This window comes from Acanthochromis polyacanthus, chromosome 12 (genome assembly GCF_021347895.1).
Source record: "Acanthochromis polyacanthus isolate Apoly-LR-REF ecotype Palm Island chromosome 12, KAUST_Apoly_ChrSc, whole genome shotgun sequence".
Lineage (NCBI taxonomy): Eukaryota > Metazoa > Chordata > Actinopteri > Pomacentridae > Acanthochromis > Acanthochromis polyacanthus.
The window spans coordinates 21,060,004-21,131,101 of NC_067124.1; the positions used below are offsets into that span (position 1 = coordinate 21,060,004).

The 71,098-nt window shown below is 39.6% G+C and overlaps 4 protein-coding genes across 5 annotated transcripts; 1 reads left to right on the forward strand and 3 right to left on the reverse strand.

The window, feature by feature from the left end:
- Positions 1-1,867: 1,867 nt before the first annotated feature.
- Positions 1,868-21,623, reverse strand: si:ch211-1i11.3 (mitogen-activated protein kinase kinase kinase 5). Its single transcript, XM_022219629.2, has 28 exons — positions 21,114-21,623; positions 20,872-21,011; positions 20,108-20,295; positions 19,795-19,963; positions 19,249-19,355; positions 18,874-19,044; positions 18,602-18,714; positions 17,878-18,037; positions 17,527-17,677; positions 17,298-17,402; positions 16,931-16,980; positions 16,218-16,313; positions 13,453-13,537; positions 13,146-13,279; positions 12,277-12,404; positions 11,178-11,314; positions 10,960-11,065; positions 10,689-10,846; positions 9,966-10,167; positions 9,529-9,697; positions 9,030-9,195; positions 7,589-7,774; positions 7,330-7,435; positions 6,855-7,101; positions 6,463-6,575; positions 4,503-4,600; positions 4,318-4,394; positions 1,868-4,120 (listed from the first exon to the last, which is right to left on the reverse strand). Exons 1-28 carry the CDS (start codon positions 21,451-21,453, stop codon positions 4,024-4,026), a joined length of 3,999 nt encoding a protein of 1,332 aa, XP_022075321.2. The 5' UTR covers positions 21,454-21,623; the 3' UTR covers positions 1,868-4,023.
- Positions 21,624-21,945: 322 nt separating this feature from the next.
- On the reverse strand, positions 21,946-25,096 carry snip1 (Smad nuclear interacting protein). Its single transcript, XM_022218549.2, has 4 exons — positions 24,776-25,096; positions 24,421-24,550; positions 23,042-23,583; positions 21,946-22,873 (listed from the first exon to the last, which is right to left on the reverse strand). The coding sequence occupies exons 1-4, from the start codon at positions 24,934-24,936 to the stop codon at positions 22,621-22,623; spliced, it is 1,086 nt and encodes a 361-aa protein (XP_022074241.1). The 5' UTR covers positions 24,937-25,096; the 3' UTR covers positions 21,946-22,620.
- A 351-nt stretch (positions 25,097-25,447) lies between these two features.
- Positions 25,448-29,890, forward strand: dnali1 (dynein, axonemal, light intermediate chain 1). 2 transcript variants are annotated; one of them, XM_022217432.2, is made up of 6 exons: positions 25,449-25,658; positions 27,170-27,303; positions 28,360-28,529; positions 28,707-28,885; positions 29,167-29,331; positions 29,447-29,890. In XM_022217432.2, exons 1-6 carry the CDS (start codon positions 25,578-25,580, stop codon positions 29,480-29,482), a joined length of 765 nt encoding a protein of 254 aa, XP_022073124.1. In that variant the 5' UTR covers positions 25,449-25,577; the 3' UTR covers positions 29,483-29,890. The 2 variants fall into 2 exon arrangements, with proteins under 2 accessions (XP_022072375.1, XP_022073124.1); XM_022216683.2 differs by having other exon boundaries at positions 25,448-25,658; positions 29,167-29,890.
- On the reverse strand, positions 29,578-41,862 carry gnl2 (guanine nucleotide binding protein-like 2 (nucleolar)). Its single transcript, XM_022215571.2, has 16 exons — positions 41,652-41,862; positions 40,842-40,926; positions 40,639-40,733; positions 40,109-40,248; positions 36,194-36,378; positions 36,003-36,069; positions 35,741-35,899; positions 35,535-35,648; positions 33,826-33,954; positions 32,710-32,814; positions 32,102-32,260; positions 31,646-31,753; positions 31,055-31,539; positions 30,559-30,644; positions 30,226-30,305; positions 29,578-30,058 (listed from the first exon to the last, which is right to left on the reverse strand). The coding sequence occupies exons 1-16, from the start codon at positions 41,713-41,715 to the stop codon at positions 29,921-29,923; spliced, it is 2,199 nt and encodes a 732-aa protein (XP_022071263.2). The 5' UTR covers positions 41,716-41,862; the 3' UTR covers positions 29,578-29,920.
- Between the last annotated feature and the right edge of the window lie 29,236 nt (positions 41,863-71,098).

The following is a 71,098-nucleotide window of genomic DNA, read 5'->3' on the forward strand; positions in this document are numbered from 1 at the left end:
TACTACACCCTTCAGAACTGGAGAGAGAATATTTCTGTCCAGATGTAACAGTCATAGCTGTTCACACTTCCTTTGTTAGCATTGTCTGTCCTGCTCTGATGCTACAGTAATGATGCAAAGTGGAGGAGAAGAGATAACACTGTTGGCCTCCAGTCAGTTCTACGATTACTCCTTCCTCCTCCCGAGGCTTATGAAGATAACACAATTCCCAAAAGTTGCTGAAAAAGACAGATAGCATGACAGCAGCCAGCAGTTTCATGGGTATGTGGCGAAAAAATCCTGAATCAAATCAATAAATGACAATCAGTGCTAATGAACAAACACCGACACCTCTTAAGTCTTAATCCACAGTTACATCATGTCATTTACATCATGTCTAAATTCCAACACAGTGCCATCGACACTCAGGAGTGTGTCAACAATGCAAAGAATGCGCTGATAATCTGCTGCCATGTGATCATATTGCACGATTTACTGCACTGTTAAGAAAATGTGTGGTGGAAAAACCTGGTGTGCACATCCATGTGGTACCTGCAGGCACGCAAGCAAATGAGTGCACACTTTAAACAGACCTCAGTAATAGGAACAGAGCAGACAGCTTGTTAGCGGGTTCTGTTGTTAACGATACACTATAAAACCAGTGATGAATTTTTAACTGACTTCAAATGACGCTGCACGAAGAGACACGACTTCCTCTTCACCGCAGGCGCTGAAGTATGACTCACACTGCGAACCCATTGCTGCATTTTTAATCAAACCCTGCAAGAAACGGTCAAATTTAGCTCTGGCAATGCATGATGTCTGAAGTTGAGTCCAGGATAGCGGGGTCACCTGTCCTATGGGAGCTGGCAAAGCAGAGGGTGAGCTCAGTAATCCCTGAGGTTCTGGGCCTCCCAGTGAGGCGTCCTCAATCCCCCCAAGAGCCTGCCAAAATCCCCCTGACAGCAGTCCTCATTATTTGCCTATCACTGGCTTAACTCCACCTCCAGACAGAACAGAGATGCAGGGATTTAGATTTCAAAAGGAAGAACAGAGAAAGACAATACAATCATGTTTTTTTTTCATACATATAAATGCAGAAACCTAGAGAATATGGGATACGTGGCAAACTGAAAAATTGGACTCAAACTTCAAATTCTATCACTGATGATGGAAAGAGAATAAACACAAGTGTTAGGACAAAAATTAGATTGTCAGTAGAAAAAATGAGACAAAACACTATAACCTTGACTGTTCCCAACCTCCACTGTAATTATATCAGTTCTCTCACATTACCCAGTTAATACTGCCTGCGTGCACCAATATGTCTGATCAAAACTAACAGTTTGCATCCTATTAGCCAGACAATCCTAATGCTATTGTGTTACAAAGCTTATTAGAATAAGACTAAAGGGGATGCACACACGTTACATTCAATTATCTGTAATGGCAAATAAATTTGTGGTGACAGCTGCTGCCTGTGTTGTACCTATAAGGCATTGTGACTCACAGTGTGTCAAACATGACAACAACCACCTTTTGCCAGTTTATCTCAAAGGAATATGCACCAAACACTCAAATGTCAAGCGTATATATACAGATTTTTTAAATGTCTGGCTAAAGATGACAGTATTTCTGATACAGGATAAATATTAGCGTATATCTGTCATACATACTTATACCGTTAATCATCCACATCTTGAAATGTTTGACATATTTTTAAAAATACAAAACAGAAGAAGAATGCGTCTCCGTGTATCTATCATACAATCATTTATTAACCAAATGTGAGCGGGGGATTGGAGTGAGGGGACAGGATGATGGCAAATTGAATTTTGCTGATACCATCTATTAATTCTGTTTCTGACACCATACAAGGACACAAGAGTAAGATGCCTGGCATGATTTATTCATCCATGTTTATTTTCAGCATCCTGGAGTATTGCAGAGGTAAATCAACGCTTATGATCTTCATTGCAAGAGAGGCCTCATCAGTATTATGGCCAAAAGTGGTGAGAGATGTTTTTTTTAATTTTTTGCTGATGCTGAATGAATGAAGAATGTCATAAATCTATGAACAGGGGAAAGATAAATGCCAGTTTGAAATTATAGCAGGAGTTGCAGTTGTATATGATATGGGCTTAAGTGTATTGATACTGGGCCTTGTGAAGGGTTGAAAATACAGCATACATAAATAAAGATCAAATTTTTATGTGCTGATTTTGCTTCATTTGATTAGGATGGTCATGCACCAAAGAGGACAGTGGCTTGCACAAGGCTAAACATATTCATCATATTCAGTTATACAGTTCAGATTTTCAGCAAGTCAGGGTATAGTTAGCATGCGTCAAATTTGATTTTGATGTATGCTTTAGATCATCGACCTGTTATAGAATCCACCCGTCGCTGATAGGGAATCCAAATGCAGCTTTAGATTGTGGGTTCTCTGTTCTCTTTGTTCAAAATTTGTCAGGTCTGAACCTTATATTCAGAGATGAGAGATGATGTATGTTGCGAATTAGCGCTATATAAAAAAATGAATTGCTTCTCCTTTCAGATTCACTTTCTTGACTGGCAGCATAGCATGTGCTTCCAGAATTCATTGGTATTCAGTGGAATCCATTCCTAACTCTTAACGCGCAAGGTTTCCTATGTCACAACCCCAAAAGTTCAATTTGAACCAAATTTTTCCCCAGCACAGCAGAGGTGTTGCTTTGAATCATTCATAGCCAGCCATATGGGGGCTCTGCTTTTCTGTGTAGAGGTGCAGTTTTATCTGAAAGCTTTTTTGGTATTCTTGGTATCTTGGTCTTGGCTGCTTTTACCTTTATCTGCTATTTCTTAATGGAATTTCAGGCAGCGGAAATTGAACAAAATTGCTTTTACATCCTATTGTGTCAACATCAGTTTTCTTCATTTTAAACGCTGTCAGGTTATTGCAGGAGCCTATTGTAATTGGGAGTCATCACAATGTTTGAAAAGACAGAAAACTCAGGAGATTTCCTCAACTCTTCATTCTAAATGAAAAAATTTGACAAGCTTAAGTTCTAACTGGTTAATTAAGGCCAAAAAAAAGAGTACAACAGTACTCATTTAAGTGAGTGTGATGGTTGGTATATCCCTGTTAACAGAACCTTAAGTCAACATGTAAATTTCACTCCATACATTACCTAGTTTCTGGTGAAGTCGAGGTCTAAATGTATAATTTAACACTTGTTGACAATGAAGAATTGAGGAGTAGATAAAATGACTTAGAAATAAAACTATTAACTAGTCTCTCCAAAAGTTAAACAGTCGACCTGCACAGCCACACCAACACAGCACACATGCACACCGATACACACACAAAGCTTGCATCACCGTTTCTAAGGAGATGTCAACAATGTGAAACAGATGAGGAAACACACGTGGAATTTAAAGACTGTTCTCCACTATTCATCACTTCTTCCATCATACGTCACCCTCACCCTGTTACCAACTGGCTGGGTGCAGATAACAAGCCATTCTGAGAAATGACATGATCCTGTTTATTGTTTGAATGAAATTTAACAGGATGTATATTACAAACAATCCATGATGTTTTTTTTCCTGAGAATGCAGAGGCATTCATATTAAATGCGGTGTGCTCCTAATAACTGAGGTTCTGCTCAGCTGTCTGGGAAACACAGTAGAGCAGCGTCGTCAAAAAGAATTACACTTGTTTGTTTGCAGACTAGTTAATACTCTTCTTGGTATTTTCTTTTTCAAGGCATAATCGCAGTCCCACTTGCCAAAGCTCTGAGAAAATGAAAAATGAAAAAAATGAAAAAGGTGCTGGTAGCACCTAACTTTAGCATGAAGACTTGTAGATGGTCCCTTTCAGTAAAAGTAGTCAGTATCTTTAAAAAAAACACATTCACAGTTCAACAAAATAACTAAAATATGTCTTGCTTTATATCAGCTCCCTGTAAAGTGAGTTATGTTCAGTAGTGCCTCTTTTTCTCCAGATGACACAGGGCCAGCCTGTCAATAAACCTGTCCTTTGATGTACAACATCAGCAGCCACTAAAGAAGAGTGTCCTCGCAGTCCTCGTTGTGTGTGCTGAGCTTGGCCTTTCTGCGAGCTGTGATGGCTGCCCAGACTCGACACAGCATGCCTCCCCTGACAAAGCAATTTTGGACAGATTGAAACATTTAAATACAATGGTACAAAAGCGGTATCTCAAACACCATTACACCTTTTGGATGCCGTTTAAACTAATGATGCAGACTTCACCTGTTCTTCATAACCACAGGGCAGTCCTTTCCCATGTTTCTGCATGGACAGATTGCGTGATAGTGATGGGTGGAGGCACTCACCTTATTCCACAGTACATCAAGTCGTCCCTGGAGGCCATGTGGAGGAGACAGTCCAAGGTGAACCCATGAGAGAGCAACTAGAAAACAGGATCACACAGGTTTGTGGTTAAGAGTAAGTCGATGGATGAATACCACCTAGCCTCAAGGGTGAAAAAAAGATGAAGTTGAACCTCAGATGTGCTTACCTTATCAATAGTGTCTTGATCTACAGGGACAGACTTTAGCCAGCGTACCAAAGCCTTCCTCTCTGGATTAGAGCTTTTCTTTGAAGTCAACTCGCCATCTATAATGTACAGAGTTCACAACCGTTAGGTTCTGTCTGACTTGGACACAAATTACACGCATGGAGTAATAAGCGGTGTTTGTGCTACACACAACAAAAACACTTGTCATGTTTCCACAGCCAGACTCTCTAATCATTATCCAAACTTACAAGTCAACTTTGAGCACATTAGCTGCTGATCTGACAGCCTACGCCTCTCACAGAAACCCGTCAGGCAGAAATCCCCCGTCAGCCTGAAGCCGAGGTGTGGCAGAGAGTGACTGGTACAAGTGTTAGGAAACAGTGATGAGAATCACTGAGTGCATTGATATTCCAAAGAGGGCTTGGTCCCTTGATGAAATACTGATCATGCTGCAGCTTGTGTGGGTAATTGTCAGACTATAGACTAAGCGCCTACCAACTCCTAGAACATGGCTTCGTCCTTAGGTGTTTTTGCAATAAACAACACAAATATTCTTTACTATAATCTACTGGCTGCACCGAATATAACAACTGAGGCTGTATTCATATAGCATTCTTTTAAACAAACAGTTCCAAAGTGTTTTATACACATAGAAGCAAGCATTACTAATGGTATGAAACACGAAACTGAGAGAATTGATGAACCAAAACAGAGTTACAACATGTATAATCAAAAAAGTAAGAATTTATTACAAAAATGTAACAGTACATTAAAGGAAAAATGAAGCAAAACAGATATGGAGGTCTATAAAAAGGCTTGCATGTCAAGATGGCTTTTGCAATGTATGTATTTTGTATGTTTCAACAGAATATTGTAAATTATTCTAAAGTTTACACAAAGCCAATAAAGGGGCACAAGAACAGATAATTCTTGTTAATAGTCAGTAAACTGCATTTTGAACAACTGTAAGTGCTTTTCAGAGCGACTTGAATGAGGAACGTGTCGCGTGAATTACAATAATCCAGATGGAAGAAATGAAAAGAAATAGTTAACATTTTAAGATATGTAAAAGACAAGATACATATGGCTTAATACATTGGCTTAAGAAAACTGGATGAGCTTAGTAATATTATGGTCAACAGTCATATACTGATTAAAGATGATGCCAAGATGCCTAGTAATAGGTTTGATATTTGGGTGAAATGGATCAATAAGCTGATCAACTGTAGTTGCAAACATAGGTCCAATTAAAAGAATTTCTCTTTAACCAGGGCTTAGATGGAGAAAACTACTGGACATCCAATCTTTAGTGGTGGCTAAGCAATCACAAAGGGAAGACAGTTGTTTCGGGGTATCAGGTCTTGTAGAAAAATAGAGTATCATCTGCATAATGGAGCTACGACATGTTAAAAGTGGCCGAACAGATGACAAAAAGAAAGCATGTAGAATAACAAGAGAATTGATCCAAGAACTCACCCCTGAGGGACCTCACAAAGCAGGAGGAACTAAGGAGGATGCATGATTATTGATGCAAACGATAAAATATCTAATAAGTAAGTAAGAATGAAACCAGCTGATGCAACAGAAATACACTCAACAGAAATATAAATGCAACACTTTTGTTTTTGCTCCCATTTTTTATGAGATGAACTCAAAGATCTAAAACTTTTTCCACATACACAATATCACCATTTCTCTCAAATATTGTTCACAAATCTGTCTAAATCTGTGATAGTGAGCACTTCTCCTTTGCTGAGATAATCCATCCCACCTCACAGGTGTGCCATATCAAGATGCTGATTAGACACCATGATTAGTGCACAGGTGTGCCTTAGACTGCCCACAATAAAAGGCCACTCTGAAAACACACTTATGTAAACTATCAAACTCACTAATAGTATCACTATAGTGTCAGTATGCAGATGGATGTAGTAAAAGTGTGTGGTTAAAACAACAGTACCTTCAGTAACTGCTGCCTTCCTCAGTGCATCTATCTGCTCCTGTTTCTTCTGGACTGTGTTCCTCAGTAGCTCCTGGTACTCTCTCTCTTTTTCACTCAGCTGACTCAGCAGTCTGAAACACAACACAAACAATCATTACCAGTCAGCAGACATCGGTGCAACTAAAAACTGGCATTCATCATAGCGTCCTGCTTATAAAGACGCCTATATTATGATTTTTCATACTTTTACGCCAAAAAATATTACATTTAAATTCCAGATTACTTAGCTGTGAAAACATTTAAAAGGGAAATCAAAAATTGATAATTAGTGGTAGTTTGTTAAAGACAGAATCTTTTCAAATTTTTAGGTAAAAAAAATCATCGTGATAAAGACAACAGTTGAGTGCTACCTCCTGGTCTCTAGTCGCAGGTCTCTCAGTTTCTCGCTGAGGGGACAGTTAGTGTTAAGGATGATGTCTGTAGGGGAGTCTGGGCTCTCTGTAGGCAGGACCTCATTTATGGGTGCTGGCTGCTGTATGTGTACTGGCGCCACCAGGTGGTCAGGGACAAGAGCTACGGGAGTGTCTGGGTCAGCATACTGTTCATCGGGAGTGCTGTCCTCAATCTCAAATGAGGACTGCAGTTGGAGTTTTAGTTCTGAGAGGCAGACAATAGGGTGGCAAGGGTGGTAGACATACAGATAAACAAGCAAGCAAATGAATAAATGACAAAAATAAACACAGCGGATACATAATGAAAGAAAATATGAACTGAAGAGCTGCTTGACAATTAGTCTTTGGCATAAATATGCAGTTTTCAATTGTTTCTTTCCATTAAACCCCAACTGTTCAACATGATACTGAATGAAATATATGCCAGCTGTACCTGGTAGTAGTACAGTTATAGCATCCTGTACCGCCTGCCTCAGCAGATTATCCAGAGCAAACATCCAATGAGGTTTCACCTGTTGCTGCCTCAACACCTTCTTCACCTAAATACGGAGAAAATATTACTTAATATTAGCTTAGTATAAACAGAAGGAGACTCAGGGATACTTTTGATGCGCTGTATCTTTAAAAAATCTTGCCAAACCAAGATCGGCATAATCATCAGGAAAATCTGTCTTGGCTCAGAGGTAACTTACTGCATCTTGGAAGCTAAAGAGCACCGCCTGTAGGCTGTTCAGAGGTACTGCGGCCGCAAGCAGCGTCTCTCGTAGGTCCAACAGTCCACTGGTCAGCTGTTTCCTGTCTGGAGAGCGGATGTTGTCTCCCAAACAGGTAATAAGTGTGGTGATGTGGTCTGCAGTGACAGACGATCCATCCCCATACTTTTGGTAGAAAAAAAGGGGAAAGGAAATGAGGATGCATTTGTATTTCTTGTTTTGGAAGATTTCATCTCTCAATAGTCCTCTTCACCTGGATGAACACTTTCTTAAGAGTTGACCCAATATGATATGTTTATGTGAAAACAACGATACTAATAATGTTCATGACTCAATCACCAAAATTTCTGTTCCTCCCTAAGCCTTTGGGATTATAATGAAGACATCTGTCCTTTAGGTGTGAATAAAAATCATAAGACAAAATCTGGACGTCAACTCTTATACTTTCATTAATTCTGGCACTCCAAAAAAAGTCCCTCTTAAGTGCATACAAGTTGAGACAACGAAAAATTATAAAGGAAAAAGAAGGAGGGAAAAAAGGATAATTTATACTGACAGCTGCAATAGTTCTGATGAAATGTGCCGCATGATATCAGACATGACAGCATTTAATTGGAAAACAACTGCCAAATAACTCAGCCAAAGCTGCCTTATTAACTCAGAGGCAAATTTCATTTGTAAAATTTGCACTCACTGCAAATAGTCATGCCTGTGGCTGCTGTATCTTTTGTAGGTTCATTTTTGGGATGCCACAATGCCAACAGCAACACAAAACGATTTGCGTAACATCGATCTGAGAACAGAACAGTCCAGGGTTATTCGACACAATCTTTGCCTATAAACTAAACTTCCAGATGCTGAAAAACATCCCATCACAACTAACTAGAAAAGCACTGAGAGAGTGCAGACCTCCGCCAAGGATAGAGAGGAAAACAGGAAACTCATGCAGTAAAGGATCATGAGCTGGAATTGAACCTGCGTCTCTGACACAGTTCTGTTTACGAACCACCTTCTTAACCAGTTGAGCTATCTGGACACCTTGCTCTAATTTGTTGGACGACATACTAACCTATGATGTTTTTGTCATATTTTGGACCACATACTAAAACATACTAAAAAATTCAATGTGATCCAGAATCCAGGATCCTTTCCGGATTGCCACCAAAATTAAACAAGCTCTTCCTCTTACCATAGTCTACATCCCCTCAAAATTTCATGTGAATCTGCCCAGGCGTTTTTGAGTTATCTTGCTAACAGACAGACAGACAGACACACAAACACCGGGTGTCACATAACCTCCTTGGCGGAGGTAATTACTTGAGACCCAAGAGTCAGCCTGAGAATTTTAAAGAAAATTTCTGTGCCATGCACTTAATAAACTCTATATTTTGACATGCTGTTGAGCCTTTCCTTCACCCACCTGAGGCACAGACTCCTGTATATTTGAGACGACGCTACTGATATATTCAGTGAGGACTCGGTGGAGTGTGGCTCTTCTTTCACTGTCCTTTCTCAGCATAAAAAGACCAATATTCTCCTCTGTTGCGGCCGGACTGCTCAGGTCCGATGCAGAATCGTCTGGTATTCTGGACAGCAGAGGGCAGCAAAGAGAAGACCCAAACAAAATCAATGAATACAGATTTTAAAAACAAGCAATAAATATGCTGAAATGAAAAGGAGGTGCAAATTAGAATAATCAAATCGATAATATATGTGTGATTTACAGGTTTTTGATAGGTAATACAAGGTAACTGCTGACTGTGGCATCACATCCCATTTATTTTTACCCAGACAGGATGTAACTTCACCAGGCTCACAAATCGAAACCATAGCGTGGTTTGTCACTGATGTAAGATCCTGCAAATTTGGTGCAGAAAAAAGAAGGCTTTGATTTTCTGTTGAACAATAATGCAACTCACGGCAAGAAGCTGCTGGTGCTGGGTGGGCTCTCTGGCGTTTCATCTGTTCTGAGGTTTGACTGGTGCCTCCTCAGGTCCAGAGAACAAGACAGATCAATTGAGTCGGAGTATGAATCGGTGTCCTCCACAAGGATGGAGACCGGGACAGACAGGCTGCGCTGATAATCAGCTGCAAAACCAAATGAGATTGCGTTAGATACTGTATGTCATTGTTAAAAAATCTCTGACATTTACTAGGTTTCACAGCAACACTTAATAGGTGCAAAGAACAAGACAAATAGGGATGTAATACAGTGAATGTGACAATGATGCAATGGGGGGAAACAATACAACCCTAGAAGATTTTGCAATAAGAATGGAACGTAATTTAGATAAACTAGACGGCAAAAGCAGACAAGAGAAGCAATATGTGACTTTCAAGTGTGATAAAGCCTCACTAGTAGAAAGGTAGTCCTTAGGTCCTGATTCCTGTGGAGCTTTAGCCTTCTTCCTTCTGGAAGAATTGAGGAAGACATCCTTCAACAGCTCTGCAGCTGAGGTTCTGTCATCTGGGTTTGGCTCAAAACAGTTCATGATGAAGTCCTTGGCCTCATCTGACATGCACTCTGGAACCTTGGGGTGGATCTTAAACATGCCCACCTGAATGGGATTGTTTAAAGTGTAATGACAGAAAAGGATTTTAAAGGAGATGATAGTATTTCCGATAAAGAGGAAATCGTTTATGTTCATCGAGAATTATAATGCTGTGCTGGATATGCTAATTTCTTTCTGTAGCTGTACAGATGTTGTGTCAGTGTTCTTCCAATAAGTACGTGATTTGTAAATAGTGGTCATGTTCACTCCCAATTAGGGATTGTGACTGACAAACTCAGGTTTTTATTGGCACTAAATTAAGCCAAATAAAACACTGACTGCACAAAACATGGAAGTTAAAAGTTAGGAAATGATCAAATACAATTAATGCTGTTTGAATTAGCAATAGCTGTACCAAATACAGTAATAATCCATTCAAAAATTGTCAGTCTAAAATTTATTATGGCATTTCATTCCACAGGCAAAACAAGCTACTTGTTCTACTAATGTCTACTGTCACTGTTTAAAAAAAAACTGCAACTGCTCAATTTCCTTTTATGTAACCACCACAACTTTCACCTTCTTACCTTGAACATGGCAGCCTGAGGACTGCCTAGCTCATGAAAGGGTGTTTTGCCTGTTGCCATTTCTATGATAGTGCACCCTAGGGACCAGATGTCTGCTGGCTTCCCATAACCTCGAGGCCCTTGGTCTATAATCTCAGGGGCCATGTACTGAAGAGTTCCTATAGAAAAGTCACCAGAAAAGTAATTTAATACAGTTACTAGCCTGCAGGTATAAAAATTCAGTATATCCTTTTAATGTATTTAAAAAGAGACATAAATGTCAGCCGCTCACCAGCAAACGTCTCAGTGCAGGGGTTAATCCCTGCTAACCGTTTAGAAGTTCCAAAATCAGAGATCTTCAGCACGCCACTATAGGTGTTGATCAATACATTGTCGCCCTATAGGAGAGGCAAGACAAATACTACTATACTATACCAAGGTAAGTTGAAAATATTTTTGATATTTTAATAAGATGATTATTTGCCATTGGTTCTAGGGTTCTCTGCTCACCTTAATGTCTCTGTGGACTATCTGATTATCATGAAGGTATTTCAATCCCTCAAGGATCTGCTTGGTGTAGAAGATGATGGTGGCTTCATTGTCTTTCAGAGGACCCCATTTAGAGCGCAGAAGAGACGATAAACTTCCTAGAAGCAGCAAAGCAAAATTTTAAGATCATATTATTTTTAGTTAAAGGTTTTTTTTTTTAAAGTTATTCCACACATGCACATGAAGGGATAGAAATGAACAAAATGCTATTTCTACTTTTAATGTCACACTCAAAGACTAACTGTAAGGGAGTTATTCATCTTTATTTGTAACGTCAAACAAAGATATGGATTGAAATTGTTCACATTTCCAATGAAAGATTTCAAATGTCATTTTCTTACGATGACGTCATTGTCTGAAATGTTTTTCTGCAATGAACAGGAAGTCTTTGGATCCACCCACTTCTTTAAAACTGGCTTCCAGTGACTGTTACACAATCACACATGCATTAACAAATCCAAACACATGATTTCCTTAATGCTTAATAAAGGGAGGATCGTGTTACAAAGTCACAATCCCTGTAGAACAGTCAGACAAGAAATGCAGACTTGAAGTCTGTGACAGTGTTTCCGTATGTTTTGGAATTTCCAAGCAACAAAGAAAGGGCTTCTGTCCAAGCCCTCAGTGCTCCAAAGAACAGTTCTTCCTAGTGACCTAATATTACTATGTGAGTGTGTAATTATTAGGTTGTACATTACATTGAAATTGAATGACGTATTTGTCAGAGCCGTTAGATGAATTAGTAATTCTTTCCACATCAAATGAAAGTGAAAATGCATCAGTACCTGCATAGGCAGAAACAATTACTTAAGAATTTAACGAAATTGAAAGAAATTATGACACCACATCAAAAAGGCTTCCTTCCTGCCTTTATATGTATCATAACTAATTTTAAATACCATCTGCTAATTCTAGTCAGACACACTACCAGAAAGTACAAAAACATTGCTTAAAAGTTTTAAATTATTAGAGCTGACTAATGTAATCTGGTAATGGATATTTACCCTTGATTGGTATCTCCTGCTAAAAGTATTAAAGTTTAAATCTTTTGCATTTTTACCTCCTGGCACTTCTTCCATGAAGATCTTGATAAAACCATCCTGACTGACAGAACCCAGGTACTGAACGATATTTCTGTGTTTAAGCCTCTTGTGTAGAGCTATCTCCTCGTGGAGCGGCTGGGAGTACCTGGGCAACACAAAGGCATAAAACTGTGATTGAAAGATTTTACAAAATCAACAATACAACATCCCATTACAGCTTTTATTTCAAAACATGCAGAAACCCTGTGGCATGCAGAAATTGTGTTTCTTGGGTAAACAAATCCACACAAACAACTGCTTAAATCTGGTGTTTCAAAACACTCTCATTTTAAATAAATCACCATTATGGGTCAAACAGTACAGCAGAAGCTTACCTAAATTGTGTCAACTGTATTTTAAGCTGAATTTCCTCTCTGATACATACAGGGTATACAGCATTTATTAGATAAAATGAAACTTTTCTGAAAACTGCCATTAATATATAGGAGGTACAAAGAATGTAAGTGTTACTAAATGATCAGGTTTGTCTTTGAAGTAAAGAAATGTGAAAGTCTGTGGGATGCTATTGCTTAACTTCCCACTTTAAAAGCTCAAAAAAACCATTAGCTGATATTGTAGAGGATTCCTTTGGATTCCTCTTGTAGATACACATGCCCCCCAAATAGCAAAACTGTTGATGGCGTAACAAAGCAAAAATGGAAAGTCTAAACCCTCATTCATCTACCCAAATGTCCCTAAAAAGCACTGGGGAGCTGACAACGCTACAGAGTGTGATCTCTGCCAAATCCCTTCCCGTTAAGGAGATTGTCTGAAGACCATTAGAGAAACAGTGCAGCTTAGAATTCCCGAGGGAAAGATGACTGAATAGAAAACATGTTTCTCATACGTGCTGTCTTTCTCAGGGATCTCCTTGATGGCGATGCGTACTTGGTTGCTCAGGTCTCGTCCTGCGTAAACAACACCATACGTCCCTTTACCAAGAACCACCTTGTTGCCATTCTCGTTGGTCTCATAGATGTACTGCAGAATAAGATGAAGACAGCATGAAAGAATACGGAGTGGCTGGATGTGAAGTGTCAGCAGAACTGTGAGGAATTTCACAAGAGAAGGAGAAATGCGCAAAGAAAGAGGTAGCAAGTGAGATGTAAAATAGAGCCTGCGCTGCATCAGAGGAATAAAGGACTGTGACTGACCTCTAGAATTCCTTCAGTTAGATGTTCGAGGTCATGAGGATTGTCTTCAGCCTGCTGAAGCAGGGAGTTCACCAACTCGCAGAAACTATCAAGAAAACATTGAGAGAAGACATTAATGTAGATGAGAATATCTGGAGTTTCAGTGAATGTCAGTTCAAGTTAAGAGAACACAAATAGCCAAAGATTTAACTGTGGGTTTTTGCCACAGAATTTACCCATAAGGGCAAGTGTCCAGTTTGTGAGAGAAATTCCCCTTTTCCTAGAATAACCAGTGCACAGACTGAACCTGAGCTTGTTTGTGTTTTTTTTTCACAACAAGACACACAAATGCATGTACCTCTTATAGAATTGACATTAATCAGGCATAGATGATTTAGTATAAAAGCTCAGTCTCAGTTATAAATGAGAAACCTGTTATCCCCACCCCAACCACTCCCACAACCCCCCTCAGCCCCACTCTCACTCCAACCGGTCGAGGCAGATGGCCGCCTTCCCTGAGCTGCTTCTGTCTGGGGTTTGTTTTTTTTTCCTCCCTGTTAAATGTGTGGCTTTTTGCTTCCTTCCCACTGTTGCCAACTGCTTGTTCACAGGAAATCCAAAGAGAATTTAGTTATTTTGGTTTTCTGATCAGAATTTGTAAGGTCTTCCTCTTTGTATATTAGGTGCCATGAGATGACTATGTTGTGAATTAGTGCTATATAAATACAACTGAATTGAACTGAAGCATGCTACCAATGCCTGTCTGTTTCCAATATTGATAAATCTGGCACTACATTAAAACCACCTTCCAAATATTGTGTAGGTTACCGCCATGCCACAAAAACAGCTCAGGATCATCAGGCCATGGCCATGAGACCTCTGGGGACATGCTGTGGGTCGCTAGCAACAGATTTTTTTTGTGGATCTGGCTTCTACAGGCACATCCTTTTAATGCTCCATCAAACTGGGATCTTGGTAGTTTGGAGACCAGGCCAATGCCTCGGGCTCTATGTTGTTTCTGGCACCAATCCTGAGTAGTCTTTGTTTTGTGGTGGGTCACACTATCATGCTGGGGGAGACCTTGCCATAGGGAGTGTGTTTGATGTGGGACAATGTCAACGTGGGTGGAATGAACACATGCAGTAACATCCACATAAATGCCGTTAACCAAGGTCGAGTCCATGTTCAGGCCTTCTCAGTATCCACTGTCTGACCCACACAACTCTGTCTCTCCTTCTCTCTTTTCTCCTTCTGTCAACAGCTTGTTGCAATCTGAGGAGGTTCTGATTCTGCTGCTGGACTAGTGCACCAATCATAGCAAGTCTCTCAGCATCCATGGTGATACAGTTTTACTGTAACTTTGAGCAAATTCGATATAGATGAGGTCTGAACTCAGCGGCAGCTCGATTCCAAATGAGCTCCTGGTCCATTTCTCCCCGTATTTATAGCCAAATTCTGGTCCCGCTCCGACACCTCTATACCAACGCCAAACCAAAGTTCATCGCCGCCATGGATCGCTGCTTCAACGCCCGACACCGTTCCAGCAACCCCGTGTCCGCTCGTAAAACGCTTACAATTGCTCCACCGAAGTTTGTGCAACGTTTAATCGCCGCCCGGGCAACGCTGGCGAAGCAGCGGTGGTCCAGCGTTCAAGATTTCTGCGTTGGCCTAGCGGACCCAAGCGTCCACGAACTTGCGTCTGGCGGTGCCAAACTTTGACTGGGCGTTGGTGGAGCGGGGGTGAACTTTGCCGGGGCGGAAAATTGCCCCATCCTCCTCGCTCGCAATATTTTGTGCAGCTCATAACTTTCGGAGCGGTAGGAGGGCTCCTCCAGAAACATCAGCGGTGGCCGAACGTATACGGCGTTGCTTTAACGGGGGCCAACTTCTGTTAAACGGTAGTGAACAGTTACGAGCGGTGATGAATTTTTTTCACCGCTCCAGGAACGCTCCAGCAAAGTTCGGGCGGTGTGACCGGGCCTTTAACGAGATGATCAATACTGACACTTGTCTGTGGTTTTAATGCTGTGGCTGATCAGTGTATATTGGTTTTGACTGACAATTTTTTTTTCATATGAGATTCCTCAGTAAAACTGTACATTATTCTGACCAGGAACCTGATTGGTCATGTAGACACAACCTTTGTTTGTTGCCTCAAATGAATGAGTCAGTGTAAATCACAAAAATAAATTCCAGCATTGTTTCATCGCTACTAGCTACAGTTAACATGTAAGTACGCAGGCAGTTTCAATTTTACTTTAGTTTGTTTGGAAAGAGTTCCAACGAAAACAATCCTGAGAAGGCAGGATGTTGTAATCTGAGAAAAGTAAATCATTTAGCAATGCTTTGAGTAGCACAAACAAAACTGAGTTCACTCACAGCAGAGGTTACAGCAGTTACCCTCACAACTGAATCTATCTGTAGTGCGAGATGGCAGTGGAGGCTAGACAATTTTTTTTCTGTGCATGCGTGATTTGGGTCAAGTGGCTTTTGAAGCAAGAGTAAAAAAGAAAAATTAAAAATTGCCCTAAGGGGATTTCTGAGAGGGCAATAAAGGAAATATGACTCATAGAGAGTTATTACATCACACTTCGTCTGGAAAAGCTGGTTTGCCTGTTTCCCCGTTGACATCCTAATAATCTTCCTCCACCCTGCACTGATGGTCTGTTTACGTTTATCAGGCCAGTCAGTTGGTCAGTGAACAAGTCATCCACACGACCTCACACACACGCATAAACACAAACAAACCGCCTTGCTGTGTCTTCGTAAATCTAATAGCCACTCACCCTTTACAGTGACTCTCAGAGGGGAAGCAGAGCTGGAAGTCATCGGAGTTGTAGTGGACATAGAGGAAGCAGCTCCGCTCATCGATCTTTGAAGCACTTCAGAGAGACAGAAGCAAATACATACTGGAATTAGTCAAAGCTCCATTGTATTTGTTTAGATAATCCGTATGGAAATGGGATTCTGCTGAACACACTAGACACTGTCGCAGTCACTACACAGTCTTTATCTGTTAAGCCCATTCTGTTGTATTGAAGCAATGGCAAATGTTTGATTTCTAGAGTACGCTTTAGGTAAATGAATGGGGAGCAATGTCATTAAATCATTAACGCAGATGAAAAGGAAGAACCCACTCCGATAGAAAAGGCGCTTTTCACCTTTCCGCAGTGATACCAGTCTGATGAAATTGTTTGGGTGTTATAAGCTGCCCAGCACCTGATGGTTTTGGGTATTTGCTAAAAATTGCCCAAGCGGCAAATTCGCAGACAAGACAAGGTTAAAATACACAGTAACAATGCTGAGTAGGCACAAGGGAATATGCAGAAAGCACAGAAACAAAGAAGCAAAGCATTAAACTATATTGACATAACAGAAATCTGACGGTTTGCCAAGGTTCCCCAGACAACCCGCACGTTTTGAGTCCTTTGGCTTTGCTGTAGGCTCGGACACACCCAGAACTGAGAGGAGATGTTTGCACATACTGTACTCCACTTACCTCACTCCCCGTATTGCAGATGCTGGGAAAGTCCACTGGTGTAAGCCTTTCTGTAGAATTAAAGACAAATTTAAAACACGTAACACTTTCAATACAATGGTCATGCACATGGCAAGCCAGCTTCAATTTGCATAGAGCTACATAATACATTCAAAAACCTAATAACCCTGTGGCAGCGTGGAAAGTTGCTTTTTAAAACACACAATGACACTCCCCAGTTTAAACTCTCGCTGGCCCAAAAATTAATAGCTATTGATATGACAAGACTATTTTTTCCTTTCATCATGCAATATATTCTACATTCTGTAGGTATGGTATGTACACAGACACAAAGGTATTTTCTCCAGGAGTAGTGAGACCTACATACCTTTAGGGTTGTGACGTGTTTTAACTGGACAGTGCGACTTTCATCTTCCTCACTAACACAGACAATAGCTGGTTGGAGGACTTTGCTGGGCTCCAGAATGAGTACCTGAAACACAGCAATCCACAATTCAAACCCCAAATAAGCAGAGGTGTGTCCTGTTGTATATTTTCGCATTAAGGTTTTTAGTTTATTGCTACGGTAAGTGCTAAACTAATCCATGTTGTCTTACTGGGCAGCGGTCTGTTGAGATGGTGGGTTTGCAGGTCTGCAAAAGCAGCTCCATCCAGAAGTCCACTATTTCTTGTTTAGGAGATCTAACCTCTGGCAGCTTGGCAAACTGACGGTACAGTATGTATGTCTCCATAATGGATGCCACAAACCTGAAACAAATGTGAATTTTTTAGTCCCAATAAAATGAATATAAAATAAGTATGTATCCTTCTAAATACTTTCTAATCCACAAGATATTTTGAAATCAAGTAATTAAATAAAACAAATATATCCTGGTAAATGAATCTTGATGATTAACGCCTGGACCTGCATGGCCACAGCTTATCAAGAGTGGGTCCTAAAGCCTCACCAAATAGGAGCCTTGAGTCTGTAGAGCTTCTCAGAGGCCTCAATGACTTTTCTGTGTTCACGAGCGAGGATGTTTGCTCCGAGGTAGAATCCTACATCCCAGTAGTCCTTCATCTTCTCCAAACTACCCTTTCTCCCAAGCAGGGTGCTTATAGTCACACCTAGACATCAACATAACAGCATGAATCAAATAGCTTATTAACAAATGAACAGATGTTGGTTCTGTGCAATAACTACAAGTTCATTTAACTTCCAGTGTTGAGATAAAGCAGAAACAAAGCACTACAGCGTTTTTATGTGCTTACACACTCATTGACACAAAATCAACCAAAATGAATGCAATATTGCATAGACTTGAATTGATAACTCTATCCAAAAGACAAGTATGGACTTCAGCATCTCCTGACACAGTATGTACAGTGATATGTAGAAATGTCCTCTTTGAAATGCAATAATTTTCAAAATCTCAGTGACATGAAAAATCTCTAAAACGCTTTATTTTATCCAGCTTATATATGAAGAACACGTGAAATGCCACCAATATCATATATCAATTAGCACTGTGGATAGCAAAGTTTTGAAGTTCATACCCCTATAGGTTAAAGAGTAATATGAAGGTAATATCATAAATCTGTTGGCAATAAACATACATTGCGCTAAGATTATCCAAGCAGGCTTTTGTAATAAATCATTTCCTTGGTGGAAAAAGAAAAAGCATGAAGCACCTATTTTGCGCAGTTCAATAGAAGTCTCGAATTCATGGCCAGCTGCCATCAAGAGGACCACGTTGTTGATGCCTGAGTGAATGGTTGGCTCTGTCTCAAAAGCTTTTCCATACCTGACAAATAATGTGTAGAAATAATGGATGTCAGACAGGGAGCAATAAGTACATCTGTAAAATAACAAAACATTAACTGCTACAGTCACAAAAACAATTAGTCTTTAATTGGGTGCAGGTTTGCACGAACAGACTAACAAACAACCAAATGGATTGTACCAATAGCCGGCCTGGTCTCTGCTGCGCTGGTCAGTGAACCCTGAGTTCATGAATATGTCTTTGTAGATCCGTCCACACAGGCAGTAGACGTCTGATGCCACCTTATTTGCCGACTCCACAATGGGGAGAATTAATTCCAAAGCCTTTGCACGATCTCCAGGGTGACTCCTCCTAGCAGGGGAAAATGTGATGATGTCAACAATGGTGCAGCTTTCACAAAGCCCTATATATCTTGCATACATACAAAGTAAATAAAGGCTACACAACGGGAATGAACAAAAAGCTGAAACTAGAGAGGGGGAGCTGACAATTGTCTAACTATGTTGGCAGGATTATACTAAGCAAATCCAGATGCAATATCAATCACGTGAGTACCTGTTTAGAGCAAATATATAGTGAAACTTGATATTCTGATGTCTTGTTATCAGGCACATTGGCAGGTTGTTTAGAGTCTCCACCAGTTTGATCATGGCATCATAGTCCTGACAAAAAAAGGGTGCAGAAACACAATGGATTGTCTACCACGCTGACATGAAATACTTTACATTATTGCAATATTTATTAACAAAATCACTTCAAACCTCAACAGCCATTTTTGTTCAGAATAAAAAGAAAATTTAATCTTGGGATTTGGTTAACTGCTGTTTAACAGGGGTTAGAATCACAGCATAACCTACAACACCCACAATAACAATGGTATTATGATACAGTGTTCTGCAATACTCAATACACTGCAAGAAAATCATCTATGATATGTCATACGTGTGTAATTATAGAAGAAAAAAGGCAAAATGGAGAAATTATGTTTGTTGCTTGAAGACACAGATTTGCCCAAATAATGTCCACAACAGTATGTCTTTAGATCTTTTACACGTTTCATACGTAGACATTTACTACACACAGAGACGTATAAATACATACCTGTATGTCCCTGTAGGACAACAACAGGTTCATAACTATATCAGGGGTGAGCAGCTCGACACTATCCAATCGTTTCTGGATGCGGCTCAACTCCTCACTCAGGGCTTGTCCACTGAACCTCTCCCGTGCAATACGAATCTCATGCCTGATTGACTCCCGAAAGTATTCACTGTCAGAGAAGGCATAACATTGCACACTTTCATAATCTCCAAGAAATCTGACAAGCAGGTGTGGAAAACTGCCTCATAAGCATATACTGTTTCTGACAAAGCACATGGTGATGGCGAACAGAGCCCTGCAGTTCTTGCCTGACCTGGACTGAATGTGCACGTTGTTCAGCAGATGCACCAGTCTCTCCACCAGCGGGGTCAGCAGGGGCTCCAGCTGGAAACTAGGCTGCATCAACTCTTTAATACAAGTCATCATTGTGGCATCACAGGCAAACACTTTGCCCTGAGGTGACACCACGTAAGGGATGAAGGTGTAACTTCCACACTGCTCCTGAAGGAAGACAATGCATGCATTATATGCCGGCAACTTTCAAGCACCTTTCAAAACACACAGTTACAAAGTGCTTAACAGTAAGAACAAATAGGATAAAACTTATTTTTGAACGATTTACTATATTTATTATTCTTTTATAAATCATTAAAAGTTTAATTTGATCATATTTTTTTTATTTATTTATGCAATTCTCATTTGTGAATGATTTGAAAACTGAATGTCTTTGTATTTTGCTGTTTGACTGGACAAAGAAAGACTAAGCTTCTGATGAATTGCATTGCATTGTTACAGAGTAAAGATCAGCAGACTAACCAATAATGAAATATTTATTAGCTGCAGCAGTGGCTGAATTAACATGGAAGGGAGCCTGGAGGCAACAACAAAGTGTAAGTGTCTAGTGACTGTCTCCACTTCTCTCACTTCCATTAAGGGCAGTGCACGCATTAAGATGCACCTGAATGGAAACTCTTGGGCTCTACTGGGCCCAGAGGTGTTGCACACTCTGTAATCCAGTCAAAGCTGCAGCTTTAGTTTCACTATCACCAATTTATAACACACAAAAGCACGTGTTACCTTGACCGCCTGTAGATCACTATCCTGCTTGTAACAGTAGAGAATTATGTTATTAGTCATACTGAAACTCTCTCTGACTCCAAGGTGGTAGAACAGAGAAGGTTGGCAGAAAGTGTCACTCATCTCCACCACTGCTACATCTGTGTGGGGAATTCAAAAGGGCGGGTGAGTTTGTGTAATTGGCGTAGAGCTGCGCATATGTGTCATCCAAATTACCCTCCAGTCAGCATGCCTGCACTTGCCTGCGTTGTAGAAACTATCCAGGATGTCTGTAGTTCCCAGTGATATCCTCTCGAAAGAAATGCTTTTAAAAGCAGCGTGCGCGTCCGCACAGGCTTCCTTGAGGCATTTTAGCGACAAGTTCTCCTCAGTTTGCGGCACCGATGCGTCCTCGTTGACAATGTAAGCCACGGACACCGCTCTGCTCCGACTTCGTGGAGAGATGATCGGTTTACCGGAGCCGCTGCTGACACTCAGCTCCATGGCCAGAGAGTCCTGCCACAAACTCCCAGCTGACACCCAAACTGGATCCCTCCTCTTCACCTCTCGCAGGCTCATTCGCCTGCGCTCCGACGTATACATTTTGTGCCTTTATTCCGCAGCTGGATCTCAATGCATGTCCTCAGTCCGGGCAACTTCCATTAAGAAACGCACAGTTGCTTGATCTCGTAGTTCCCCAGGTGACTCTTCACCTCCGTTCAGATATCCACTAACATTCCCAGTACTCCTCTCCACTTGACCCGCCCTCCTCTCCTCCCAGCTCCGCTCCGCCCGCTGGCACTTTGAAACTGTTTTCCTCTGACTCGACTCTCTCATGACCTCTGCTGTGAAGTTACTTTTCAGCAAGTACGCATTTCTCCACAAAACCAACGGGGTTCTGCACACTAATTCACTATCTTCTCTGTGTTCTTGTTGCATAGAATTAATCCCCCTTGTTGCTAAACTATTATAAACTAAAAATAGACATGACGAAAATAAGATCTGAACTCACATGGATATTAATTATGATACAATTAATGTCTGATAATCTGATACAAATTAAAAAAAAATAAAGACTACAAGTAAAACTCAGAATATTTTTTCTGCTCTTTTTATTTACAGTACAAAAATGGAAATTTACTACGAATGCTTTTGAACAATAAAAATAAAAGAAGTCTTTAAATACACACTGTAGCGGTGCAAAGAAACACACAAGAGCATCCTTTTTTTATGTTCCCTGCACTACAAAGCAAAAGAAAAAGGCAATATGCTCAAAAGTTTTATGTCTGTAATGTTTACTCTGACAGTAAGCAAAGCTTAATAAACATGACTCTGGAGCTCACATTCCAATGATGTAATGCACACTGACATGTATAGCATGGACATACACGAGAAGCCGTGTTTAGCACTCAGTGATCTGACCAGGAAACATAATTACCTGTTGATGAGCAGGACATCTGTTATCTGGCACTGAGCACTTATAAGTTGTGAGCGCTGTCAGATGTAAGATCAGTCATGCATCACAAAGACATTACACAACAACCTGAGAATAGGAAGTCTGCTCTGAGACAGTTGGCAGGTTTAAGCAAGAGTTCAGTAATTACAGAATATACACTACAAAACAATCTTGTTCCATTTTTGTAATTAAATCTCCTATTTACCTGTTCGATTTATTGCTCCATTCCCTGCAAAAACACCCATTTGCTTTACTGACACCGATGAGGTTATCCAACCTGAATTAATTTTGCCAATATAACATTTGGGATCGAGTTACTCGTCAAGGCCTTCGTCTTCCTCTTCCTCCTTGGCATCCACCTCACTCGTGTCTGAGAACTCGTGCAGGAGGACGTACTCGCGGCTGCTGAAGCCAAACTTGAGAACATCTTTCTCTTTGAGCTCATAGTAGCGCTGGGCCTCGATACGCTGGTTGTTCAGGTAGGTGCCATTGCCAGAACCAAGGTCAATAATGTAAGGTCTTACTCTGCGGCCCGTGGTGCCATCTGCCCGCGTAAACGCCACCAATCTGTGAAAATACAGATAGAAAAGTAGAGCTGTTTAATTTGTACCGCAAAAGAAGAATTGAAGCGTTTGGCAACATCGGTATGTTTTAATGTGTAGATTATACTGAAGTTATCAGTGTGTCTAAAGCATGTCATGAAGTCAAAACACTTTAACTGATTGAATATCCTACCTATACTGGAATACTGCATGTTGCTTGGAGCAGGATGGGTGGTCAATGGGGATATCAGCAATTTTTCTCTGCCGCCCCAACAAATAGGCACTCTGTCTGTGAATGTACATGACTGGGAGGGGTTCATCGTTCTTGAAGGGGTACAGTCGCCATCTCCGCTTTGGAATGCGAGCCTCAGGTGGTTCATTGTACTTGATCACCACTCCCCGGAATGTGTTTGTGTCTTCTGTGAGCGCCCCTGACAGTTCAAAGTTAGGCTTCTCTTTGTCAGGAGGAGGAGCATTTGTGTCGCTGCTCCCACCTTCAGACTGTCCAAAATTGTGGTCTTGGTTTTCTTCACGTCGCTGCCGATTTTCCCTGCGGCGCTCGTCGTGCTGCTGTCGCTCAGCTTGCTGGGACGCAAGCGCATTGCGTTCCCTATGCCTCTCTCTGCCACGGTCTCTTTCCCTCGGCCTGTCTGTTTCCCATCTGCTTCGTCTTTCCTCTGGTTGGTCATTTCTTCGTCTCCGCTCATCACTGCCTGCCCTATGTTCATCCCGTTCCTGTGACATATTTGGAAAGAAAACATTTAAAGAAAGATTTTTTTTTAGTCCAAGAAAAACTTACAGTTACGGCTTTGAACAGTCGCCATCATCACAGCTTCATTACACGCTACGGTACATTCAGCCTATTTCACAAAGTTGCAAAATGGCCACTAGTTTGAATGACATATTCTCAATGACATATGCCACTGATAAACAGTAAGATACTATAGTCACAATAACAACTACCACATACCATGGCAGTATAACATGTTAAGCTGGTAATCATGAGACTAATATAGTTGTGGATAATGACCCTTCATAGGCAGCTGGCACATACAAATTGTGTCGTCTTGGCTATGACAGCTTAGACGACTGTGGCAAAATGCAGACTATACAACTGTCTCTGATAAACCTAGAACAACAAAATCATTACCTTTTTAAAATTTTATTTTTTTAAAGCATTGTGTGCTACTAACTCCATTACAGTATTATTTGCTGATACTTGTTGCAGTGCCAGTGTACCAAGTGATATACAGGACCTATCTGTGGTTTACAAGTGGCATTTTTCTTGAATGATGAGGGGTTGGAATTTATAAGCGTTGCTTCATCCATCCCCTTTTCAAATCACTCATGTAAATTTTCTGATTTTGATAATGTCAGAAACTGATTTGAAATAAAAAAATAATCTAATCTAATGATGGGAGTGCACATGTTTTGGATGGCATATCTCACTAGAAAGTTGTATAGCGTTCTGCCACTAAAGGAACCGTGGGTTATCAAGGGTCAGGGTCACTTTTCAGTTCTACTGAGTCTTAGATAGTTGCATTGCTTCTCAGTAATATAGAACATAATCACCCGCTTTATTTTGTTGTCACCACCACGATGAGGACTACGACTCCTCCTGTTTCTCGGAGATCTGCTGCTCCGTCTAGCGGGAGAGGTCTCCCTTCTACCCGGCGAGCGGTCCCTCGTCCTGGCCGGTGATCTACGTGAAGAACATAACAGACTCTTAAGCGTCCTTACACAGCACATGTCTTTCAGTTTCTGTGAGGATGCTAATACAATGTGCTGAACGTTAAATGCTAACAAACAAAACAATTATAATAACGTGACTCATAAAGACTACAACACGTGTTCTGCTAGCTGTCAAGTTAAAGAACAGAAAATATGTGTAGAAAGTGAGGCAATATGGTGACTTTATGACATATACCCGCTCGTTCTTCTCCTTTGTGGACTGGAGTTGTCGGTGGACCTGGACCTCGAACGACGTGATCTCTGTGGCCTACCAGGGCTCAGTTTCTCCTGCTTTACCTTAACTTCGGGTTCCCGCTCCGGAGATTCCCTTCTTCTGTGTCGCTTTTCTTTGGCCATTCCCAAATAATTACACTAATTCGACCGTTATGTGACTAAACATACATCGCTATCTACACAAAAACAAACAAAAACAAAAGCCTCGCAATCTCACAAACTTCGACTGTTATGCTAAGCTCACACACTTCCGTTTCCTGCGGTTCGTCGAGAATTTATGTCGGCGCGGTCGCTGTCCACTTTTCACTTGGTTCCGCCGTGACTGCTACGTCATTTACTGTTTATTTAATGAAAACTGAGGCTGCTTAAAGTAACGAGAAGTAGGACAGAGTTTACGTCGTCGATTTTTTTGTTCAGTTTACCCTCCTCTTTATTCTTTCTTTCCTCTTTAAACATACGAGGCACGTTATAAAGCGTAAAATGTACGTAAACTGGAAATCCAGCACCTCTTCGACTGTCGTTTGCTGTGCTGATTAAAACGTATTTTTGACAAGAGTGATAACACTGAAACAATGCTAAAATATGTTAGTGAAATTAATTGCTAATTTTACACGGATCAACTAAAATGAAACGCCTGGACGTTGTTGTTGTCATGACAACGCAAACAGAGCGCCTGAGTGTCAGAAGTGACATTTCGATAACTGAAACCAAGAAACCTCTTGTTTTAGGCAATAGATTTGTTTAACTTGTTTCTTTGTCAAACAATGATTCCGCCAGCCGACTCTCTCCTAAAATATGAGAATCCAGTTTTGGTCAGAAAAAACAGTAGCAAACAATCACCAAAGGTGAGTTTACCAAACAAGCTAACGTTTAGTTCTGGCTAGACTGCGTGGGTAATGTAACAGTAGATTAAATACTTTAAAGTAAGACAAAATTTGTGAAAACTTCAATGTCGAGTGAGTTGTCTTGAAAAGATGCATGAAAAATTTTATCTGAGGCGGATTTATTTTCAATTATTGTATTTTCTAAAGGGGTAAATGCAAATTCTTAAGAAAAATAATTAGACAACTGCAAAAAAGGAGAAAAACTCAATCTGTAGCACTCACTGCTTGCAGATAGTGCAAATACTAAAATTGCAGCAGTTATTTTCTTTGTGTGTGGCACCATGGTGTCTTGAAAACCTAGTCTGCAGCTGTTATTAATTCTTTGTAGTAAACTACGTGGATATCGAAAAGGTCTACCAGTGCAATCTCTTTCGGAAAATCTGTATCCAACAGTCCTACAGTTTCATTTAGCAGATGCTTATATCCAAAGCAACGTACATCTGAGAATAGATAAAACACAAGCAAGGCTATAGTCAGGAGAAACTAACCTGGATAACTGCCATAAAGCAAGTACAAGTGTGATAATAGTACCATGGTGTGAAAGGTGCTCAGTGAAGAGCTGGGTTTTTAGTCTTTTCTTAACAACTGAGAGGTACTGTGCAGATCAAACAGAATTTGGTAATTCATTCCACCACAGAGAAGAGCGTAGCTATCTACATTGGGCCTTGTTGTGGTGGTTGTATCAGGTGCCTTTTGTTGGCCGAGCATAGTGAGTTGGAGGGAGTGTAGACCTGAATGGAAGAGTTCAGGTGAGGCGGAGCTGTTTTCATTGTCGTTTTGAATGCAAGTGTCAGAGTGTTTAATTTTACGTGGGCAGTCACTGGAGCCAGTGAAGCCATCTGAACTGTGGGGTGATGTGCTGTTTTTGGCTGGTTGAAAACCAGATGTGTTGCTGCATTCTGGATCATCTGCAGAGGTTTGACTGTGTATGTGGGGAGGCCTGCTAGTAACGAGTTGCAGTAGTTGGTGCTTGATATTACAAGAACCTGTATCAGGAGGAATGATCTGTACTTCCTGATGGTAGAGAATCGACATGACTAAGCAAGTTAGTTGGTCATCAGTCACGACACCCAAGTGTTTGGCAGGCTTTGTGAGTTTGAGCTGGGTTGATTCAAGCTGGATGTTGACTACTTCTTGTTATAGAGGGACTGGCAAGGAGCTCAGTCTTGGAGAGGTTTAGTTGAAGGTGGCGTTCTTCCATCCATGCTGAGATATCTGCAAGGTTGAGCAGGTTTTGATGTTAGAGGGTAGAGATGGTTCAGAGAAGAGGTTAGTGAGGAACAGAGAGCGTCAGTGGCCTCGTCAACCAGGAATCCTGTTAACTAATGAGTGAGTTTGTAAATGTAAACAGTTACATGGTAGTTCTATAATATACATATATTCAAATGTGTCAGCTGTTATGAAATATAATTTAACAAGGATAAGTACTAATAAGTACATGTGTGTGAAAAACAAAAAAACTGTTCATACAGGGTCGTCCATTGAAAGTGAGCCCCCAGCAGTCTGCTGACTCTGCACCTGTTCCACCACCTCCTAAACCAAAATCAGACTCTGAGGACATCAAGCAAGATAATGAGGAAATCTTGAACATCATTCTTCCACCCAGGTATAGTTCTCATCTACTACACTGTACACAACCAAAGTTAGTATGCCCTTGTGCAATGTGACTTAAATGTCAAATCATATCACCTCTGAATAAAATAACATTTCTAAGATGACAAGTAAGGTATTTCTTCTTTTTTTTTTAGAAACAATCGCAAACTTACATTAGAAAGACGACACTGAAAATACAGACCACAAAATAAAAACTCAACACATCAAACGTGAACAGACTTGTGATCACTTGGAACACAAATCAGAAAATCTATCTGCGTGTCTGCATCTTGTCTCCGCATAGAAAATAATCGCCAGATGAACTGAAAAATCTGATTCTGAAACTTCAAAAAAGATGGAAAACTATATAGAGAGGTCGGTGATCAAATAAAATCATTTAAAGCAGAATTACAGCAATAATCAAATGGTACAGAACAATCATTAGTACTACTAATCAGAGCTGCAGGGGCCATCCTAAAAATATCTTGGGCAGCGCACAGCCAACACAATTTAGGTCGAGGGCTAGACGGGACGGGGATTATCAGCGTCACTTTGACAGCTCTGACAATAGGATGGACAGTTTACATGGATAGCACCCAAGAAAACACTGTTGCTTACTGTTTGATACAAACTTTGCCCACGAATTGCAAAAAAACCCAGAAAGAAGCAAGATTATGGCCTGCATAAGCATGTCACCTGACTTAAATCCAATAGGATACCTTTGGGGGTTTTTATAAAGTGAAAGAGAGTAAACCAACCCATCCAGCTAAGAAATTGAGTATCTAAAGGATGACGGAATATCTCTCTATTAATCTGCAATTCCACCCCGGATTGACTTTATTGCATTGAGTTCTAACTGTGTGGCCTGTATTCCAATACAGCAATAAATATAGTAGAAAATGGTAGCTTTAAATTTCAAATGAACATATCCCACTGTTGAACTGAAGTCATTCAGTTACTGTAAAGTGATACAATTTTGAATCATTTCACATTTCAGTGATGCACTCACCTCTGTTGTATACTGTATAACGTTCAACAAGTTCAAACTTCCGAACTCCTGCTACCACAGGGAATGGACAGAGGGAAACCAACACTGGGTGCAGCACGTGTCCAGTTCGCCTTGTACAAGAACAGATGTTATACACCTCGAAGAACTCTTAAACACAAAGCTGCAGCAAAGACAGGCCAGAGAAACAGGCATCTGCCCTGTGCGCCGCGAGCTCTACTCCCAGTGTTTCGGTAAGGAGGCGGCTGAAATCTTAGTGATAACTGAGGTCACTGTGTGCCACGTTACCCAAATGACCTGCATTATATGAATATTTGACCTCTACGTGGCTAGATTTGCATCTCCATTATGCACATTTTTATTTGCACAACCTCTATGGACTAATCCTTCCCATTTTCTGTTTCTTCAAGATGAGCTAATCAGACAGGTGACCATCAACTGTGCTGAAAGGGGTCTGCTGCTGTTGCATGTGAGAGATGAGATTCAACTGACAATTGCTGCCTACCAAACACTGTATGAAAGCAGTGTAGCTTTCGGCATAAGGAAAGCACTGCAGGCTGAAGAGGGAAAGGCTGACATGGATAAAAGAGTGAGAACAATGAGTGTTCATATTATTTGTTGTGACTTATAACTGAAAGAACACAGGGGCAGAAAAATGTGAAGTTTTTGCAGCACTTGATAGACAATGAGCAATTTAAAGAGAATCATTTCAAGCTATGGGAATACAGTTTGATTGTAATTTACTTTAAAGTCCAGCAGGGAGCACCATTTCTTTATTTTAGTTACTATAAAATCGAAATGGTGCCATCACTCGTCCAATTTATCCTGCATCAGAAACAAACTTACAAATGTTTTGTGTTATGTTCCAAGATTTTAGAACTGGAGGATGAGAAAGAAGCTCTGAGGGAACAACTGGACAAACAGAAAGCTAACTGTGATGCAATTGAAAAGAGAGAGGCTGAAAAGCGACAGGTGGAAGAAAAGAAGTATCTTGAGGACATTCACTTCCTTAAGAGAAGTAACCAACAGCTCAAGGTAACATCATATTACACACTAGAACAAAAAAACTTACATCTTTTTAGATTTAGCACCGATAGTAGCTGCGTTGCTTGTCAAAATATTTACTTCACTTATTTTTCTTTCTCTTCAGGACCAACTGGAAGGGATACTTAAGCCAAATAAGTAGAAAAGCCAGAGCATAGATCGCTTTCCCAGCACAAGATGTTATTACATTTGCATTTTGTCTTATTCCTAAATGATAGATGAATGTGAACTTAGGTGTAATTTTCTAAATATTTATTTTTTCTTATCAGCATGGCATGACAAATATACTTCAAACAATTACTGCACATTTCTCTTGAACATCAAGAGAGCAGTACACTTGTAAATGATGAATGAAATGTCATTCAAAAACAGTTCTGGGTTGACGGAAGAAGAAAGCTGAAAAGGCAAGACTGAGTCATTTCCTTGTGGGAGAGTCAAGATAAGGGATCAAGTGGCCACATGATAGACCATATAATACTCACCTATCTTTGCACCATTTGTCAACTTGTCATTTCAATAAAGCATAGCCTTTCTGGCTACTTTAAGTACAGGTGTATTATATATGGTGTGTTTTGCCAGTCTAGTGCTTTGATCTTTTGGTCTTTTGACCTTCTGTGGCTGGAGCCTTTCTGTTCTTGTTCTTGTTTTTCACATTGTGCGTTTCGTAATAACGTGTACCGACTTTCTTCGTCTTCGTAGCACGGTCCATTGCTCTTCTCTGTAGAAAAAGATCAAATTAAAGAGAAAAAAATTAAATCTTCGAAGAAAGGCCAGACCTTTTCATCTGCAGTGCTAATATATCAGTAGGTAGAACTGGCATTTATCTAATGTGCTGAACAAGACAGATTGGCCAGTTTGACGTCAGTAAGAACAAACACTGCATACCTGTTTAGATGTAAGCCTGTCCGGCTGGTTGGACTCCTCATCCTCCCCAGCTTTTCTTTTCTTGCCCCTCTGATTTACAGCTGATTTATGAAAAAAAAAAAAAAGTATCAAGTCTGATGCCAGTGCCTGAATGCCAACCTGACTGAGCCATACAAATTGAAATAGGACTTTTATCGGTAAAACGTCATTCAATCAGTAATTGATCATCTGGTTTTTGTTCTAGGGGACTGTGGAAGATTATTTTTTGGACCACAACCTCATCTGATAGACCTCCCCGAATGTTTTCTACATTCAGCACCATACAAAGTAATGACAAACTTGTTGATTGACTACCTTTCATTTGTGCTTGTTTCGCCGCCGCCGCCGCTTGTTTAGTCTTGATGTCTGTGAACACTTTGTCAGAAAGCGCCTTGGGTATCCTGTCCAAAGAGATGAAAAAAGAAAAGTAAACTGTTACCTACCAAAGCAAACAGTTTACTCCTGTTGGGATATGCTGAAATGAACACTAATCAGATTAGGTTTAGTATAACTATTCAACTGTTATTTTGACTTTGTTCTTCAGTGCGTGTTGAAATTCAACAATGGAGAGATGCAAATTTAAAGAACACAATGATGCAAAAGTTATACAAACAGGTCACTAATGAGATGTTCAACATGATGACTGCTAGTCCTTAGTGGCTTAAAGGCCGATTAACATGGACCACCTAAAATGCGTGGCATCGCTGCCTGACAGTCTGACAACTTTGTATTACTTTATTGAATAAAACGAAGAGGCAAAACACAAGTCAAAGAAAATACGTAGTTGAGGTTTGGGAAAGAGCCGACTGACCGGATTGCAGAGAAGCGCTTGGATTTGGCTCGGTCCAAGAACTGCTTGTACTTGGCAATCTTCTCGTCCAGCTCGCGGATGACCTCCCGTGAACTCTTGTTGCCATTTGCCTTGTCATTCTGAGAGGTTGTAGGCTGACAGGCCTCAGTCTCTCCGTCCGCTGGTTCCACACTGGTCCCATCTTCCGGTTTGTCGGTGCCCTCGTCTTCTTCACGGTCTTCCTCGTCATCGGAGCCGGAAAGGTCCGACATGTCCAGGTCTGGCATCTCCACCGGAACCAAGTCTTCTTCGCTGAACTCAGGTGCTACGTTGATCTTGCCAAAGTTTTGTCGGACATTTGCCAGAATCTTCTTGACCTGCTCTTTCTTTTGCTGCTGCTGCTGTTCCTCGGTTTTCTCTGTGATGGCGTTTGGATTGTCTGGCTGCTCCTCTTGTGCATTCTCCAGAACCTCTGATGGCCCTTCAAGTGCCAACAGTTTCTGGTCCTAGAGAAATGACAGTGATACAGAGGACACAGGTTGGTGACAAAAAATTTAAAAAAAAAAGTCATGTACTGAAAAAGCCAAGGTGAAAAATTCAGTAAACTCTTACCTCTTCATCTCCTTCAGGCCCTGGAGGTTTCACAAAGAAGGGGATACGTCCTCTCTGCCAATCATTCAACACCATTTTGGAGACTGTGGAGAGATCTGGTTCACCCCCCTGCACAAATGCAAGAATACATTGTTTAAATCATTCATCGACAGTTTGCCGTTGAAATGAATGCTGTCAAGAGAGTACAGCACATAATATACATGAGCAGATGTATTACTCTTGCATTTCGAAAAGGGGACAGAAATTAGCCAGGTATGAATTTAAACTGTTTAATATCCAACAAATACTTAATTTGAAATGACTGCTCACAACAATAATAATTTTGTTTTGTTACAGCATTTGAATATAGAACCTAAACATTTTAACATAAATGATTCAAAGTGAATAACACTAAATGCAAAGCAGTTGTCAGTGAAGCATTCTGAATTACTCTAAGTAAGGAAATTAAAGAGGAACCTTTAGAAGTTTCCCAGTGCGAAAAGCCAGCTTCTCCAGAAAGTCCTCGGCAGATTTCCAAGTCGGGATGCGGTAAGTTTTCTGAATATATTCTGGCTTTGCTCGCTCTAGCACTGCCCCGATGTGCTCCTCTGGGTTCTTTATCTTCTCCACTTGGACCTTAGTGAGGAAAGGAAAGAAATAGGTGAGAGATTTAAAATATGAACCTGCAACCTTTCAGTTACGGGGACCGTGTGGCCTACATGCTAAACCTTTGATCCTCAAAAAGAATCCTGAGGATCAGAATTGCAGCTGATCAAGACATTTTTAAACAGCCAGATATTAGCATTATGAAACCCAATCCAGCTTAAAGTCTATTCACTGCACTTCAGTTACTCTGGGCTAACAAATAGGTACACTGACAGTTGGACTGTTCCAAGTTACAGGGACATCATGTCTGAGAATTGTGCTTGAGTTTTTCAGATGCTTCCGTTTGTCAGTGATACAAGAAGCACAAACAATTTAGCCCTCTTCATTGCATCTTAGTGCCAGCAACAGTGAACGAGTCAGATCTCACACAACCTCGATACAAAGCATGCTCAACCTAGAAAACTCAGAAAGAGACTTACCACTCCTTTCAATACAATATCAGATTCACTGTCTTCTGAAGGGTAGACGACACCGGGACAGTCAATGAGGAAGATGCGCCTCATCAAGGTGATGTACTGCCACACCTAAAAAGGCCAGGAGGTTATTTCTGTCTCAGGGGTCAAAGAACTTCAGTTTCACAACAACAGATGAGACTTTTTTAAAAATTTAAATTGTTGGTATTTAATGATATTACAATAAAAAACAAATGTGAGTGGAGGGCCAAAATATGAAACAAATTTATTTTTGGAAAAGCAACAACTGCTTGGAACCTGCTCAACAACTGTAATAACTGTGTCAAAATACAGCAAATGTTCCCTTCTATAACTGTATCATCAATTAGAGGGATTTCATTGTATCTTTCCACATAAACAAATGCTTCGATTTAAAAAGAACAGAGCAATGAGAGTCACAGCAGTGCTGCGGATCATGAGGTTGTTTGGCTTTTACCACTGTCAGGTATGTAGTGAGAATCAAAGACAAGGTGAGAAATAAAGGAGTGCTGGCCACCGGCCCATCAGATTCATTGGATAGGTGTGCAACAAATCTCCCCTCTGCTGCGGTCCAAGTTCAGAGCTTTGGCAAGCCAGGAAAAGTCAAGATATTTTCCCTTGCTTCCCTCTTGACCCTTCTTTGGACACTGGGGCTTCAGACCCTTGTTCATTTCCAAACAGGATAAGGAGCCCAAGAGAGAGGAAATTAAGGATAAAAATGATTGTTGTTCTTTCTCTTGGCCCTGTCTCTACTTAGATTTTCAGTTATATAGTTAACACAGAGCTGACTACTTCTGTTGTTCCAGCTATCAGTAATTACTGAATTAAGCAGCAAGTAACATGCTTCTTTTCACCTCACGCCACCTCCCCACCGATTCAAAGCTATATTCATCTCTGCATGTAAAACAGAAACCACAAAGTAACCACAAGTGAGGCAACTGTGTAGAGTTTAACACTGTTAATAATTTGAAAATCCATCAAGACACTGTAGTTTCTCATGGTCTGTTTTACAAGACTGTCTGCCATTTCGACTTTTCACTGCTCATGTTGCTTTCTGGCACACGACAGGTTTAAATGCAATTTGTGAGGGAGAGATGACATTACCTTTGTTTCTCCAGCGAGGGGGGCCACGTTGCAGACCTTCTTCGACCGCAGAGTGTTGATGACTGAGCTCTTTCCCACATTTGGATAGCCAATAAAACCCACACTTATCTGTTTTTTGTCTGTATGGAGCTGTGGGAGGGAAAAAAATAAAGTCAGAGTATTGTGTTTCCTAAACAAGAGTCTCAGTGTGTCCTCATTTCAGTGAGGTCATTTTAGATGATTTCTGCTCTCATTAGTAATATGTGAACTTGTCGCCACCCCAGAACTACAATGCAGTCCAACAACAAAGTCCTGCTCATTATCCACATCAGTCTGATAAAATCAGAAATATTAAATTGATGGCTAAGCTCAAACTGTTCAGACATGTCCTATTAATGGAGACCTCTGATTGCTCTTGTCTTGCAAATTTCTCAAAGTATTTCAGAACAAACAAACTGTGACATAGTGACGCCAAATCAGTCAGGATAATTGAATAAACCATATCTCGATACTCTTTAGGAATGGACAAAATAATGAAGACTACAGAACTTCTACCTCAAAGCACGTTCCTAAAAATCTTGCACGAGTAGTATAGTATAGTAACAAAATAATACACTGAGAAATCAAAGGGTACCTATAGTAAAGGCTGCAGAATGTGTAGATAAATGTCTCCAGAAGACCACAAAGATGCTACATTTCACTAAAACAGCATAAGCCATAGTATTGACCTTGTTCTAAATGGGCTGTCTTAGTGTCTGTGGCTTTAAATACAGCAGAGCTGCTGCTGCCCATGACCCTTACAGAAGAAGACTTCCTGTCAGTGATCAGTGCGGAGCCAAACAGTTGGCAACACGACAGCTGACACAGACGAGAATGAGAGCGTGACACCAAGACTTTCTGTTGCTTCAAACTTTCACTCTTAATCATTCTACATGTGTGGTATAGCTGATGTTTTTAACACTACAATCATGAAATCAGTATTTTAGCAGTGCAGAGCAGCAGCTTGGTAATGGCTATGCAAGTTTTGGAAATTTAGATAGTTAGCATACATGCATTTATAGTCTTCCTCCCCCCAAAAAATCTTTAAGTTCAACCCTCATCAGTGCACCTGGGGTCCATGCTTGTCATATTTTTTTATCTGTAAGTTGGATTTTTCAGTCCCTTTAGGTAGTCGTCACCCACATAGTTGCGATCACATAAACCACAGCTTATTTGATTCCAACCAGGTTTGTGGTGTATTTATCGAAAAAATAATTTGGGGTACATGCAGACCCAAGCCAGACTGTTCATTTTGTATGTATGTATGTTTGTGTTATGTTGCTCTTGTGATGACTGCTTCTGTTGCATTGTGTTTCATTTCAATTCAGGAGTTCTTTGACTAATATTGTAAGCAACACACATCAGTAATCATCAATAGTAATTTCATTGTTTCTTTCATATTTGTACCTATAGACAACACATTTTAGGATAATATACATTGAGAGGATATAGACAGGTACAGAAATGTGAAACAGATGAAATACTACTGGAATCCAGCTTGACCCCAAGTGAATGGATGAAGTAGGTCTTGCCACATGACTATTAGGTCAAGTAATAACTCTTTTGCAAATATAAGAATTTCAAAGACTGGACAAATAAGTAAATTGTGTAGAGTGTGTGCTTGTTATTCGATCAGTAAGTAGCTTAGGCTCACAAAATATTAAAGATCAAAATTTTTGCCATCTGCTTACCTTGCCAAACTGCCTGAGCAGCTGGATGAGGGAGCCTTTGCCAAACGAGTTGGTGAGGCTGGCGTGGAAAGCCAGAGTCGGGTATTCTTGGGACAAAACAGCGACCCACCGTTTCTAGTTTAAGATTTAAGTGGAGACAAGAAGACTGTCATGAAACAACAACCAGACAAATGTTCGAGGAAGGATTAAGGCTGTAAAAATCTTACCGTAACCCAGGTAGGGATGAGGTCACACTTGTTCAGAACAAAGATCAGATGTTTCCAAGGTTTCTCTTTCTTCAGATACGTCTCGATGCTCTTGGAGCGTGTTCCCATGGGATCACGTGCATCCAGCACTTGGATTATAACATCAGATGAGTCAATCACCTATGACAATAAAAAGAAATGTGGAATGCCCTCACAACACTTCAGTGCACCATTATCTACATTAACATAAAGCACAATACTTCGAGGAGGATGGAGGTAATACCTTGTACAGTTCTCCCCATATCCTCTTGGACTGGCCCTTTTTGAAAATCTCCTCGCGTACTTCCTCCCTGTCACCAATTATGGAATAAGAAAAGCAGTTTACTTCCTTCGTTAAAAACAAAAATTCAGCAGCTTTGCTCCTGATGACATACATTCAGCGTGTATTGATATAGTATCTAGTGAGAATCTTACCGGACCCCTGTGTCCTCTGTGACCAGGTTTTTGTCCTTGTCTGCATTGTAGCTCAGGGCTGAGGCCTCAGCTTGCTCCACAAGGTCCTTTACATCCCCCACCATGAGACTGGGCCTCTTCCTTTGGGCCTTGGGTCCAAATGTGGTCTCAAAACCCTCCGTGTCCAGAATGTGCACCTTTGAGTTCTGCAGTTGTCACAAAAAAAGAAAACTCTTTTTAAAGACTTTGACTGTGATCGTAACCTGCAAGAATGCACCAATAAATATTTAAATAAATGACTTAAAATTAATAAACACACTCCGCTTAAAACATCCCCCGCCTTATATATAGTACCTGTAAGTGCAAGAAATAATAATATATACTGGACGATACACCTACAAAATGATACATCTTCACTACAATAAAAAAAAAAAAAAAAACAGTCAGGTCAAGGTCATACACCCCATAAACCACATCTACATTACCAACAGGCTTAGTGTGCGCAATATGGCTGAAATCCCTCAAGTAGTTTCTGAGCTATGATCCGGAAACAAAAAAATATTTGAAGTGCCTCACTATGACCTTGAAAATCATGTCAAGGTCATACACCCCAAAAGGCACATCTATACTATATATCGAGATGGTCTGGGTGCAATATGAATGAAATCCCTCAAGTACTTTCAGAGATATGCTCCGGAAACGAAATGCGGACGTACGTATGGACGGACAGACATACGGACGGACATGCCCACGCCAATACCCACCTCCGTGCCTATGGCCGGCGGGGGATAATAATTTTAATGTGAGGTCAGATGAATAGCTCTAAAGAGACATGACAAATGAAGCCATTGGAGGTGCAAAAAACTGCAATCTTTGAATGACCACTTGAGGCCAGTTCCAAAAGCAGGTCAATCCCTGTAGACTGCCCTATTCAAATGTCCAACTTTACAGCAGAGATAAACAAGTTTACTGCAACAAAAACACTTGATCTCTAGTTACTTCCCCTGTTCATTACTACTGTACATGAGGCTTAACTTTTGTGTAATTCACTCACTATGTTAACCATTAAAGCTATATGAAGAACATTCTTTGGTGTTGAAACAAATGGTTGACATGAGACCCCTTTTTTGTCTTTACCACCAGTTTTGATGCAGTCGCAGTGACACAGCCCATACAAGGGTTTAAGAAAGAAACACAGAGCATCTGCAAACAGTAAACAGAGCACCCAAGTATGCTACGACAAAGCCAGTGCAACTGCAACGATTGTGCCAGTGCTGATTAAGTGTTCCTGTGATCTTAAAACACAAGCCATACTTCTATTGCAACACTGCCATGAGAAGTAGGGGGCAGGTTACGGGGTTTGTCAGAAACCATGCTGTTTATAGCTTCAGGTTGCCTGGACTATCTGCCAAAGTCTTCAACATAGCCCCCTCACTCTTTCAAAACACATTTCACAACTGAACCACAAAATGCCTTTTACTTAATCTGCCTTTTTGGAGAATAATTCCACTGGTCAATCAACTGTTTGACATTAAGATGAATGTTTTTCAGTTTGCTACATGTTAATCAAAATCATCCAAGGGCATGAATTGGATTTGACCCCACTGATAGATGTCACTTGGCAACATAACTGCAATGTTAATAGAACACGAACTACAAAACAGCAAATTTAATAATAAAGAGCTTTTGGAAATTGGTCAGTGAACAACACCACCACACACAGTATACAAAAGAAATCAGAGCATTCCTGTGCAACATCACTTAAATGTACATTCAACAGAAGGCTACTTGCTCCTATATAAACTTAAAAACTAACAGTTTAGATGTACAGCGTGGTTCTGCCCTAGTCTTTGCAGAAGGGGTTGTGTTTTTCTGCTTTAAAATATCCCAATGGTGCATACTGGATTCAAGTATGTTCATGTTCTCCGTACACTCAGTTCTCTTCATGTTGCTCCTCATCTCTTGTTGCTGCTGTACAAAAGTATAATCCAGTCCATTCTGCTGTATTGTTCTTCCTGCTTCTATACTTTATCAGTTTCAGACAGAAACCGATTTGTTAAAATTACACGTATTGCATCTAAAATTATACATCAACCCACACCTAACATATCTGAACTTAATGATAAGGCAATAGCCCGTCTCGCCAGATCAATCATTTCGGACACTGAACACCCTCTTCATCACATGTTCCAGCTCCTCCCCTCTGGACGCAGATTTCGAGCACTAAGATGGCATTATGTCCGTTACAACAGAAGTTTTGTTTCATCAGCTATCGTCATCCTCAATAAGCCACCGCGCTGAACTTGAACTTTATTTTTGTGTGTCATATTGTGAATATTGTGAATTTTGTCTTTGTATGTATGTTATGATGTTGTGACATGACAGCTTGTGAAAACAAATTTCCTTCGGGACAATAAAGAGCTCTATCAAGTCAGGTGACATATTAGACCAGGTCGTAGATGTCACTCATCTTCTTTAGAAACTCTTGTGTGACATGTCAGTGTGTTTTGGAATCATTACCATGCTGGAATATTCCTCTTCTGCTAAGCTTCTAGAGACTGGAAATCATCTTGTCAGCCAGAATGAGAGAGAGATTCAATGACATTATTGATACCATCTACAAATGTCACATCCCCAACAACTTTTCTAGGCATTTAGGTCCATGTCGCCCACTTCCACCTCTGTGATACACTGTCAGGGCTATGGATTCACCGTGGTAATTGTGGTTAGGATCACACTAAAGGTTCTGGACTCTATCTGAACTGAGCAAGTTTACCTCAGTCTCATCTGACCAAACAATGTGCTCCAACATTCATCAGGGTTCTTTACATCACCAAGGTTTCATCATGCAATGCTTTTTCCCAAAAGCAAACAAGAGAATTTTTCGTAGACATTGACAGAAGAGACTGACGTTACACAATTCCCTGCTCTGTGGCCATGTTGTCATAAAAAGTTTGATTTCCATTGATAACCCTTATGTCCTGACTGAAGAATTTGACCCTCTGTCTATCAAAAGTAGATTGTCAGTGCTGTCATTTTAGGAGCACAACCACTGTGGCTTATAGTAGTACAACTCTTTCTACACCTCCTGATTGTTGCTCCAACTGTGTTTTGACAGATTTGTAGTTTGTCACAAATTTTCCTGTATCCTTTTCCATATTTGGAAACTCTTACAGTCAGGTGATTTAAATGGCTCTGGCAATTCTTTTCTACGTTGAACCTTGATGAAGACACACAGAACGTCACAGGTCGAAGTTGGGAAAGTCCTGGTGTGCAGAGATCTTTTTTTTTTTTAAACCAAGGTAACAAAGTTATTGTACTCAATTTCATTACAATATTCACAGGTTTTCTACCTAAGGTCAGAGATGTATTCACTTCTCTTCTTCGTGAAAGCAGTCTTTTGTGTTTTTGATTGTTTATTGGAGGAAATTTTTACTTGGAGACTTAAAAATAATTGAGCTGAGAGGTGATGCAATTTGAATCATTTGACATTTCAGTGATATTGCACAGGGGTGTATTTGCTTCTGTTGTAGTTTCAGCACAGGGCACAGGAACAAGGACAACTAGATGTTATGTTTGGAAATGTGTTGGATATGGAGTGGAAAACTTAATACTTGGCAACAGACAACTCTCTCATGCCAAGTGCAATGTCAGTACACTGAGGTTTACTTGTGGGGCAGAGTGAATGAGCATTTACACGACTCCTCGTGTTAAGCTTGACCCACTAAATAAAGAAGGCAAACGCTGTGATCCTCATCACCTTTGCTTGTAGTAAGCCCAGTAATAATGTGACAAGCTTGAGATGCTGGTGTATTTAATACACATCGCCCCTTCTGAATCTTTCTGGATCAACAAGGTCCGTCAAACAAACGGCAAAGGACAAAACACCCATTTGTTTCTTTCAAAGGATTACAGTTTTTGAGCCTTTATACTCACATGGGCTTTGACCCTATCATGCAAGAGCGACATAGGCAGTTTGCTCTGTCTCATCACCACACGATACGGATCCTTCTGTACTGCTCCCATCTCTTCCTGGAACTTCTGGAGGGATGATTGCTTGATCACACGTGTATTTGCTAAAGTATAAAATATGTAAGTTTAGTTTAGATATCCTATCACTGATAACATGAATGTCTTGAGTTTTCTAAAATCCAAGTTCATGCACTGATGACAAAAATGGGGTGCTGAAATGTGTGAATTGAAGTCAAAAGGTCTTCCTTCTTTCAACACTTATGACAAATGCATTCAAGTGAATGTCCCCAGTTAACTGGCTAATTAACTCATTAAAACAGTAATAATCTAACTGTTCTTCAGAACTGTCATTTGTATTCTCACAAGACAAACATTTGAGAGTGGTATGTCCAGTAATTTGAAGATGGGTGGCTCGATCCCTGGACAGGGCAACATAGCATCTTCGTCAGCATACACTGCTATAACACAGACAACAGTGGGGGGAAAATACTTACTAAACCATTTGATGTTGGGTTCAACTCTGGCTACAGTCCCTGGAGCTACGGTGGACTGGTACTGTAGCGGTTTGATGACTTTTCCACGATTATTACTGGAGAAAAAATATCAGTGTCATTATTAATATCATTACTATTATATTTAATTGGAATCTCCAAATCAGTGTCTCATAAAATTAATGCAAATCTTGATTTTAAGTTACCATCTCTGCTTTTGTCTGTACATATTCAGACGCTTGATAGTGGCTCGGTCCCTCATGTTGTTCCCACCAGCACCCTTGGGTCGATCTGTGAAATGCATGCACAGTTGCTTGAATGATTGATTAACAAAAGATACCTGCTATTACAATACACTCAGCTAGCAATTTATTAAGAGACGCTACTAAGTATTTACTCAGAACACTACAGATTTGCAATAAACTCCGTCTTCAAGTAACTTATAATATTGTTTAATGTACTTTTTTGAAACTGCATTTATGAAGTGCTGATTGAATGTTTGAGTTCTATGGTCATTAAGAGTCTGTTGAGAGAAGTACAAGTATTTCTCATACATTAATTTTAAAGCAGTTTGAGTTTTTCGCTTAGTGTGTTAGAATACACAGGACAGGGATATTTAATAGGATGGGCACTGAGCATAAATTAATTGTGAAAAAGAAACATCATATTCTTGCTGAAAGGCCTTATGACCAATTAATAATAGCAGCTGTTATCAGACTTGAATGCCAGTGAGTTTGACTTCCACTAAACAGCATTTTTACCCCCAACAAGTCGAATACTTTAATGTTTAAAACGTCAAATCTCGTAGCTACTTTCTGTTGTAGCAAAAGCTAAACTTAACATTCTTTGAACTCGTTACACGATGACTGACTCATTTTGACACGTAGCACATGTAATATTAATCGCTAGTTTAGTTTAACAACGGAAAACAACATAGAAATCATTTTTCTACACCGGCTAGCAACAATTAGCATTAGGTGTAAACAAACGGCATAGCTAATGGAAGTTTAGCTCACCGGGGTTGCTGCTGGACGACGAGGGGTTTATGGAGCTTTTCCCCTTAAACCGCGGCTTCACCATGTTGACCACTTAGTCGGCAAAGCCTTTCGCGGACAAAAATATTAAAGACCACGCAAAGGTGGGTGAACGCTGAAGTTTGATTGCTGTTATTCCCTTCAGCACGACACTTTACACCCTACACGTGTTCTTATGGTGGAGCCGGAAGGACGTCACCGGACGAGCGACAGCGACAAGAACCAATCAGAGAGCTCCTGTGACGCGAGCACAGAGCCTGTCGGTGGATTGTGTTGTAATTAATATAAATTATTTTGTACACATTTCAAAACAACTTTATGTGCTGTGAAAGCGTCAAACTTTCATAATATGTCCATTAATTTATTTTGAAAATTAACTATACACATTTATATATGGCATATTCCGTAAAAGCAGTGTTACAGAAATATGTCAGGTCAAGTAGTTGCCACCATGAGATTCAGACAAGCTGGAAAAAACTGAATCCAGACTTGAATTAAAACTCTGCTTGTTTATGCTCCATTGTTATGCTCTATTTATTCCAGAAGAGGGTGCAAAGTAGTTTGGATTAGGACAGTGGCACATGTCAACACATGTCCTGCTGAAGATGTGTTCTTTGAAATGACAATTTTAGCCCTTAATTTTCTGTGTGGCTGCTGTACATAACCGGAGCTGAAAAATGAAAGGCATAAGAATTCATGGAACAGACTGGCTCAGAGATTTTAGAAATACTGAGGTAATAAGTCTAACTAAATGAAATGCATTTAGTTTTAATCTCTGTAGTTTTTTTTTTTTAATTAATTGTTTGATTATACAATTTTTTTTGCAGAGATCTAAGTGGTCATTCAAAGACTCATTTGCACTCCACAAAAATTTTCGTTCTGGTAGGAAATATTGTTCTGTGTTCCTATTTGTCCTAAATGTACGGAGAACATCAATAGTGGTCATGGATTTTGAAGTGCAAATAATAAAATCGACTGAGCAAATACACATTGATAATGTTAAATAGGCACAGGCTGTGTAACACTGTAATATATTCCTTCTATACAGGCAGGTAATTTGCAAAAGGTAAAAAAAATATCAGGACAATTTATGTTTTTCTCACCCAAGTCGCTAAATATTTTTAGGTTTTCAGCTGTTTAATACCAAAATGGATACCACAGTGTGTATATTCAAGTTTGCCTGGTTGTGATGATGCTTTCTTCACAGTGTGTATGGTATGTTACACAAGTGTGGCTCTTTGCCAAGGTAGGCAAGTTCGTAGAGACTCCGGCCTGGAGAGGCGCCATCCAGTATTCAGTTTATACAGCAGGGAGACTGAGGAATGTTCTCTGTTCATTTTCATACGGATGCAATAGGAACTGACTGCATCAGTAATCCATTGTAATAAATGATCTTTTAACACCAATACATTGTTTTTTAAAATCCTCTTTAAGCTGAAATATAAGAAGAAGAATATCCCTGTCATTATTGTTTGAGTTGATCGAAACGGTCTAAACCTTCCACTTTAACACCTACATTTATGGTAGAAATGTTCTCCCAAAGCGGCTTTTTCATGCAGACAGGAGAGAAACAAATGTTGTCAGGTTCTTTTCTGTCTGAAGCTTGCTTCATTTAAAACCACTGGTTACAATTGTTTACAAACAGTTCTTATGGTTCCTGCAAAATTTTTACTGTCTGAGATAATCAGTCATATCTGCATATACAGTATCTGTTTCTTTTCTGTGTCTTTTTGCAGCGGACTCATTTTGCTGAATTCCTTTAACATGCATAAAATTTCCCTTGCATGTAATTCTGTCAAATACATCATATCATTATGAGAACCCATTTAAAACCTTTATTTTCAGTGATGACCGAATCATGATGATGCAAAAACTGAAATATTACTACTACTATTTTTTTTATACTACTACTACTTTTATACTACTTTTATAATACTACTACTATTATTAATAACAATAACAACAACAACAATAATAAACAATTTTATTTATATAGCATTTTTCTTAAAAATTAAGTGCTTAACAGACAGACACTTTTTTAAACACTCCAAAAATAATTATAAAATATTCGAAGATCATAAAAGCAGTGAGAAAATATAAAAACATACATGCTATTCTGATCTCAGCAACAGACTGTTCCAGAGTCTGGGCGCTTTAACAGAAACAGCATGATCACCTCTGTCCAGTAGCCAAAACCCCGCAATAACCAGCCGAGCTCCGTTCACCAAAAATAATATTTTTTGTTGCCTAGAAAAAATGTAGTTTCTCCTCATAAAAGTCTACTACCAGTTAAGGTCCTTAATAAGAAGAGGCATTAAATACAGTTCAAGCTGTATACTCTCAGTATTCTGTCATCAGAATGAACGTCGGGTATATTTTGTCTGTCCTCACATCTGTATTCAGCGGCCGTACGCTTTACAGCTGCTAAACCAACAGATTGGCTGAACTTCATGTGACCTTCTCCGTGTGATTTGCATGAAAATGTCTCGTTGAGTTCAGCAAGGCACTACGACCGCAAAGAAAACTAACTGATTGGACAAGCACTAATCAGACTTTGCATGCAGAAACTCAACCGGACGAGGACTGACCATCCATCTACCATCTAGACAGATTGACCACAATTTATGAGCAGGAGGAAAGACAGTAGACCTATGCAAGGTTTACAAGCAATTTTAAACCAATAAAACCTATGACAGGGTGCATGTGCTGCACAAGGAGAATGAAAAATCTCACCGGCTTGCTTGCCATGAAGTAGAAAATCCAATAATTTTAGCAACAATATATCAGCCAATTATTACTTCTGTACAACCTGAGTTTATTTATAGTTTATTAGCAGTTTATTCTTTTATGTCTTTCTCATATAGATGCAAAAATACATAAAAAGCAGCTGTAAATTAAACCAAGACAACAGCAGATTGAGGGAGAACTTATATTACAACAAGCAATAAAACCATATTTTATTGAGCCATATAACAGGAAAAATGTTGAAAACGGCAGTGGTGTGAGAACATTTGGCACATGACATAAAAATTGGCCCTGAACTTTTTGTTCTCGACCTCTCCAGGGTGTCCCCTGCCTTCGCCCAAGTCAGCTGGGATAGGCTCCAGCACACCCGCGACCCTAGTGAGGATAAAGCGGTGTATAGAGGATGGATGGATGGACTTTTTGTTCTTCCAGCTGCGAAGCATGGCAGGTAAAGCCTGACTATGTCTGTCTAATGATATGGAGAGCCAATGGCTGGAGTCACAAAATCCATCTTGAAGTCAGATATTCAACCGGCCAACTGTTTGCAACTGACAATTCTGGAGTTCTATGCAGTGGCGCGTCAGCAGTTAGCACTAGAACACCTGTGTTTAATAAGAGTATGTTTGAGCCTTTCACAGATTGATACCTCAGCTCTTGCATGTGTGCTACAGATTTTATGTTTACAGCTACAGAGGTTCATTCCAAAATAAAATAAATGATGAGTTGACCACTGAAAAAACGGTGCATGATTTCAAAGTGAGTAATGGTATATAAAGCAGCAAAAGGAGAAGAGATGTTTTAACTTGGAAACAAGGAATCGTAATAGATTAACATCTGCGTTTTTGATTTATTAAAGGATTTACTCACAAACATAAGTAAAACCATTCCAGCAAATAGGTTTCATGAGAATTTGGAGAAGAGAATCACACACAAAAACAGTTTCAAAGGGATTTATTTAATGCAAAACTGTGAAAGTCTAACTTGCCTACAACAGTAACAACTTTACAACAAGTTGTAAAACCACAGCAACCAAAAAAAACACGCATTTTCATCACAAACAACACAATTAAGCTATTACTTCCTCACGGTTGCTCACCGAGGCTATAATACGCTGTGGCAGAAATTACAAACAGTTGCTTTTAAAACCACTGCAGCTTCATATACCTCATTCAGTTGGTGAGAAACACCAGATGTAGAGGATTTCAGTGGGCAAATTTACTCAAGGTTTGTTTTTTTGTTAAATCTACACTACACAGTGAGACAGAAATCAGTTAAATGGGGTTAGTGTGACAGATGCAGCTTCACAACTCATCGGCAGTGCATTGAAGCTCCCCCTAACTGCTCATGTGAATGTGTGCATTTGTGGATAATATTTCAACCCAGCTCACTTTCAGAGTCTCTGCTTTGAGTCAAGATTGGAACACCAGCTAGATGACAGAGCACAGACTCCGGTGGGCCTGACTAAACAAAAAGAGAAAAATTGACAAAGGCCTAAAGGGCATTCCTCCTTATAGCCTCACTGTTGAGAGTGTCTGCAACAGAAAGTCTTCATTTCTGCTGAGAGCATTTCATGGCTTAAATGGAGGGCTACTGAAGTGCTGAATGCTGACACTGCAGTGTCAGTAGCCATTCCAGCAATGCATTCTGTGTTTATATGGGAGTCCCTGCTGCAAAAAGAGAGTAATAATGCAAAAACGCTTCGTAGTTTCACAAGTTCCATAGTGATATTAAGTAGGTGTGATGCTTATTCTTCTCATTGACCATCATCACCATCAAAAATAGCAAAGAAGGGCACCTGGATAGCTCAATGGGTTAAGTGGGCGACCCACGTACAGGAGCGGCCTGTTTTCAATTCCCGCTCACGGCCCTTTGCTGCATGTCTTTTCCCTCCTCTCCTGTCTGTCTCCACTGCACCTATCGAATAAAGCCGAAAAAGGACAAAAAAACCCAAAACAACAACAACAAAGAAACCATCCGAGATTTGTGTGTCAGCATGCTAATTAGAGCTAAACACAATGTGCCACAGAGGTTCATGGACATGTAGTTTTTGCAAGTATTAAACCAAAGCACTACATTTGGGATCTAAAATTTAAATCATGGCAAAGAGTGTCTAATTAATGCCAAACCATATCACTTCAAGTTGTAGGTGGAGTAATTTCCCCACAATTAATTGCCTATAGTTTCTAAATTTAGACACAGAAGACATTTTGAAATATTAAGATCCTGATTACATTTTTTTCTCAAGAGCAAAGCATTCTTGCTAAGAGCACTTGTCTTCATATAACACCCACACCTCATTTATATTGAGATACTATTGCCAGTTTTAAAAGATCTGAATAGCAAAATAGGGAATAATGAGAAGTGAGAACCATGAATCATGAGACAAATGAAAAGCCAATGTTGGAAAAACCCAGCTGGAGATGAGGTGATGGAATATGTTGTTTTTCAACAGAATGTGTTTCGCTAATGCGTAATATCTTCTCTGTTTATTTTAAACAAATCTGAATCTTCTACTTATTGAGTTCACAGCTTGTCGTGGCCACAAGTTTCACACCGCATAAATCATAGCATAATCTGTTGGCAAGAGCCTTTGGGAGGTGCTTACGCAGCCCTTTAATGAATGGTGTTTATGAGTGCTAATCTGTGGCATGTAAACCACCATTTTTGGTTGAGATAAGCCACAATAAGGTGAAAATGTGTTTCTCAGTGTGTTCACTGCCTGCTGTATGCTCACCAAACTTGGCTCACATCTCAATTTGACCTTCAGTTTGAGTAATAATATAAATGTGAGGCTAAAATATTTACTATTTTCTGACGTCACTGAGAAACTCAACATAAAAATTAAGTGGGAAACATTTACAAGCTTCAACTTGGGCATTTTTCTCTTGAAAGAAATTTATGCATAATAGCTTCTTCATTGACACGCAACTCTTAACCATCTCTGATGTCAGTAAAAAGAAAAAAATGTCTTGGCAACCCTTCTGCCAGGCCTCCAGGTGAACTGAATGTGGTTTATGGAAAAATAAAGCTTTACAAGAAGTCATTTGGTTACCTGAAACAGTTTTTGAAATCACTTTTGGTTAGTATTTTGCCTGATAAGATTGGTATCTCCTGCAAAACATGTGGAAACCATTATAGGCAAATAGGCCTAAAAGGTCCAAATAACTACAATTTGAGGGGATTTTAAGGGAGCAACATTAAGGGCTGCTTTGATGGTAAACCAAAGCACATGACAAATCTAACAGAGACAGGCTTGTGTCTTGCAGTTTCCATGGCAACAGATCATCAACGAAGAATGCTCTCAAACTCTTAAAGACAGAAAAAAGAAAAATTGAAACTTGTCTGTCTTCTTTGTACCTTAAACAATCTTATCTTTTCATTACTGTCTTGCATGTCATATAAAATGCGCTAAGAAAGGCAAGAATACAAGTTATCCAATGGTGTTTCACGAAACAATAAAATAGTTACCTTCTGATAGCAAAAATGTGTGTGTCAGGGGTTTCTCAGAAACCTAATACTAATCCTAAGTTAAGTGCAGGAATGTTCCCCCTCCTGTAATCTTGATGTACCAAAGACTTTTGGTTGGTGCTTGAGCACTTGCTCAAAGAAGCTGGCAGCAGGTCTGTCTCTTGTTCGTCCAAGTCAAACACACTCCTTTCACTCCAAAGTCCAACGATGAGCTGCCATGGAGTTCAGGCTCTTCTGTGCGGGGCCAGAACTCCATACATCTGGTTAGCAGCACTAGTTTGACCTTGCCAACGCAGGGTGTTCATGCAAACATGGTTTTAACCTCTACTTCACTCTAAGTGTCAATAACGGGACTGTGGGTTGGTCATGATGTAAACTTGAAGGATCAGCTAAAAATAAGTGTTGCATGGCAAGTTTTGGCTGGGCTGTGTGCCATAGTGCTTCTTGCCAACGATTTTTCCCACTTGGATCGAAATAGTATTCAGTAGAGGTGGGCACCACCACCCCTCTCGCTTCCCGCTCCTTGTTTTTCTGTGGCGCACCAAGGCAGCTTGTCTCTTGTGTTTATCTGCTGCCCTTTCAATTAGATAGGAACAACAGAGAAGCCTATTTGGATGGAGGTCTGTGTCACCTCAAGGCTATGGTTGCCACTGCTGAGGTCATGCTATGAAAGGGAAATGGAGCACTACTGTTTCCCCTGAGCCTTCTGAAACATAAGTGATTACACTGACTGATCTGTCCAAGGGACCCTGGTTGGTGAAGATCAAAGGCAGCCTGGAGACCACCTGGAACTTCTCTTGGCAGTAGATTTGGCCTGTAGAGGAATGAGATGCTCTGGGAAAAGCAGCAGAAGCACTGTGCCTCTTATTCCCATCCTGATCTTCGTGAGAACACTGGGTCTTTGAGAGAAGAACCGCCTTTACTTCTAATGTTATTTCTTTAAGCTTTCAGTGTCACATTCAAATATATGAAGATGAGTGATTGGCGAGAAGAGACTTCAGCTTAAAGACAAATTGAAGAGTTTAGCATCCAAAGCTTGGCTTCACTGATCCATAGCCTTTTTCTGGCACAGTCTAAGTAGACTAGACTGTCTTTATGATCTTCGCATTCTGCTAGGTCATTTTGGACCTCCATGCAAACTCAAAAAGTTTGTTAGGACATGGCACAAAGAGGAAAATGTACTAATTTACACCACACACACACACACACACACACACACACACACACACACACACACACACACACACACACACACACACACACACACACACACACACACAACCAACATATTCATATTTCATACTTATAGTTCATGTGTTTTCATGTTTTCCACACGTTAGGCTACAGCAATGTGTGTGCATACTCATTACACAGATATTATGAATGTACAAGTTATTATCACATTTCAGAAAGAATATTCCAATTTCTTTGCACTCAACAGGTTAAAGTAATTTCACTTAAGTGCATTAAATGCTGTCAAAAGAAAGAAATATGGAAAATACTGGAAATCACAGAGGAATGTAACAAGAGCAAGTAAAATGTTGGACCAATTAGCTCCTAAATTCCTATCTATGGGCCAGTAGTGTGGTTTGGCGGACACCTTACCCTTCTTTCTACCCTATGACAAACATACCCAAATGCGTACTCAGTACAAGAGAAAAGACACAATCAGTACTGAATCCCAGGGCAGGTTTAAAAGACTGAATTGAGTTCAATCTCAAGAAAAGAAAAGAAAAGAAAAGAAAAGAAAAGAAAAGAAAAGAAAAGAAAAGAAAAGAAAAGAAGAGTTTTGAATATTCCCAGTGGTCCGAAAATATGTCTATAAGCACATTGATTTTGCATGCATTGAGGCAATATGTTGTACATATGGTACTGGTACACATAGTCTTTATATGTCCATGAAAAATCAATTTTGTGTGCTTTATAAGACTCATACGGAACTATTAAGCAACATGCTGGCTCCATTGTATTGTGGTTTGATGATTTCTTGGTCTGTTGCTGTGCTTTCTGGGCAATTGTGCTTACAAAGACAATGTAAGAGTGATAACAAATTAATTAATCTACAAATGCGTGTAAACATGTTTCTACCAGCTCAGCTGCTAATTGTGTTTGCTTGGTAAAGGAAACAATGTCACTGTGGCTCAAACGGCACACCTAAATAAGAAACCTGCCTAGAAAAACTATCAGGTTAAGTTTCCACTCTACCTGTCTAGTGTCTTACCTGTGGCAACCTGACAAGAAAAGAAAATGCAATGACAGCATCTCCATTGCACTGAAACATTTTTACCATATCTCTGTTTACATGTCATGTCTCTGCTATTCATCCTGTACATAAATAGATAAAAATAAAAAATCATCCACACAAACTGGACCATTTTTCTGAAGCATGTGTCCTTTTTTCAGTGATATCACTCAAGTGCCTCCTTTTAGAGCTGATCAAATAAAAAATTCACCGGAGAGAAATTGTCTTTCCTCCACCACTGCCAAAGATACCAACCAGTATTTTTTTGTAATTCTTCTGCAAAAAAAAAAGTCTTTTAAGCACAGTGTCTAGCATCCTCCTTGGAAATTTTCCCCGTTTTATTGGTTTTCAACATTGATTGATGATCCGTATAGTACGGGTATTTGACAAATACTTACAAAGAAACACATTTTCATGTCAAGGGAAACAGGTTTCTACAGCATAATCAATTAATTTAACATATACAATGCTAAATTATATCAGTATTCATCCCCTTGGAGTCAGTATTTAGTAGATTCACCCTTAGAGTCTGTGGATATGTCTCACATCTGGACACTGCAGTTTTACACCATTCTTCATTGCAAAACTGTTTCAGCTTGGTTGCACAGGGACTGTGAGTGAACCACTCTTTCAAATCCAACTGCAAGTTCTTAGATGAATTGAGGTCTAAGCTCTAACTTGGCCACTCCAGAACATCCACCCTGTTGTCTTTTAAGCCATTTCTGCATAGCTAAGGCTGAATACTTCAGGTCATTGTCTTGTTGGAAAACAAATCTTCTCCGAAGCTGCAGTTCTCTTTGGCAGACTGCATCATGCTGTCCTCCAGAATTTCCCTATACTATGGTACAATCATTTAACCCAGTGCCTTTATAAGTCTCACAAGACCTGCTGGTGAGAAGCATCCCCACATCATGATGCTGCCACCACCATGCTTCACAGTGGGTATGGTGTGTTTATGCTGATGTGCAGTGTTTGGTGTCCACCAAACATGGTGTCGAGTCTGATGGCCACAAAGCTATATTTGTGGCCATCAGACCAACGAACTTTCTTCCAGTTGACGTTCCCACTTGCCTTTGAGTGAACTGTAGCTGAGATTTATTGTGAGCTTTTTTTTAAAACATTGCTTTACTTTTTTGTCACTCTCCCGTAAAGATTTTACCTGTCAAGAATCCTGACAATTGTTGCTGTACACGCAATCTCTCCCACCTTAGCCGCTGAAGCTTGTAACTTCTTCAGAGGAGTCATAGCTGTCTTGGTCGCCTACCTTACAAGTGTCTTTCAAGCACATTCACTCACTTTTGAAGACATCTTGCTCTTGACAGATTTGCACACAAGCCATACTCCTTCTGTTTCCTAATGATGGATTAAATTACACTCAAAGGGATTTTCAGTGACTTCAAAATTTTCTTGTATCCATCCCGATATTTGCTTTTTTATACATTGTTACTCTTTTACTATTCCCATTTCCACACATACAAATAACTAAACAGTTCTAAACCAATACATATGCATCAGATGTTAGCATAGGCGTCAGTTTAGGGGGGACGGTGGGGATGTGTCCCCCCCACTTTTTGTCAGGGGTCATTTTGTCTCCAACACATTCAAATTCTTCACATGTAAGCCGTTGTAAACCCAGTTATTTTCAGCAGTATAGAAAATTCCGACTCTCCTGAACGCACCATCCGCACTCGGCCGAGAGTTGCACAGACATGCAGCACACCTTCGTGAGGTAAAAAAAAAAAAACGGGTTGAGCCTCCACCTTTGGTGCGGTGGTTGTAAATTCGAACCCAGCTTGTGGCATTTTGCCGCTGTTCTTCGACATTTTCTCAAAGTGCTGTGGTCTCCATCCCCCCCACTTTTAAAAACAAACTGACGCCCTTGGATGTTACGTGTTAGATGGAAGTGTAAAGTAAAGCAAGCAGGTTGTGTTCACAAACTCTTTTGTCTCAGCTGCTTTTCCCATGATGGCTTTCTTCTGTCTGTTGTGGTTTTCTAGTGTTAATAAAAATGATCATCCTTCAGTCCTTGCCATTGCCATAGTGAAGTTACCATGTTTGGAATGAAACATTTCATGCAGTAGGGAATTAGACTATTAACACCTTTCTGCTGAGGCGTTCTGAATCGCCTAGGAGTGAACACAGTCAGAAGAATCATTGCTGTAAATCAAACACACTTGCCACAGTGGAATGTGTATGCATGATTGCTAAATGGCATTAGACCTGCAGGGCCCTGTCTAGTTTATTATTCAGTCCAATTGTCAGAGGCCACAACTCTTCTGTTTTTAGATTAAATCAGGACTGACATGCAATCTAAAACATCGTAAACACGTTGTTGGCGTGCTTAGCTGGAGCTCGGGGTACTGTCCACAAATATGCAAAAAACAATGATTTATGCAGCCAAGACCCTCGGACCTGAAGCCAGAAGCAACTTTTTGGCACTACAACACATTAACAAGATAGTCTTCTAAGAGAGGTGCCTTAAGGGTAGATGAATTTTTAATTCCTATAGGGTGAGAAAACTTCACTTGGATCTTGGACTTTATCAAAGTCTTTATCAAAATTGTTCTGAAAATGATAAGCAGTTTGCCTGGCACCCTGTCATGAGCTATATAAGGTCTGAAATAATGGCTTCAATGAGGGAGTTAGGATAAAGAGCCAACCTGTGTCTGTTTCCAGGAGGAACTAAACCTGAGTCTGTAGGAATGTTCCAGACCATAGAGAGATTCTGTGGTGCAGATCAGAAGCCAGACGCATAGACCATTGTGAAGGGATTATTAGTTCCCATGTAGTCCTTATGCCTCTGCCCTCCCCCCTTCTTTGTCCTTGTCTACACTTGTCTTGTGTTTGACTCTACTCCGTAGGTCCCCTTAAGTGGGAAAATTTAGTTTTGCGCTTTAGAGAATCATGTCACTAAACTACATGACTCAGCATCTGTTGGTTTGACGTGTTGGCAGGATGTAAAATGAAAAACAAATCAAATAAAAATCTGTTTCTATATGATGCAGATGCTGATAAGTACCACATTTCTCAAGACCACTTTCAGCCTTAATTCTTTCAGTGTACTGCCCTTCGCCTCAAAAGATTTTAGTTGGACCTGACCCGAAGACAATCGTACAGTTTGCTGTTGGCTACAGTTTTGGCACTGAGGCAACCCTAGCCAACCACAACACTCTCTCCATGGTGGAACTGAGGACCTGTAAATTAGACAAGCTCACCCAAATTCCCTGTTTTTGATGAATTGACTGAACCTAATGGCGTTTTCTGTCCGGGTAGACAAAAAACAGCAGATCTGGCAGCACCCTGACTGTCGTGCTGTGCAGAGTCCCATAAATTTTGCACTAAGTTTTGGTGTTACTGAGGTCGGTCTGCCTTTCCCCTCACTCTGTCTGTCTGGAGGATGAGGAGCAATGAAGACACTCTGCTTGCTTCTGTGTTGTTTTGCACTGGGGTAATGTTGCATTGAAACTTTCCCAAATCCTGGGCCTGGTAGCCTATTTATGGGCTCTTTCATGCCTCGCCTACTTTCAAAAACATTCCATCATTTGTGCACCATTAAGTTTGGTGTAGATGGATGTGAGATTCTCTGGATCACTATTTCCAGTCTCCCAATCTTGGATGCAATTTTAATACATTTGTGACTACATTTTTTCTTTGTGGCCACATAATCTGCTAGTGGGGGGAAATAAGATCCACAAAAACACTGATCAAGACATTTATAGACAATAACTGATCAATATAGCTCCTCATCCATAATTCAGTTCAGTTCATTTTTGTTCATACAGGGCCATTTCAAGACATATAACATCTCAAGGTACTTCACAAAATAAGGTGAGGACCTTGTAAAATGCAAAGAGAGCTCCAACCAATCCAAAGTTATTCTCAGATTCCCTTCGAGCTAGCACTTGGCAGTAGTCCGAAGAAACAACATCCATTTACTGGGAAGAAACCTTCAGCCAAACAAGTTCAAAGAAGGAAGCCATCTCCATCGACTGGTTGGTTTCAGGGTAAAGGAGAGAGAGAGAACAAGATAGTAGACAGGAAATAGATAAACAATGCACAAGAAAAAAGATTCACAATGTAGATCAAAAGGCCAGTAACAACAGACCAAAAACATAAAAAATACCTATAAAAGGTTTTACGTCCCCAAGATTTCCACATTTCGAGTTTTTCACAATTGAATTATGGTCAATATAGTGTGGCATTTTGACAGGAATTTGCAAAAAAGACTCTTTCGCATCAAAATAAAATCTGATTTCTAATAAGTATGGTAAATTAATCAATTAATACTATTAAACTAAAAATAATTGATTGTATCAATTAAATACTGATATTTTGGCCACAGTGCAGTATTGAGCCTGCATGGATAAGTCTCATTCAACCTTGCACATCCGGACATTGCAGTTTTACCACATTCTTCTTTGCTAAACTGCTCAAGCTCTGTCAGATTGCATAGGGATCATGAATGAAGAGTCCTTTTCAAGTCCAGCCACAAATTCTCAGTTGGATTGAGGTCTGAGCTCGGCCGCTCCACAACATTTGCGTTGTTGTCTTTAAACCACTTCCGTTTGCTTGGCCGCATGCTTTGGGTCACTGTCTTGCTGGAAAACAAATCTACTCCCAAGTCACAGTTCTCTTGCGACTGCATCAGGTTATCTTCCAGGACTTACTTATGCTTATCTGCATTCATTGTATCTGCAGCCTTCACAAGCCTTTCAGGCCTGCAGGCTTGCTGCAGAGAAGCATCACTTCACAGTACATTATGGTGTGCTTGTGATGATGTGCAGCGTGTAGGGTCAGCCAAACATGGCATCTAATCTGATTCCTGGTTAATTTCAGTCAAGATTTGATATGAAACTTTTTCAACAGGGACCTTCTTTTTGCCACATAAAGCTTTGACTGGTGAAGAACCTGGGCAAAAGTTGTCATATGGTGGCCTCTTTCTTTAATTTCATTCTTGCTTTTTTCAAAAAAACCTCTGTTTTTCAGGATCTTCTGCTGTAGGCAGATTTACACATGTGCCATGCTTCTTCCATTACATTCTATTTAGAATTAATTTAACGGTGCTCAATGGAGTATTTAGTGACAGAAACATTTTCTTGTATCTGTCCCCTGATATAAGCTTTTGAAGACAAGATTGCTTGGAGTGTTCTTTTGTCTTAATGGTTTAAATGTAGTCAGGAGTATTGATTCATTCGTGACTGGTTGTTCCCGATGCAGGCTTTTTATTACAATTGTGGGAAACACATTTACTCCACTCAGATGATCTCAATTTCAAAAACCGAGTGACTTTCAGCACTAACTGGTTGCACCTGTGTTGAATTACAGTAGTTGAGTCACAAACATAAAATAAGGGATAATGAGGAATCACTTGTTTTACATTTTAAATTTTTAATTAATTGGCTTTATTTTATAGAGATCTGTTTTCATTTTGACACAGAAGAGACTATTTTGGAAATTCTCAATGATTCAATGTTGAAATGCAATAAAAGGGTCAAACTTGCATGGGGAGTGAGTACTTTTTATAAGCTCGGTTGCTCAGAGATACCAGCAGAGAACACAAAACAGAAACTATTAGAGAGAGGACACAAAGTTAGGGATTTGCAATGGTGGCGTTTAAATATATGGAGATAAAGTGTGAATGGAAGTCCCCAAGCAGTTCGAGCATCATAGCAGCACATATGATTCATGATCAGCTAAGTCAGCCATAACTGTAAGCTTTTGCAGAAAGGTAGGTCTTTCACTGAAATCTTTAAAGTAAGGAGGGTGTCTGTATTCCAGACCCCAAGCTGGGAGTTTGTTTCACAGCAGAGGTATCTGATAGCTCAAGGCTCTGCGTCTCATTCTAGCTACAACATCTAGAGAGGATAGGCACAGCAGAATGTCCTGTCCTGTCCTGTCATATATATCCTATTCTCCACTTCATCATTCTTTCCCAACATTTGTGTCTTGTCTTGACGCTCCCCAAAGATGAAGTACACACACGTACATTCTTATTTACACAAGAAAAAGTGCTTTCTTCTTCATGCTTTTATGTACATTAGCATCAACCTTTTAAAATGTTGTTTATAGTTTTTTTAAACAATATGTTCAACAACTGTATCAGCTCACTTCTGATGTGCTGTTACAAAAACTCAGAATCCAAATGACCACATCAGGCCTCTCATGCAATTAATGAAACAAATACTTTCTGTGCAGTATTTTGCAAAACTAAACATGGAAATTACACTTGAAGAGAGCCATAGTGTCACACAGTTGACTGTTGGTTAAATATAATATCTGAGAACAAACTTTTGGGTTTTAAATTATGATTGAAGTGCCTAATGGGATTTAAACAACCATACTGTTATTGACTGTCTGATTTATTCTCTACCCTCCAGACATGATCTGGTTTTAATTCAGTGCAGTCAGTACAATATGAACATCAACTTTGAGATTTAACAATGGCAAGAAAATCGTGTTAAATCGTGCTAATGGTACATGGCTATGTCCTTGGTAGATGAAGAAAAAAGCTCCTTGCTTTTGTGTTCAGCACATTTCTGCCTGAAAGGCTGCTGAAAAGTTAAGAAAAGGAAAATGTGACGTTGTTTCTAAAATGATGAATTAAAAGTGTTGCTCTTTATTCTCTTTGACACTTCAAATGGTACAATAACTGAAGCAGCCAAAGTGTACATTGAGATGGATGATCTATTGACTTTCAAACTGTACTAAAATAAACTGAAGCCAGTGGTTGCTTTGAAGCTTGGAAAACAGTCTCAACAATATGATTTGAAAAGCCTTCATATCGGTAAACATGTTACATAAATGCAATTAGCAGTTAAAGAATGATTATGTAAAGTTAATAATACTCCTCTATTTTCATATACATATTGTGGTAATCATTATAAAAAATATTATATTGGACCTCATCAATGCAAAACGGAATTATGATTGAGAATGCTGCGGAAGCAATGGCAGCAAAAAGCTCTTCTTCTGAGAGCGAGAACATTCTTCTGTGTTTGTGACGATGTAGCCATGAGTCCATACAACATTTTGGATTTGAGCACCCCACTTTTCGTTTGTTCCAGGGCCCACTGAAATAAAATGTTTTTGGAGCCATGCAGCAAATAAGCCCAGAGGGTTTCTGTAACTAATCAAGATATGGCATGTCAGAATTTGTCGTGACAGTGATTGGGCCAGCGGCAGATTTTGTGGTTAGTGAATTGCTGCAGAGATCATTTTCCCCGTTCCATTTATGTGATATTTTAAAAGAACAACAATCCATGATTTCCAAAGAATTTTAGGGAAAAACAGGATATGAATCTCACACCGCTGCATTTGTTTGTGGGTGTTCTTTTGTGCTCAATATCTGTCTTTTTAAACTGAAATGGAGAGAAAAAGTAAAGGGTGAAGGGAAGCTGTTTCGATATGAGCATAGAAAACGAAAAGTTTCAGTGTATGCCTACGTTCCCCACTCGACACTTGAAGCACATCTGGAAGGGATCAGCTAAAAGGGCTGGAGACCGTGAAAAATTAAAAAGCACTTAAAACACAGCAAAATATTTAAAGTGAGCGAGCAGATAGGATGTGTGAATTACACCTCCTTGCACAGCAGGAATGCACAACTGGGGAATCTGTGGAACACGCATTCTCCTCTCTCTGCACTGCTCTTGTACTCCTTTATGGTTATTTTTGGAAGCAGTCATGATTTTACGCTTTCTTTCAAACACTCTTGTGCTCATCCCGAGTCCCTGGATATAGTCTTCTCCCTTCTGACTTAGGGCAAAGGCAGGGTTCATCCGGGGCAGTTTGCCTTTCTAGCACAGGGCCATTTTGGTATTGTGTACAAAATATTGGTTAAAAAATGTTTTTGTCCATTTTTAAATCAGAATTTCACCACTTTATTCTCTTATGAAGTGTTCAGTTCCTGTCTAAACCCACCCAATGAAATATAAACTCAAACTTTGAGTCAAGCAAGCCTATGATTATTCAGCATATTTAGACCCATCTGTATCTAAATACGTTGATATTTTCCGAGCTGCAAGTAAAACAATATCAGACTTGTAAGTTTTCTTTTTCTTCATTTACTTTCATTAAAAAAAATTTTTTTTTTAAGATAAAAATATATGTGGTAAACCGGCCAAAGCCAATTTCAGGTTTCCAATTTGGAGATCAAGAGAGAGAAAAAGACTAAGTCCATGTCATATCATTCTGACGTCCCCAACCAATCGTAATCATTTTTGTTTTTATTCAATAAGAACACAAATAAAGTTAACAGCTATCCAAAACAGTGATGCTCAAAGAATATTTTGTGTGCTGACAGAACAAAAGGTGGATTTTGCTGACTTACATTAAGCATCCAGTTGCCTTGTACTGTATGCTGAAGGAAGCACAGGCGGAAAGGTCTGCATGTGTGACATGTAAGAATGTGATCTATCAAACACACGTTACAGGATATTAAATGTTGTCTTAAGCAACAAAATAGTGGATCCATTTGTGGCAGCTGGGATGAATTTGTTGAAACTAAATTCAGTGTCCTATTTTTTGTTGTTCCTTTGTGTGCAAGTCTGGGATTTCATTCATGTCCCAGACTCTTTGTGGTTCTTTTAACTCAGTTTGTACATTGATTGTATTTGTTCCATCATATCACCCCAAACAAAAAGTCCTCTATAGACAGTTCTTCCCTCACCAAAATATTATATGCTTTTTGCTTTTTCAGGAATAGTTTAGTGATTTGATTTCAAAAACCCACCCCAATCTGTAATGACCGCAAATAATGCGTGCAATATGTTCAATATCTTTTTGAGAACATTGTTCAGCGTTGCATGTGTCTTCAATGGCTCAGAGTCCCATCAGATAACTAATGAGGAGGTTTCAGTGTCCCGGTAACAATTCACTGTCTTTTTTTCAGTAGAAGAGGACTGAAAATAAGATATGACAATCAGGTATTAGTCCATTAAGGAGCAAAGTGACAGAGCTGAGTCAGGCTAGAGTTTGTTAAGTGTTCCGTACAAGTTGTGCAACTGAATTTGCAACCACAGTGATGGCATCCTCACAGCCTGCTTTTTCCAAACTCAGATTTAAACATGCAAAATTTAATTTAAAGGAACTTCTAGTCTATGCCATATTTTTTGTTTCACAATCTGATCTTTTGGTTCCTCAACAAAGCCTCACTTTCTTTTCCTAAGTAATCAGTTATTTGATCCTCCATAGGGTACATCTCCTACTGCAGCACTTGAGCTCAAATATTGGGCTGTGAGCAATTTGTAGACAGTTTAACTGACTCTCATGCCCTATGGGGGAAACCGAATCTTGTCCGATTTTTTCCCCCTCTTTCTGTTCCTTCCCTTCACTTACAAACTCACATGCAAATCAAATCAAAGTCATTTTTTTGGGGGTCAATTAGGAGTTGTTACAACAAATGTGGTGTGTTTATTAAAGGGCCATTGGGGATGCATATGTGTGGAGTAGATGTGTGAGCAGTCCTTTTTATGAGCAGTAGGGGCTCATATGGGCTTTATATCTTTGTATTTACTGCACGGTGACGTGCTAAATTGCTAGCACATTCTGATTTCCAGCATTCATTTTGGCTTTACTTCAACAGATGGGAAACAAGTCAAATTAATGACTTCTGCTGCCACTGATCTTTTTAGTGAGAGGCATGCACGTTCAAAGAGTCAGTCTGCAGCATGTGGTTGATTTATTTTTCTCAGAACGCTCACACATATACACACTAGCACTTTCAAATGCACATCTGGTAATAGTTGATTTTTAAATCAATAAACCACGCTAGTGACTGAGCCCTTGTGTGACACACCTGTAGCATCTGACGGTTCCACTTTATTAAGACTGTCCTCTATTTCTGGTTGTAAAAAAATGATTAAATAAAAAAAAGAACTTTAATCATATCATTCAAGCTCTACACATGAACTAAATTACCTCTAAATGTGCACAGAAGCTGTAGATTTTAGGTATAAAGGTATGATGCGCAGGCTCTCTAAATGTTGTCTTTACACTACAGCACAGTGGATACAGTATGTCTCTGACACCTGTTCAGAAAAAGCACAAATAGGAGAAAGGAAAGCATGTCAAATGAAAAACAGAACAGCATTTCTTTCTCGCTCCCTTGCCTGAGGAGACAAAATCACCACTTTTGAAATGCTGCTCTTGTTTAACAGTTGGCGAGGAAATCCTGCAAACGGGATATTACAAGCATGTTTTCTGTTGTGGTGTCACTGGAGATCTTCAGAAAGGCCTTCAACAGCTAAACAGATAATACAAACTGTTTCTATAGAGCGAGATCAAAGTTTAGAAGAGATAATATACACAATTCCCACTACCTGATATATCAAAGAAAAGAAAAGCAATCCCTTTTACAGGTGACAGGCACTGACTACCACAAAAGCAATGCCTGTCTTTTTTTCTTCCTGCAAATGTGTTGAAAGGTATATTTATTGAACTAAGGCTAAAAGAGTTGTTTCAGGTGTTTTCATCAAATAGATTGGACATCTGTTCCCGGCCCAACCAAGAGAAGGACTTAATTTACAAAAAAATAGTTTATTTTGGAGTGTGTTATCAATTCCTTCTCCAATCTTAACAAGCTGTCAAGTATATGCAGCAGGTACATTGCACTGCGCTGCCTTCTGACCCGTTCAGAGACGAGATCACAATTTCAGGCAAACATGTTTACACTTGGATCGACAACTGAAACAAAGAGCCTTTAAAATGCATTTCATTGCAATTTAGTGGTCCTAAAATGCATAGCCTCACCACAGAAAGAAAACATGGGATTGGAAACTGTTTTCCATTCTAAAATTGACGAACAGTGTACCTACTGTATTATATCAATATAAAGAACAACATGGGGCGGTTTAATGTAATTTTATGCTTTATAAAGAGTGCTGTTCTGCTTTAACTGTCAGTTTGGTATGAAAAAATTAAGCTGTGATTTTGAAGTGTGGTTCAATACTGCAGAGCTCCGAAATGCAGCTGTGTCCTAAATTCAAAAACTGAAACAAAAAACTGCTACAGAACAGCCTGCTATATGAACATAGGGCATGGCATGTTATCAGTGTTGATCAATGGGCACCGAAAACAAAGGACGAGACAGGAAAAGTAAAATTACCCCACAACAGATTAGTGATTAGTTCCAGTTTTGTGTTTTCAACATTAGCATGAGTCACAGTTCCCCTTCAATAACAAGTAGAGCCGTTTGCCTCATTAGCGGGCCCATTTCCACATCACAATTTTTCATTCCTTATCACTACATTATCAACAAAGCATGAATCGGGTAAGTGTTTCCGATGATTAACACTTCAGCTTAAAAGTGAGGAAATATTATGTTGTTTTCTTCTACTCTAAAACTATTTCAGGATCCAGATGTTTGCATAAAAAAACAATGAAAGTTACGTTCATTCCAAATATTTCCCTAAAGATTTCCATTTCTAATAATGAAATGACACAAAATCCTGATGAATGCTTTTGCCTCCTGCTGTTCAACGCTGAATCATTGTCAGTTTATCTGGACTTTCATGACAAGAATTTATTTTTTTTTAAAAAGCAAAAAACTTTCATGTCAAAGTGAAAACAGATTTCTGCAAAGTAAAGCCAATTAATCAAAAGTACTAAATTTGAAATAAGGGATTGTATGCATTCCTTTAAAGTGACTCACCTAATTCAACACAGGTGCTGCTTATTGGTGATAGAAGTCACACAATTAGTGAAATGGAGATCATCTAAGTGCAGTGAATGGGTCTTAAATGACTGTGGTATACAGACATCTGTCACTAGGCGGATCCCAAATGCAGACATAGATGGAACTGAGACAGGTTGTGGTTTACAAGGTTTTTACTTAATAATAAATGAAATGGACACCAATACAGAATGGGGAATTAAACTAAGGGGAAAATAACCAAGCTGACCCACAATCTTAAACTCAAAATTAAACTTGTATCTAATTTAACAAAAACAGTGGAAAATTAAATGACAAATTACTAACACAAATGGGGATAACTGGACAGCTACACAGTGAAGACAAAGGACACTTCAAGCAACTCTGTGAAAAGATTATTGAAAAGCGTAAGTCAGAGGATGGATGCAAGAATATTTCCTAGTCACCAAAGACCCATTTAAGTACAATTCAATCCATCATTAACAAATGGAAGGAGTGTGACACTTGTAAATCTGTCAAGAGCAGGCCATCCTCAAAATCTAAGTGACCATGCAAGAAAGAGATTTTGAGTAAGGCCAGCAAGACACCAATGACTCCTCTGTATCTAAACCTTAAGGGAGAGTGGCAAAGCGAAATCTGGTTCAATAACTAAGTAACAGTGACTTTTTTAGGGTGCCGTCATCCAGACAGAAAACTAAGAAGTTCTCACTTTTATTTCCTGTCAAAAGCATGATTTGCTGAGCACAGATACTTTTTTTAATCATCCCTGTTTTACATTTTCTCTGTTTTGCACACATAAGAGCCCGTACAGCTACAGATTTCTGCTGCTGGTCAATGAGCAACTGAATGTGAAGAGCTGGAATTTGTGAAGAAAATTTTCTGGGTCCAGTGGGGCCAAAGTTGAGCTTTTTGGCCATCGGCCTAGATGTATAGGTATGTTTGGCAGGCACCAAACACTGCACATTATCACAACCGCACTATTTCCACCATCACAGTGGCAGCATCATGATGTGCGGATGCTGAAAGATTGTAAAGGATGAGGTTACCATGAAAGCAGAAAATTAAAGGAAAATCCTGGAGGACAGTCTGATGTAGTCTTGAAGAACACTGCAACTTGGGAGAAGCAAGACGACGACCTGAAGCTGTCATCCAAAGCTACACAGTAATGGTTTATAGACACAAGGTGAAGGTCCTGGAGAGTTCAGACCTCAAACCAATTGAGAATTTGTGACTGGACTTTTAAAGGGCATTTCAGTCATGATCTCTGTGTAATCTGGCAGAGTTCGGGTACAGTGGAACAGTGGGTAGAGTGGCCATCTTGTAACCGGAGGGTTGCCGGTTTGATCCTGGCCTGGAGAGCTCATGTTGAGTTGTCCTTGAGCAAGATACCGAACCCCTAACTGCTCCTGATGGGTCGTGGTTAGCGCCTTGCATGGTAGCTTCCATCATCTGTGTGTGAGTGGGTGTATGTGATGTATAATGGGAAGCTCTTTGGGTATCGTTTCAGGTATAGTAAAGCGCTATATAAATGCAGACCACTTAGGAAAGAAGAATCGATTAAAAATGTAGTGTTGAGCAAGGCTCATTGTTATCCATCCACACAGGTTGAGTGCTGTCTTGCTGATATGAATGCTTATGCAATCATTTATCTTAAATTAAATATTTTTAATTAATTGATATGACTTTGAAGAAATGCCTTCACACGTTGACATGAATGTTTTTTTGTAAATTCTTGTCGAAAAAGCCAAATTCTAAATGACCGTCATTCAATGTTGAAGAGCAATAAAAGGAGAAAAAATCCAAGGTTTTAAACATTTTTATAGGCATTGTAATTGGTAACCATTAGTGAAACAAGGCTAAGACTTTGCTCATACTTCAGTGTGGGCACATGCCTCCCTACTTAATATAATTGGGATTACACACACACAATACACACATCCACACATTAAAAACGAGATGTTGATCTCACACCAGCAAGAAGAAGAGTTTCTTTGTTTGGCTGTATTTTACACAACAAAAAGAACAACTTCGAAAAAGAATAACAATAGAACCAAAGACTGTAGTGCTTCAGTTAAAGACACTGACATCAAGTTCTTATCTACCACACAGATGAGGTCACCAGGAATTGACCTTACTGTCAAAGCCCACACATGCTTTCAGCTAAATGCTAATATTCAGTGCTTTTCAAGTCTAATACTGACCAATGTCGCCATCCTAATTTTGCATGTTAGATTGCTAATATTTGAAAATTTGCACAAAACACGTAGTGTAACTGACTGATGAAATTGGTTTTGAAGATTTTTGGCCATAAACAAAAGCATACCAGTTTAGAGGAAAGTCAGGGATCACGAAGGTCAGAGGAATCCATCATCTGGAAGCCATGAATGTTTGTTTTGAATTTGGTGCAAATCCATCTTTTTATGTTTAGTTTGTGAGATATTGCACTGGGTGAGTGACAGCTTTGCCCTTTTGATAGAAGTGGATGAAAAATCAGGGTATCGTTACTGCCATTTGGATTTATGTTCTGTGGATCATTAACATCTGTGCAAAATTGAATTGCAAGCAATTTAGTAATTGTTGCTATATTTTTGCCTGGATAAAAGTGGCGGATTGACCAACCAACAAGCTAACACTGTCTCCCACAGAATTCAGTAATCGCTACACAAAATTGAATAAACAAAGATGCATGTTTGTGTATTGAACCAATATGTTTGTTCCTGAGAGTTGTGTGACATCAAATGACAATGGAACATGTGTGACTCTGGCAAAACTACCGACTCACCAGTCATGTTGTGCCAGCTTCAGTAAACAATTTTAACTATTACAGTACCTTTTTGTCAACATTATGTTTGTCATTATGAGAAAAATAAATTAAAACCTCTGAATATAACCACGGTGTTGTAAATTATTCAAGTCTGAACTGCAAAGACCATTACAGTCACTGGTACTTGCATCTATTCCAGTGAGAAACACCAACAGTGTCTGCGGAACTCACTGTCAAAAGTGATTTCCCATTAGGATGTTCTTAAATTAAACATTTTTGTGGGATTAAAACTAAAACTGGGATTCACAGTATGTCTATAAACGTGATGATTCTGTGAAAGACAACATGATGATTGATGAACAAGGAGTCGGGGGTGCTGGAGGTAAAAGTTACACTCAGTATTTCAAAATAAGCTCTTCCACCGGCTTGTTTTGTTTTATGCAGAGTAATATATCACGCATTTATGGGTGTGCTGCATGTTCTATCAGCGAGTGCTCTCTCAGCAGGACCTATTTGATCACAACAAAGACATTGACAATATATGACAAGTTGAAGCATTTTATTTGCTGCAGATGTTTTTGTTCCATCTGGATGTTGTGGTATGAAAGAGTTATTGAGTGTCAGTGGGTTCTACAATTTGATGACGGCTGAAAATGCGCAAGAACTGTACTATAGCTGACATCAAACGGTCACATGCTAATATGATTTATCTTGTGGGCAATATGCAATGCAGTAACACGTATTTCCTAAGCAGTACCTTTCACTTGCAACAGAAGTGTCTTATGAAATGTTATTACGTCAAGAATGTGATTAGTTTACACCTAGCAAAGTAGTAGAAATGTCTGAAATGCATTAAAGCGGTAAACATATCTGATGAATTTGCGGCTCAGATATATTTGGTGGGATGTGATCGTTATTCTTCACATAGTTAAAGATTTGTCTTGTCTTGAATCAAGTATAATGACTGCCTTATGTACCCTGGTCCCTTCAAAATGTCATCCCTATTCAGATTCAAATAAATTTATCATGGAAATTCTGCTCCATCTGGAAATTTACTGTTGGAAACTGTTGGAAAGGACCCTGATCAAAAACAGCAATTTTACAAAAGTTTCTTTTAAACTGCATCTGCAGATTCGTTTAGCCAGCTCTTGTCTGTGCAATTTGTGGGGGTCTTTCCACACTTCCCACAGCCATGACGTCTGTCCTCAGTGTTCCCTGAATCACAGTTCAACCCTATGAGAGCGATTCCCAGGCCTCTCTCACAGAACCATGGCGAGCATCAGACCTGTGGCTTCTGGTTGCCGTTCAAGCTAACAGAGTGGTGGAGGTTACATAACTGGCTGCAATTTTGTAAAGTCACGCAAAGCAATCCAGTGTCTTTATACTGACATTATCCAGCCATGACATTAGGAGTTTTAAAGGAAAACCTCTTTGATCCAGCCTTTGGTTGTTGCGGCACGTCTATGTAAATCTCACAGCTGCCCTTGTCATTCAACCGACCAACTCTATAAGCATAAGCCAATCATTTGGTCGAAACTAAGCATATTTATTTGAATGTTTCTTCTTTAATGTCAGAATTACAGACAAAATATTTTCTTTGTTGAGTGGCATAGCAGTAATAGAGTACAGCTTGTCAAGGCTTAGCCTACATAGAACGAACAATGTTCTTCTTTTTTTTTTTATCACATCAAGGGAATGTTTTCATATCGATTTATGCTCTGTGGGAATTAGAGTCTTTTATTAGGCCTGATGTCTACGTCACATAAATTAATATAAAGAATTCTTCTGACTATCAAGTCTAGTTTCTTTTGGATGCACCCTGTTTTCCAACTTTTTTTTTAAAGAAACAGTGTTTGAGTTAAGAAATTTTGTCCACAATTTGCAAGAGATTTTTGCTGAAGGAGTGCAAGTTTTTTTTCTGTTATTCAAAAATTTGGTGAAATATTTGCTTTTAAAAATAAAAAAGCATCATCAAGAAATTTGAATTAAAAAGTGCAAATTGGATGCTGTGCATTAACAGGTCTTCATTTTTAACATTTAAAATGTTGTAAAAACGTATTTTTTGTGAGAAAAGACAGTACTTACATGCATTGCATGGAGTCCTTTGCTTTCTAAGTTTAGGAACGTTTAAAGCCCCACTTGTGCTTCAAGTGTTAATGAACTCATTAGCCTCTGGATGAGAAAAACACACTCAGCCTTATAAAGGAGTCTGAGGTTGAAGTGACGCCAGGCTCCTTTACACCACGGAGGACCTTACTTGTGATTAACACCCTGGACAGTTCCAGAACATCTGTGGGAGGCAAATCGTGGTTGAGTGAAACATAAACAATATCGGTCAGAGAGAAGAAGCATGACTGGAGCTGTGTAATCCATGCACCATGCAGAGAAAGGGGATGAGAGAAAACAGCAGATAGAAAGAGCAGAAGCAGAAGTAAGAATTCAATAAAGGTAGAGCAAAGTATATACAATGTGATCAACAAATTTTTCTAAGTGTCACCTTGAGGGCCACCTTTTTAGTGCACCACAAACCAAAACACAGGTCCTGTCAGACATAATGATTTTTTTTTGCTTTTTATAAAGTGAAATGGTGATGCTGACATCCTGTTCCATATCCACTAGACAAAAAGAAAATGGGATATTATGATGTTAAAAATCCTTCTCTGCTGCAGGCCTTGTGTTAAGTAAAGCCTGAACTCATATTAGACTGTATCCATGTGTGTGTGTGTGTGTGTGTGTGTGTGTGTGTGTGTGTGTGTGTGTGTGTCTGTGTATGTGTGTGTGTGTCTGTGTGTGTATGTGAGCTCAGGTGCTGGCTATATTTGTGGGGACCAAGTGTCCCCACAACTGTAGGAAAACCGAAAACAATGTCATTTGTGCGGACCTCATTTCGGTCCCCACAAGTTTAAACAGTGTTTTCTTGGCCATGTTGTTGTTAATGAAAGAAGTAAAAGTGCAAAAACGTTTCTTTAGGGTTAGGCATTGTTTTGGTTAGGGTTAGGGTTAGGGTAAGGGTTAGGGGTTAGGTTTGAATGGGAGTCAATGGTAAGTCCCCACGGGGAAATAAGAACCAGATGTGTGTGTGTGTGTGTGTGTTTGTGTGTGAAAAATATTGGGAGCATTGAGCCAGATGATGCATTTTACCATTAAACCCTATATGTGGTATATCAAGACACAATAGTCTTTGGAATTATAATTCTTCTTGGATATGCCAAAAGTGTGTCTGAGCAGATAATTTATTTGAAACATTTTCAGTTTGTTGGTGAAACAACTCGGTTTCCCCATGTGGATCCTAACGCAGGTTTACATTACACAATAAACCTATAAACTTCATAAGTAGTAGTTTATGGGTTTTGGCTCCATTAAGTTAAAAAAATATTACTGCCTTGAGATTATGGCCTAAAAATGAACTATGACATATGTTTTGACATTATTCACTGTGCTGCTTATACATCACTACTGCAAGGAATTATAAGTCAAACTACAGAGCAACACAAAGTGATTATCACAGAAATGGAAAATCACAAATTGTGTTTAGTCAATTAATATTTAGGCATATTTTCTTATCTTGAAGTTGCAAAACTGGGATGCGGACAATCAATGAACAACCCAGCACAAGTTAATACAATAACAGTTGATGGGAAACAAACTTGCAAGCTTGCCTGATCAAAGTTCTCCAAGCCTCAAAACATCAAATGTATAATCCAGTACAGACAATTACTGTTTCCAATATTGAATGTCTTATTTATGTATTCTTATGTCAAGTTGAAACATGTTTTATAACGGCTCAGATAAGGGGAAACTAATTTCTGGTTCTGTATGCAACTAAACTGAAACACAATCTGTTTAAAGATTATTGGATCGAATCAGTTCTTCTTCTAACTGACCGAACAGATGTTAACGTTCCCAGTTTGATCTTTTGTAAACCCAGTCAAAAACTAAACTTGGAGGGAGACTGCACCAGCACTTGCTGACACAGAAATCTTGTCCAAGACTGCTCGTATTTGTTTGATGTGTTGGTTTTCTGGTTTTGTTGAAGAAATTGACTCAATATGGACTACTGATTTCATTTGAAGCAGTCCTATGTCACATGCAGGCCACATATTAATTTCATTTTGATTATCCATCCATCTACTATCTACTGTAAGTACCGCTTAATCCTCATTAGAGTGGTGGGCTGGAGTCTGTCCCAGCTGACTTAATGCAAAGGCAGGGGAAACCCCAGACAGGTCACTAGTCTATTGCAAGGCAATACAGAGAGACAAAAAAGCACACTCACATTCACACCTATGGCCAATTTAGAATTATCTATTAACCTCTGTGGGAAGAAGCCGGAAAACCCGGAGAAAACCCACACATGCACAGGGAGAACATGCAAACTCCATGCAGAGAGATCCTAAGCCCAGGTTGGGACACAAACCAGGGATCTTCTAGCTGCGAGGTGACAGTGCTAACTACAAAACCACCGTGCAGCCATTTTGGTTATACTAAGTTTAAATAAGACTGAACTTCTGCCACTATCTTGAGAACCTTTTTTGATCTGCGAAATTTAAGCAATTTCCCCTCAGGAATGAATAAAGCATTTCTGACTCTGAGTCCCTGACTGCTCTGAATTAAGTCACCACATTCAGGTTGACCATAAGGAATTTCTATGAACCCTCAGCTCTTCCTTCAGAGAGGTGTAGCTGTGATATCATGCATTCACTTCCCAATAATGTATGTGGATATAAAGTTAGTGTAAAACAGAGAATGTCTGGAATCTCAGCAACAACCAGCAGAGCAGCTTTGCTGTGATCAGTGGAGTGATTAACTGTGCCTTCATCAATTTCACATAAAATTGTAGAGAACTACTGTTTTATCTTCCACTGGCTAAAATAAATCATTTTCTTGTTCACCTGCCATTGCTCAACTGTAGATTTTTGGCACTGACCTCTAGATCATGTCCACCTGAAAATACCTTTGCTTTGGATATGTCAGTCAAATGCAGGTGCACATAGTAGTGGTAGCTCAGACTTTTTCACCCAATATTTCTCTCTTGTAAATGAAAACAAATGACTGTTTTGAACAAAATGCCTGTGTCTAGGAAGATATTGATTTGGATTATGCAAAAATGTTAGATATATTGGGTAAGATAAAAGACAAGACAAGACTTTAGTGCTGACTTCTTCCATTTCAGAAGAAGCTATTCTCACAGCAGTGTCAGTTTATTGAGTTGGCCATCAAATAGCTGAAAACTATAGTATTTACAAAGCTGAGATGACTAACAATTATCTGTTGGTATGGATTTTCTGATGTACTCATCTAAAAGATACGCGTTGGCTTTCATTTGAACTTGGATGTTTCTGACCATGGTGATTATGAATCCAGTATTTAATCTCCTCACAGCTTGGTTTGGGTATCCACCAAATGAGAGCTTGAGCAAAGTTTTTAAGGAAAACATTTCTCTCTTTACCTGGTAACTATGTCCATATACCAGTCAGTTCTGTGTACTGTTTGGTGATGGTCAGATAAGCAAATTATAAATTTGTGTGAGATGTTTCACTGACAAACTCCCTGCTACCACTGGAAACCAGGTAAATTAAAGTCTTGAGATGTAACAAATATTTAAGTTGCAGGTTAAGCAAGATGGCAAAGAGCTCCATAAAAGAGAAAAAAGAGATTGCATTACCGATGAAAATAAAAAGGGACTTTGTCTTTACTTGAGTGTCTAATTTGAGCTATTAGTAATATAAAAAACCCTGACTGCTGCAGCTTCCTTATTGATTTGGCAACACATGTGGTTACTGGGGTAATGACAACAGTGTTTGTAATAGCAGGTTTAAGAGTTCCCCAGGGATGGACTCTAGGGGCAGCAACCAAGCAATAAACAGATACAGAATTGCAACATAAGAACAACTTGTGAATCTGTTTACAGCTCGCCTAAACAAACTGTGGACAGAGAGAATTCGTCATCTCACATTGTTTTAATATGGAAGACTAAAGAAGATAGCCAACTATGTCTGCTAACAGAGTATCTGGGATCAAATGTTTTCTTCGGCATTATGCAACATGCGTGCATGCGATGGCTTGTAGCATGTGAGTTATGTTCAATATGCTTTTTTTTTTTTTTCCTGAGTCCTTGGTGCTGTACAGTATTGTACAGAGAGATTATAGAATGCTAAAATATTGCTTTGCTATTTTGAATATAGTGAAAAGAGCTTTTTATATTGCCCGTAAGACTGAACTACAGTATATGGGAAACAACATTCAGGTTTGATGTAGTTGAAGAGTTTTGACAATGTCTAAGTTTCACATCTGGATTCTTTTTTCCTCATGCATTCGCAGGCTTCTCTCCCTTTCTGGCTCAGTGATGTTCTGCAAAAAAACCCCAAAACTTTATGACATGAGACCAATCGTCTTTCACCTTGTCTTTCACCTAGTCTTCCACATTAGGTAATGCTCTGAAAATAAAACGTATCTTTAGTGTAATTCAAATCATATGGACCAAGATCAGATTGCAGATGAACATTTAGAATCCTTTGGAGTGAGTAAATTGAATTTGTTTACTTTGGGATCTCTCTCTCAGT

What these genes read in the sequence shown, in the direction of transcription:
- dnali1 (XM_022216683.2), top strand. Translation starts at nt 25,578, where the DNA reads ATGATTCCGCCAGCCGACTCTCTCCTAAAATATGAGAATCCAGTTTTG. An exon ending in AACATCATTCTTCCACCCAG is followed by an intron (nt 27,304 to 28,359) that starts GTATAGTTCTCA and finishes CTGCTACCACAG; the next exon opens with GGAATGGACAGAGGGAAACC. An exon ending in AGGCTGACATGGATAAAAGA is followed by an intron (nt 28,886 to 29,166) that starts GTGAGAACAATG and finishes TTATGTTCCAAG; the next exon opens with ATTTTAGAACTGGAGGATGA.
- gnl2 (XM_022215571.2), bottom strand. Translation starts at nt 41,715, where the DNA reads ATGGTGAAGCCGCGGTTTAAGGGGAAAAGCTCCATAAACCCCTCGTCG. An exon ending in ATGATAGGGTCAAAGCCCAT is followed by an intron (nt 36,379 to 40,108) that starts GTGAGTATAAAG and finishes TGACAACTGCAG; the next exon opens with AACTCAAAGGTGCACATTCT. An exon ending in CCCTCGCTGGAGAAACAAAG is followed by an intron (nt 32,815 to 33,825) that starts GTAATGTCATCT and finishes TGGCCTTTTTAG; the next exon opens with GTGTGGCAGTACATCACCTT.
- si:ch211-1i11.3 (XM_022219629.2), bottom strand. Translation starts at nt 21,453, where the DNA reads ATGTATACGTCGGAGCGCAGGCGAATGAGCCTGCGAGAGGTGAAGAGG. An exon ending in TAAGGACTACCTTTCTACTA is followed by an intron (nt 9,698 to 9,965) that starts GTGAGGCTTTAT and finishes TTGGTTTTGCAG; the next exon opens with CTGATTATCAGCGCAGCCTG. An exon ending in AGCACCAGCAGCTTCTTGCC is followed by an intron (nt 9,196 to 9,528) that starts GTGAGTTGCATT and finishes TCTGCTGTCCAG; the next exon opens with AATACCAGACGATTCTGCAT.
- snip1 (XM_022218549.2), bottom strand. Translation starts at nt 24,936, where the DNA reads ATGGCCAAAGAAAAGCGACACAGAAGAAGGGAATCTCCGGAGCGGGAA. An exon ending in CAAAGGAGAAGAACGAGCGG is followed by an intron (nt 24,551 to 24,775) that starts GTATATGTCATA and finishes TTCTTCACGTAG; the next exon opens with ATCACCGGCCAGGACGAGGG. An exon ending in CATGCAGTATTCCAGTATAG is followed by an intron (nt 22,874 to 23,041) that starts GTAGGATATTCA and finishes GTATTTTCACAG; the next exon opens with ATTGGTGGCGTTTACGCGGG.